Source organism: Pristiophorus japonicus, chromosome 20, assembly GCF_044704955.1.
Source record: "Pristiophorus japonicus isolate sPriJap1 chromosome 20, sPriJap1.hap1, whole genome shotgun sequence".
NCBI lineage: Eukaryota > Metazoa > Chordata > Chondrichthyes > Pristiophoridae > Pristiophorus > Pristiophorus japonicus.
Window position 1 is genome coordinate 82,635,742 of NC_091996.1, and position 72,089 is coordinate 82,707,830.

The 72,089-nt window shown below is 45.2% G+C and overlaps 2 protein-coding genes and 1 non-coding gene across 3 annotated transcripts; all 3 read right to left on the reverse strand.

Moving 5' to 3' along the window:
- Positions 1–16,100: 16,100 nt before the first annotated feature.
- LOC139232988 (probable G-protein coupled receptor 139) lies at positions 16,101–20,169 on the reverse strand. The gene is made up of 2 exons (XM_070863486.1): positions 20,073–20,169; positions 16,101–16,996 (listed from the first exon to the last, which is right to left on the reverse strand). Exons 1-2 carry the CDS (start codon positions 20,167–20,169, stop codon positions 16,101–16,103), a joined length of 993 nt encoding a protein of 330 aa, XP_070719587.1.
- Positions 20,170–30,547: 10,378 nt separating this feature from the next.
- Positions 30,548–30,621, reverse strand: trnat-agu (transfer RNA threonine (anticodon AGU)). Its single transcript has one exon. It is a non-coding gene; the product is annotated as a tRNA-Thr (tRNA).
- Positions 30,622–49,384: 18,763 nt separating this feature from the next.
- Positions 49,385–53,304, reverse strand: LOC139232989 (probable G-protein coupled receptor 139). Its single transcript, XM_070863487.1, has 2 exons — positions 53,208–53,304; positions 49,385–50,280 (listed from the first exon to the last, which is right to left on the reverse strand). Exons 1-2 carry the CDS (start codon positions 53,302–53,304, stop codon positions 49,385–49,387), a joined length of 993 nt encoding a protein of 330 aa, XP_070719588.1.
- Positions 53,305–72,089: the final 18,785 nt, after the last annotated feature.

The following is a 72,089-nucleotide window of genomic DNA, read 5'->3' on the forward strand; positions in this document are numbered from 1 at the left end:
TACCTGCAGGGCCAATACCCACTACCAAAGGCTGATGACCTCCTTGCAATGCTGGCAGGAGGAAAGATGTTCATGAAGCTGGATCTGACTTCAGCCTACATGACACAGGAACTGGAGGAATCATCGAAGACCCCCACCTGTATCAACACACACAAAGGTCTTTTTTTTAATAACAGATGCCTGATCGCTGGTGGCGATATTCCAGAGAAACATTGAAAGCTTACTGAAGTGTTTTCCGTACACCGTGGTCTTCCAGGACGACATCTTGGTCACAATTCCCTACAAATCCACTCTAAACCTTCTACCAATTACTTTAAACTTATGCCCCCTGGTAGTTGACCCCCTCTGCTAAGGGAGATAGGCCGTTTCTATCCACTATATCAAGGTCCTTCATAATTTTATACACTTCAATGAGGTCTCCCCTCAGCCTCCTCTGTTCCAATGAAAACAAATCCAGTCTATCTAATCTGTCCTCATAGCTTAGATTCTCCACTCCCGGCAACATCCTCAGAAATCTCCTCTGTACCCTCTCTGGTGCAATCACGTCCTTCTTGTAATGCGGTGACCAGAACTGCATGCAGTACTCCAGCTGTGGCCTAACCAGTGTTTTATACAGTTCAAGCGTATCCCCCTGCTCTTGTATTCTATGCCTCGGCTAATAAAGGCATGCATTCCATTATGCCTTCTTAACCACCTGATCTACCTGACCTGCTACTTTCAGAGATCTGTGGACCTGCACTCCAATATACCTTTGTTTCTCTACACTTCTCAGTATCGTGTCACTCAATGCATATTCCCTTTCCTTGTTAGTCCTCCCCAAATGCATTACCTCACACTTGTATGGATTAAATTGCATGTGGCAGTGTTCTGCCCACCTGACCAGTACATTGATATCTTCCTGCAGGCTACAGCTTTCTTCTTCATTATCAACCACACAGCCGATTTTAGTATCATCTGCAAACTTCTGAATCATACCTCCTACATTCAAGTTTAGATCATTGATGTAAATCACAAAAAGCAAGGGACCTCATACTGAGCCCTGTGGAACCCCACTGGAAACATCCTTCCAGTCGCAAAAACACCTATCAACCATTACCCTTGGCTTCCTGCCTCTGAGCCAATTTTGGATCCTACTTGCCACTTTGCCCTGGATCCCATGGGCTTTCACTTTTGTGTCCAGTCTGCCATGTGGGATCTTATCAAAAGCTTTGCCACAATCCATATACACTACATCATATGCTTTGCCTTCATCGACCCTCCTGGTTACCTCCCCAAAAAATTCAATCAAGTTAGTCAGACACGGCCTTCCTTAACAAATCCGTGCTGACTGTCCTTGATTAATTCATGTCCATCTAAGTGAAGATTTAACCTGTCCATCAGGAGTTTTTCCAATAATTTTCCCACCACTGATGTTAGGCTGACTGGCCTGTAAGTGCTCAGTCTATCTCTTTCTCCTTTCTTAAACAAGGGTATCACATTACCAGTCCTCCAGTCCTCTAGCACCATACCTGAAGTCAGAGAGGACTGGAAAATGATCGTCAAAACCACTGCTTTTTCCTCTTTTGCTTCACTTAACAGCCTGGGGTACATTTCATCCAGGCCTGGGGACTTATCCACTTTAAAAGCTGCTAAACCCCTTAATACCTCCTCTCTCACGATGTTTATTTCATCTAATATTTCACACTTAAAATAGTAGTGTCTGCATCGTCCCTCTCTTTTGTGAAAACAGACGCAAAGTATTCATTAAGAACCATACCCACATCTTCTGCCTCCACACACAGATCACGGGGTTATGGCCAATAGCAGGAATATGGTGTTCAGATAGATGATCAGCCATGATCATATTGAATGGCAGTGCAGGCTTGAAGAGCCGAATGGCCTATTACTGCTCCTATTTTCTATGTTTCTATGTTTCTATCACCCTCATTCATAAGGGTGAGAACTCCATAAGTAGGAGTTCCCATTTTTATGATTGAGAACCCCTCCCCCCCACATCAAAACACAAATAAAAAATAGAAAAAATACATCACATATTTCAGATTAATTTAAATTAAAGTTAATAAATGTGTCACAAAAAAATCGGGTTTATTTAAAGTTTTCTAATTATGGTTTTAAATAAACTTACCTTCGCGGGAAGGTTGGTTAACATTAAAATGTGTTTTTAAAATTTATTTTACTTTGTTTTTGTGTATTTTAAAACGCTGACACCTCAGCACAAGAGTTTTCAGGACATCCGCTGGGCAAGATATGGGTAAATGTCGCAATCTAAACCATGCGAATGTCCTGGCTGTGGGGATATGGAGGAGTTGTCAAGCTGGAGATGACAGATCAGAAAAGCCAGCTTTCATTGCATGCGCATTGTGCGCTGAAAACTGCTTTTTTGTTGCCTTCCCAGTCCGTACACACTCCATACGGACCCGGGAAGGCCGGGATTTCTAGGCCAATAGTTTAACACAGGCAATATTCGATCTACTGCCCATTATGTACCATGCCGACTGTCCTTTCAATCATTGCCAAAAGATAAAATTACTCCGACTCAAGTCAGTCACATCTTTATCTCTCTCCCTCTGTTTGCATCTCTATGTATCACCGTACTCAGTCACACTCTTATCTAAAATCCCTCTATTGGTGTCCCACTGTATCATTTGCTGTACTCTATTACATCTCGAGCTTCATCGGCTGATATTTCTCTCTATCACTGCATTAGTCACATCGACTCTCCCTCCATGGTGCCATTTTCTATCGCTCACTGTGCTCAGTTAGACCGTTCTCTATCTCCCTCTACTGGTCCCAACCTGCATCACTCACATTTTTCGATTGCCCTCTGCTGGTTTATCTCTGTATCACTCACTGTATTAAGTTGCATCGTTATCTGTATCCCTTTGCTGATACCTTGGAATTCCAATCTTTGTACTCAGTTGCACCTATCTCTATCTCCCTCTGCTGCTGTCTCTCTCTGTCTCACTCAAAGTGCCCAGTTTCACCTTTAACTACCTCCCTCTACCAATGTCTCTCCACATCAATTTCAAAGCTCATTCAAAGAGCGATTGTATGCTTTCCTCAAATCAGTTCAATCTATCGCCCTCTGATGGCTCTCTGCATCACTCACTGTACACTGGGCAACAGTGAAGAGGTTAATCTGGGTGTGCTAAGCCTTCATTTTGAAACGTATCCAATATCAGTGAGTGATGATACCCAGGGACAAAATTTCAATTGGGAATAAGAGCAGTGTTGGTGAGATCATGCGGGATGCGGAAATAAACTTTAGATGAAGATGTCCTGGATGCACTTGTCCAAGGAGTAATGGTATTGGAGGATGACGGTGTGATCATCGAGGTAGGAGGACCAGACATAACCTGCTCCATGTTCTCATTTACGGAGGATATTGTTGTGAACTTTGACCTCAGATGGGCTCGGTGCTGTACTCGTTAGATCTTACCGAGGAAGGAGAGGTTAAAGATGGGAGAGTGGAACATGCTGCTAAATGGCGATGGACGGTGTTGGACCAAAGGGAACCATGTTCATAATAACCCAATACATCCCACCAACGAAAGCTACTATATTACAATTGGGGCACAAATCCAGATCAGACATACTGTATCAGGGACGCTATAAGTATTTTCCTTTTCTGCAGGAGCAGCACAGATACAACAACAATAACAACTTATATTTATATAGCGCCTTTAATGTAATGAAACGTCCCAAGGCGCTTTACAGGAGTATTATGAGAAAATAATTTGACACCGAGCCACATAAGGAGATATTAGGACAGGTGAGCAAAAGCTTAGTCAAAGAGATGAGTTTTAAGAAGTGTCTTGAATTAGGAAAAAAGGTAGAGAGGCGGAGAGGTTTATGCAGGGAGTTCCAGAGGTAGAGCCCAGGCAAAACAAGGCACGGCCACCAATGTTTGAACAATTAACATCAGAGATGCTCAAGGGGGTAGAATTAGAGGAGCACAGCTATCTCAGTGGTTGGGGGCTGGAGGAGATGACAGAGATAGGGAGAGGCAAGGACATGGAGGGACTTGAAAACAAGGATGAGAGTTTTTGAAATCAAAGCATTGCTTAACTGGAAGCCAATGTAGGTCAGCGAGCACAGGGGGTGATGGGTGAGTGGGACTGGGTGCGAGTTCGGACATGGGCAGTCGAGTTTTGATCACCTCTAGTTTAGGTAGGGTAGAATGTGGAAGGCCAGCCAGGAGTGCGTTGGAATTGTCAAGTCTAGAGGTAACAAAGGCATGGATGAGGGCTTCAGCAGCAGATGAGCTGAGGCAAGGGTGGAGATGGACAATGTTACAGAGGTGGAAACAGCCGGTTTTAGTTATGCTGTGGATATGTGGTCGAAAGCTCATATGACACCAAGGTTGCGAACAGTCTGGTTCAGCCTCAGTCAGGAGGTGGGGAGAGGGATAGAGTCTGTGGCCAGGAAATGGAGTTTGTGGCGGGGACCGAAAAAAACGGCTTCAGTCTTTCCAATATTCAATTGGAGGAAATTTCTGCTCATCCAGAATTGGATGTTGGACAAGCAGTCGGATAATTTAGAGACCGAGGAGGGGATGAGAGAAGTGGTGGTGAGGTAGAGCTGGATGCAATGTGCAGAAACTGCAGTGTTTGTCACAGCAATGGACACAGTGAGCCAGACCCATTTCACTGCCGACTTACTGTTCTGTTAGATGGCCAACCCTTGAACAATAACATAAGGCAATCGATTATTTCTACGGTTCACATATCTTATTTTTCAGGTAAATGTCTGTCCCCCGAAAATCTACCCAGTTCCTCAAGAATGAGCATTGCAGTGCCTGAGAAATGTATATTGGTTCTTGCAGATTGGATGATTTGTGAGAAAAATGTCTTCTTTCATGAGAGGCGGCACAATTTTGTGGGTACAGGGACATTGTCACCACACCATGGATTCATGGTTAAGTTTAATTTACTGATTGGACTTTATCCACTTTTATCACAGATTGCGTGGTTAGAGCTGTTCCCTAAAACGATTTTAAACGATTTCAGCTTCAAAGTGAAACTAGGGTTAACGGATTATTTTGGGAAATATAACATTTCCCTCTTGTTCTCTCACTCCAGGAACTCCGTAAAACATGGCTATATAATTCACCTTCAGCTCCGAAAGTTCAAGGTTCTCATGGAGTTCAGGAAAAGGATTCTGCTATCAGAGCGCTGGAATTAAGGACATTGAACAGCTAAAGTTGCTGTAAAGGCCTTTGTGATTGTTTGACTTGCTAAGTTTTGAATTGTTTAAAATTGATTGCCTGGCTGTTTGGTTTAACTTTTAAGGTAGAAATAAAATGCAAAATATGCTATCGGGTGTTCATTTTTCATTCGTTCCAGCCAGCAGGGAAGATTTATTCTGATGGCAATCGCTCGACAGTCACCAATTAATCGGGTTAGGTGATGTTGGTCAGTGGGTAACTATTGGCAAGGACACAGCGAGAACATCCCTGCCCTTCTTCGATAAATGCCATGGAATCTATTACGTCAACCTGAGGGGGCAGACAATGCCTCAATTTAACGTCCAACTCGAAAGATAGTGCAGCACATACTCAGTACTGCACTGAAGTATCATTCAAAATTATGTCTCGAAGTGCGCGGGTCTACAACAACAACAACGACAACAATGTGTGTATATATAAAGCGCCATTAACTTAATAAAACATCCCACGATGCTTCAATGGATTGTTACGAAAAAAAATGTAACACTAAGTCACATAAGGAGAAATTAGTGGAAATGACCAAAAGCTTGGTCAAAGAGGGAGGTTTTAAGGAATGTCTTGAAAGAGGAAAGAGAGATAGCGAGGCGGTGAGGTTCAGGGAGGTATTTTCCAAAGTGTAGGGCCCAGGCAACAAAAGGCACGGCCATCGATGGTTGAGCGATTACAATCGGGGCTGCTGAAAAGGCCAAAATTAGAGGAGCGCAGACATCTTGGATGGTGTGGAGCTGGAGGGAGTTACAGAGATAGGGAGGGGGCGAGGGCCATCGAGGGATTTGTAAAAAAGCATGAGAATTTTAAAAACAATACCATGCTTTACCGGGAGCCAATGTAGGTCAGCAAGCACAGGGGTGATGGGTAAACGAGTGTTGGTGCGAGTTAGGACACCGGGAGCAGAGGTTTGGATGAACTCAAGCTTATGTAGGGAATTAAGTGGGAGACCATCCAGGCGTACATTGGCATAATAAAGTCTATAGATAACAATGACATGGATGAGAGTTTCAGCAACAGATTAACTGAGGCAGGGGCGGAGACGAGCAATGTAACGGTTGTGGAAATAGGTGTTCTTAGTTATGCTGCGGATATGTGGTCTAAAGCTCACTTCAGGTTCAAATATGACACCAAGGTTGAGAACAGCCTCAAACAGATGTTGGAGAAAGAGTCAATGGTTATGGGACACAGTTTGTGGCGGGTCCAAAAACAATGGCTTCAGTCTTCCCAATATATAATTGGGAAACAGCTTTTGCTGATCCAGTACTGACAATATACAATCAGTGGAGGGATTGAGAGAAGCGATGGAGGTAAAGCTGGGTGTCATCAGCGTACATGTGGAAACTGACGCTATGTTTTCGGATGATGTCGTCAAGGGGAAACATGTAGATGAGAAATATGAGGGGACGTTGGATAGAGCCTTGGGGGGCACTGGAGCTAACGATGTGAGAGCAGGAAGTGAAATCATTGCAGGTGATTCTCTGGCTACTATTAGATAGATGAGAATGGAACCAGCCAAGTGCAGTAGCTCCCAGCTGGACGATGGCAGAGAAGTTTTGGAGGAGAATGGAATGGTCAAACATGTCAAAGGCTGCAGGCAGGTCGAGGAGACAGAGGAGGTATAGTTTACCTTTGTTACAATCATTCCAGATGACATTTGTGTCTTGTGACTGGGGCGGAAATCTGATTGGAGGGATTCAGACATGGAGTTCCGGGAAAGATGGGCACAGATTTGGGAGACGAGATTTATGGATTTAGAAGCACTATGAGGCCTCATTTTTGTTCCTACCGAAAAGTAAAATCTCACAATAATTTATTTTGAACTAATTTGTCTATTACACGCCCATTGTGCAAGTTTTGTGCAGGTTGCACCTCCCATTATCTGGAACTCCCTTATCCGGCACCACCCCTCGTCCGGCATGATTCTGGTGGCCGGGGCCTCGTCGACACTCAGCCTGCCGGGGACCCACCAATACTCAACCCGCCGAGGGTCCACCGACACTCAGCCCACCGGGGGCCCGCCGACACTCAGCTCATCGGGGACCACCGACACTCAGTCCAACGGAGGCCTGCCGATACTTCCGGCCCACCCTAGCACCGACCTCATCCCCTCCACCTCCCAGAGGCAAAGCAGGAGCGTGGCCCCCGGCCCCCATACATTACAACAAATTGCATACACCCAGATGGAGATATAACACAACCATCACCTGCGCACATGCACCTCACTTTCCTTCCACCTCTCTTTCTTCTCAGGCGGTGCCTCATTGCGGGGGACGAAGGCAGATGCATTGGTTGAATGGGTACAAGAGTGGGGGCTCCCGAGGGGGCAACATTCTCTGATGCAGTAGCAGGATCTCGGTCCTTGCTCGCATCTGTCATTCGCAGTGGTGGTGCGGAATCTAGGGGTGGAGTGTCGCGCTCTGGGACCACTGGGAGGGCTGTGGCAGCAGAGTTCCTAGCTATCACATCCAGGGACACTGCCGTGCGTGGAATTTACTTGGACTTGGTGGCCAGGTGTCGGGATATGCCCCCAAAGCCTCAATGAGCTGGTCACAAATGTCTACAGTCCTCCTGGACAACTGAACCGTCTCTCTGCCGTCATGTCACGCTCGTGGAACAGACCTGCCGCGTCCACGAGGCCTCCGCGGGGTTGGCGCCATCCTGTGGATAAATGGGTGCCCTGTGGAGAGGTGCTTGGGACCGGAGGATCAATAGATGGCCTTAGGGTAGAATGGGTTCTTGAGCTTGGCGATGCAGGTACTTCAAAGTCCGCGCTCTCATCCGTCGAGAACAGACCCAGCGGATTGATGGGCGACAATTGGAGCTCCTCAGCACCAGATGTCGTAGGATCGTCCGCCGACTCCTGCCCCACGCCCCCACCTTCTGGCTCCTGTGCTCTTGCCTGGGGCCATGTTGCTGTCTGAGCTGCAAGACATAAATGAGTTGTTAGAGGAGAAGTTGTGCTAGGGTGACAAGGTGAGTCCAGCGCTACACAGAGCATATGCACGACAAAAGCACCACCACTCTCAAAATCATCACAGACATCACATTTCATGACCCCATCAAACACATTGTTCATTGCAATGATTTTCATTAGGCCGGCATTATTTCTATGATACTTTTACAAATCATCTATCATATATGATTGTTCGAATTTGAGTTAGTGTGGCATCTATTGACTTTACATCACGCACTGGTGTAAGCTTTACTCACATGGCATCGCTTCAGGGTCTGCAGATGTATCTGTGGCTGTCCGGGGGTGCTTCCCCACGAGTGCTAGCACTCGCTCCTCCATGTCAGTGATGTCGCTGGGGACTGGTGGCCCCCCACCTGTTCGGCTCTGCATGGACCTCATCATCGCTAGCTTCTCCTGTAACAGGTGACAGGACGACATGGCATGAGATCATTAAGTGATATCTTTGGTCGGTACTGTCACAGAGACTGATACAACACATAACCGACATATATAATCATGATTATTATGGTTTTATCATTCTTTACCTAAAGACATACACCGTGACCGCAGGCTTTGAGTAAAACATTACTGGTAAAAGTGCAAGACCTCACAACTGCTGATAGTCACTCATGACTGTTACAAATCAAATTATATAAATACATAAATACATGTAAATCAATGTAATCCTTACTCTTGCGGATCCCACAAGGTCATGCCATCATTTGTGGCATTGGTTGTCCTCACGCACCTCGTTGGTCACCGACGAGACCACCTCTGCTATCTCGGTTCATATCCTCTGGTAGGCCTTTGGGATGGGCTTCCCGCGCCCTCCGTGTGTCAAATCACCCCAGTGTAACTCGACCTCCTGCAGGAGGGAGGCATTTGCCTCGTCTGAGAACCTCCTGGCTTTTTTGCGGCCTCCAATGTGCACCTCTCTCCCACCTCACTGCTCTCTCCAGCATCAGTCTCCACAGCGGGTTGTGATGCATCTTCCTCTCTCTCCATTATAGGCCAAATTAGGTCAAATATGTGGCTGATAAAAGCTACTTTTTGTTTGCCGACTTGCTGTGAAGCTCTAAAGTCTCCCTCCTTCCTCCCAAAGCTGCCACACCACACCTAGCCACGCCTTCAGTCCCTCTGAGCTTCCTCTCTCTCTGTCTCCTCTTCTGCGCATGTCATGGTGACCCTTGACCTCCGGAATTGCGGAAATCGAGCGTTGCCATGCCGTTGCTAAGGACGGCTACACTTTATGGCAGAAGGTCAAAAAAATTTAATGCTTCCGGCCATTTGATATCGCTCACGGTAACACCCATTTTCAAAAATGTAAACTAGGTGTTTTGAGAATGGGGGATAAGCCAGCGATCGGAAAACCCTTTTTACTGCTCACGCCAGAAAAATACCCATTTTTGGGTGATAATCTCAAACATGGAGGTTCCAGCCCATAGATTCCTTTATCGTCTCTGAGAGGCTGGTGAATCTTTGGAATTCTCTACCCCAGAGGGCTGGGGAGGCTCAGTCTTTGAGCATATACAAGACAGAGATCGATGGATTTTTCAATATTAAATGAATCAAGGGATATGGGGATAGTGCAGGAAGGTGGAGTAGATGTAGAAGATCAGCCATAATCTCATTAAATGGCAGAACAGACTCGAGGGGCCGAATGGCCTACTCCTGCTCCTAATTCTTATGTTCTTATGTTCTTATAATGCCTCGTAATGCCATGGAACATGGTTGCCTCTCTTTGTTGGAGATGGTCATTGCTTGACACTCGTGTGTTGCAAATGTTACCATAGAATTGTAGGAACTTATAGGACAGAGGATGCCATTCGACCCGTCGTGCCTGTACTGGCTCTTTGACAGATCAGTCATGCTTAGACCCCCCAACCCCCCACCCGATGACCCCCGGTTGCTTCCGTGTCTTCATAAGTTCCTCATCAACACACACCTATATCCAAAGAATGTTTGAAATTATTCATGGATTTAGCTTTTCAATAGAGCATTCCAGATCCGAACAAGTTATGAGTGAAAAAATATCTCCTGGTCTCCTCGCTAGATATTTTGCCAATGATTTTACATCTGTGACCTTTGGTTATTGCCCCACTCCAGAAGGATTGGTTTTACTTTATCTACTCTATCAACACATCGCATCATCTCGAAAACATTTGTTATGTCACCTCCTAACCTTATCTGTTTAAATGAGCTAAGTCCTAACGTTTCCAACCTCTCCCCATAACCAAAGTCCTCCATTCCTGGTAACATCCTGGTAATCCTCCGCTGTATACTTTCTAAGGTCTTTGCATCTTTCCTCAAATGTGTTGCCCAGAATTGTCCAATATTCTCCAGGTGAGGCCAAACCAGTGATTTATAAAGTCCGAGACTGATCTCTTTGCTTTTAAATTCTATGTCACTAATCATAAAAAAGTAATGCATTTATGATAACCACCTTAGCGACTTGGCCTGCCACCTTTACTTGCTAGTAATGAGACCAAAGCCGGATGCTGTCTGGGACATGCCGCAGACGGGAATGTACTGTTTCATTATCTGATAAATTGCGACTGGAGCGGGACACCATGCCATTATCAGTTAACAGCCCCACTGCTGACCGTTTGATGGAGGGATAGTCATTGATGAAGTCGCTGAAGATAGCTAGGCCGAGTACACTGCCCTGTGGAACTCCTGCAGCGATATCCTGGATTGAAGATGATTGGCCGATAAAAGCACAAAGTATTATTTTGTGCTAGTTATGACTCCAGCCATTGGTTAACTTTTACAAGAGCTCCTTAGTGCCACACTCGGCCAAAGGCTGCCTTAATGCCAAGGACAGTTACTCTCATCTCACTTCTGAATTTGAGGTATTGTGTCCATGTTTGAACAAAGGCTGTGCTCAGGTATGGAGTCCGGTGGTTCAGGCAGAAGGCAAACTAAGCATCAGTGATCAGGTCAGTGCCGTTTGATAGCAGTAGTAATGGCTCATTCCATCACTTTGCTGATAATTGAGAGTCGGCAAATGAGGCCATTGTTAGTCGGGCTGGATTTGTCCAGCAGTACCTCTGTTATTGTTTTGTTGTGTCGTTGTTGGAGTGGATTAATTGGAAACAATTGTGACTTTGACTTCAGCTCAGCCTCGAGTTGATCGAGAGGGGTATAATCCCAGCAACCCATGTTACATAGAAACATAGAAACATAGAAAATAGGTGCAGGAGTAGGCCATTCGGCCCTTCTAGCCTGCACCGCCATTCAATGAGTTCATGGCTGAACATTCAACTTCAGTACCCCATTCCTGCTTTCTCGCCATACCCCTTGATCCCCCGAGTAGTAAGGGTGATGCGAATCAACTTGCAACCAACAGAGACATTCGTCTGTTTGTGAGATTAATTCTCTGATTTATTAAAGTGACTTACGTCAGTGTTGGTAAATGAATCAGATGTCGATCTTCAGTTTTGTGAATGTTTCCGCGTTCAGTGACAGAACAGACCAGGTGCAGATCAATGTGTCTTCTCCTCAATCGCAGTGAACACACATTAACGCCGACTTCAGAACAGCCACATCTTAATGTGAAGGTTTCCGCTCATCCTGATGGCAGCTTGTTCCATCCCACATCTGAAACTGTCGGCTTACCTGTGGGATAGGTAGTGGGGTCCCCAAGTCCTTGGTAATAGTTCTGCACAGCTGAAGAGGAGATATTGAACCTGTTGCTCGTAATATATTGTGTCATAAATTATCATGGGGTTGTCCTGCTCAATCGCACTGTCCCCGAAAAGAAAACTGTTTTTTTGCGTGTATTCCATGATTTTATAGTGGACAAGTGGGGAATCGCACAGAATATATTACCAAAGTTTAACTCTCAATGTTGTTATTGTACATCAATAATTGGGCATCTTGGTAAAGCCCAACACTAAACTGAACAGAATGTGGTTGAGCTCTCTGAGGGAGGTGAACGGAAAGCTGGTCTGTCTTCTCTTCCCTCAGTGACAAACAGATCCCTCGGCATGTTCAGCTTTAAGTTTAAGGATACATGTTTCCAAACTTTTCCTCCTTCATGATTCTGAAATTCCAGGCATTGAATAGATGGGATCCCGAATGATTACAACTTGAGTAAAAATGAGTATGTGTGAAAGTTGGATACATGGGATGGGAGAGACTTTCTGCAATCCAGGGAACATGGGATGGGAGATATTTTCTGCAATCCAGAGTACATAAGAACATCAGAAATAGGAGCAGGAGAAGTCTATATGGCCCCTCGAGCCCACTCTGCCATTAAATACGATTGTGGCTGATCCGATCATGGACTCAGGTCCACTCTCCTGCCCATTCCCCATAACCCCTTGTCCCCTTATCGGTTAAGAAACTGTCTAACTCTGTCTTAAATGTATTCAATGACCCAGCTTCCACAGCTCTCTGAGGCAGCGAATTCTACAGATTTACAACCCTCTGATAGAAGAAATGCCTCCTCATCTCAGTTTTAAATGGGTGGTCCCCTACTTCTAGTCTCCCTTATCAGTGGAAACATCCTCTCTGCATCCACCTTGTCAAGCCCCCTCATAATCTTATATGTTTCGATAAGATCACCTCTCATTCTTCTGAATTCATATGAAAAGAGGCTCAACCTTCTCAACGTTTGCTCATAAGTCAACTCCCTCATCTCAAGAATTAAGCTTGTGAACCTTCTCTGAACTGTCTCCAAAGCAAGTATATTCCTTCTTAAATATGGAAATAAAAATTGCACACAGTATTCCAGGTGTGGCCTCACCAATACCCTGTATAACTGTAGCAAGACTTCCCTGCTTTTATACTGCATCCCCTTTGCAATAAAGGCCAAGATTCCATTGGCCGTCCTGATCACTTACTAGACCTGCATACTAAAATTTTTTGTTTCATGCACAAGTACCCCCAGGTCCCGCTGTACAGCAGCACTTTGCAATTTTTCTCCATTTAAATAATAATTTGCGCTTCGAGTCTTTTCTGCCAAAGTGCATAATCTCACACTTTCCAACATTATACTCCATCTGCCAAATTGGGTACATGGGATGGGGAGATATTTCTGCAATCCAGGGTACATGGGATGGGGAGATATTTCTGCAATCCACTCCACGAAGATCGGAGCTGGACAAATGTTGCTAACAATTTCCATAACGCATTAGAATCTGGAATCAGAAGTACCATCTCATTATTAGACACAAATATCGGTGTATAATTAATGAGCTAAGCCGGAAAGGCAGATATTGGTTTTCAGCCTATCGAGCCAGTGGTTATATTCTTGGCACAACTTTAAGTTGGCATCTGCTATTATTAGTCTGCTGCTTTAAGCAATGTGAGCCAGTTTACAAAATTCCTATGCTTGGCTAATGTTTTGAAGCCTGCATTGGAATCAGCGGTCTGGCTCTGAACGGGTTAAGTGTTCACATCATACTCTTCGCACTTTGGTGAAGGTATTAGCTGTGGTCGCCCTCTCGCCTCTGAGTCAAAAGATCGCGGGTTCAAGTCTCACTGCAGAGAAACCTTCGCTCAATGTTCTCGACTGATACTTCAGGGCACTACTGAAGGAGTGGCTCATCGTTGAAGGTTCTGTATTTTGATGAGACGCTTATTCTCTCTCAGGTGAAAGTAAATGATTCCATGGCACTTGGACTTAAATGTTGGGTCGATGATTAAGAAGTTTACAGATGACGCTATAATAGGCTGTGTGGTTGATAAGGAAGATGAAATTTGAGGACTGCAGGAAGATATCAATGTACTGGTCAGCTGGGCAGAACAGTGGCAAATGGAATTCAATCCAGATAAGTGTGAGATAATGCACTTGTGGATGTCTAACACGTGAAGGAAGTGCATGTTAAATGGTACAACAGTGAAAAGTGTCGAGGCACAAAGTGACCTTGGAGCGCAGGTCCACAGATACCTGAAAGTAGCAGGTCGGGTACGTAAGGTGGTAAAGAATGCATATGAAATACTTGTCTTTATAAGTTGAGGCATGGAATACAAGAGCAGGGGGGTTATGCTTGAACTGTATAAAACACTGGTTAGGCCGCAGCTGGAGTACTGTGTGCATTTCTGGTCGCCATATTACAGGAAAGATGTGATTGCATTGGAAAGGGTGTGGAGAAGATTTACAAGAATGTTGGCTGGTCTGGAGGATTTTGGCTCTGAGAAAAGGTTGGAGATGCTGGGTCTGTTTTCTTTGGAACAGAGGAGTCTAAGGGAAGATCTGATTGAGGTGTATAAAATTATGAGGTGCCTGGATAGAGTGGATAGGAAGGACCTATTTCCCTGGGCAGGGGTTTCAAGAACCAAGGGGCATAGATTTAAAGTAATTGGGGGAGCTTTAGAGGAGATATGAGGGAAAATGTCTTCACTCAGAGGGGGGTGGGGTTCTGGAACTCACTGCCTGAAATGATAATGGAGGTAGAAACTCTCACCCTATTTAAAAGATACTTGGATGAGCACTTAAAGTGCTGTAACCTACAGAGCTATGGATCAAGAGCTGGAAGGTGGAATTCGGCTGGTTAGCTCTTGGTCGGCCGCGGAGACACGATGCGCCAAAATGTCCTCCTTCCGTACTGTAAATTTTTATGAGTCCATGATTCTGTTACAGCTCTAGTTTTTGCACTTCACAGCAAATAATCTACTTTTATTTCTTCTCCCTCCCTCTGATTGTTTGAGTGTCTATAGCACACTCCCAGTAGTGTGATTGTCCCTTATTTGTTCTTTAATTCAACCCATCTGACCTCGTTTGATGATCCCTCGAACATATCATCCCTTCTCACGGCTATAATTGTTTCTTTCATTAATACTGTGATCCTCCCCCCCGCTTTTTTACTCCACTCTCTATCCCATCTGAAAACCCTATAACCAGGAATGTTGAACTGCCATACCTGCCCTTCTTTCAGCCATATCGTAATAGCTATAATATCGTACTCCCAAGTGTCTATCTGTGCTCTCCGATGATCTGCCTAATCCTCTATAATCCTGACATTGAGGTATATACCATTTAGTATTGCCAAATTCCCTTATGTTCTATTTTCCAGTCCGTTTCCTCTGTCTTTCAAATTCATTTTCTACCTTTCTGCTGCCCAATTCGAACTTTGCTTCTCTCCCCATTGAATCTATTCTCCACTTCCCATCCCCCTGCCAAGCTGGTTTAATCCATTCCAAACTGCACTAGCAAACGAGGATACTGGTCCAGACTCTGTTGAGGTGCAATCCACCTGGCTTGTAGGGGTCCCACTTCCCCTAGAAATGGTCCCAATGTCTCAGGAATCTAATGCTTTCGGGCAGCAGTGATGACTCCAAGCTTGCAAAACAGCAAAACATATTGAAGAAGTGTCACAGGCAGCAAACCAGGAAATAAAAATCAGCCTTTATCATTCACTTTTTACAGAGAGCCAAATAAATTGGTGATGTACACAACACGGTTATGGTAGAAGGTGAAATGTCATTAAAAAAATTAAAAATATTTTAAAACTCTAATAAAGTCTATCATATTAGAGAAATTTGAAATTCCACAAATGCAAAATTAGTTTTCAAGGCCAGAATGATTGTTCAATATTAGTTAATATGCATAACACCATTAAAAACCCATTTACACCTCATTGAACATGACATAACTTCTTTGTGTTTTTTTGAGCAGAAAAGGGGATGCTTTTGTCAATTCAATTGATTGCACAGATTGTCAGCAGTGGGGAGTTCCACAGCACAGTCTATGGCGGAGCAGGGAATGACGGACCACAACTCAATGAATTCGGCGTTTATCTGCACTTGCAATAAACCCTGCCTTTATTATCCGTTTCAGAAGGGTAATGACAGCCAACAATGACAGTATCATCATCATTACAACCGCAAAACTCTTGACCAAAGATTCAAATGAACCAGACAGTGGATTCTATAGAATATCGAACAAAAATACATGATAATATTTCGAAAGATTGGGGCTTCTCATCGAATTAATCTGACCATCATCACAAGGGGATATTCCACTCCGTTCCTCAACTCCTCTCTGAATTTCCTCTGGGTCACTGCATAAACAAAAGTGTTTGTGCAACAACTCAGGAGCTGGAGCATGAAGCCGATTTCTGTTACAAATGTGGGCAGAGAAACAGGGTATCCCAAGTAATCCAATCGTCTCAATATAGAACAGACCATAAACAACACCCATAATAGGATGAAATTCCCCGATATAACAAACAGTACAATCATCGATTTCCTTCGGTTCTCCATCTCTGGGTCACTGGGGCTCTCGCCACTGCTCCGACCCCGGAGTCTACTGCGAGCTCTGCTGGACACTAAAATATGTCTGACCATTAAAACATTGAACAGTAGAATCAAAAGAAATGGAATAAATGGCGTTAAAACGTAATGCATTAATTCAACGATTGTCCAGATGAGTGAGCGAGATACACTGAATGACACGCGGCAAAACCAGGGATCGTTAGAAAGCCAATATTGACTTGTATACAGGAAATACCAGAAAATGTTCTTCAAAGAGCTCAGCACGCTCACTGTTCCTAGAACCACAGCCGCTGTTTGCTCCTTGCAATATTCAAATTTCAGTTTCTGGCAACAAATGGCCACAAATCGATCAAAGGTGAAAGTGACGGTGAACCAGACAGAACAATCTGTAGCGGCATGAAGTAGGACAGCGTGAATGTTACATACTCTAAAGTCCCACACAAATGTGAATAGTTCCCGATAAACTATAGGAATCTGCCTCAGTATCAGATCGATGATCACGACCAATAGATCCGCCGCTGCCATGGCCACCAGGTAGCGAGTGACACATTTGGAGAGACCGCACTTTCCCCGAGACAGAATCGCAATCGTCACCACGTTAACTGCGAGCAGGAGGAAAATATGGAAATTATTCACTGAACACCAGGCACTTACAGTACTTTGATTTGTTTCAAATAAGGTAATGGAGAAGGTCTACAGGGTTGTCTGGACAGAATGGTCTTGAACAGAGTGCTTGTAAACAGAGAGTTAAAGTTTGCAATTTAGAGACAATGAGAATTTCGTGCAGAGGGGGAAGTAAGTGTTGCTTTTTGCCTCCATTTCTTGCAGTGATTTCTATTGCAGCTAAAAATATAATTAATCTATGTATAACTTTAGCTAGATCTAGTAATTGGCTAAAACTATACAATAAGTTAAGTTAATTAACTGCATAAATTTTAATTACTTTAATAAATCAAACAAGGATGTATATGGTTGGCAGTGCAAGTAGTGTACTGCAAGTGCAGTATGTGAGAGTTTGTGCAGAGCATCACGATCCCGGATGACTATGTCTGCAGCAAGTGTCCGCATCTGGAGCAATTTTAGGTCAGAGGTGTTGAACTGGAGTCCGACGTGCAGACATTGTGGGTCATCAGAGAGCGGGAGATTTATTTGGAAACTTTGATCTAGGAGGCAGTGACAACCCTTACGTCAGGTAGTACTACAAGTGTGGTTAGTGGCCAGGGACAAGAGGGTGTTACTGCGATTAAAGTGCAGTCTTGGAGGAGTTTTGGTATTTGCACTTATACAACATGTATGAGGTTCTTGCTGCCTGTGTGGATGAGGGCATTGTTTGCATGGTGTATGAACAAAATTAAGCCATGCTACAGGAAACCATTCAAGAGCGGGGAGTGAAAATGGGTGTGTTAGGGGACAGTATAGTCAGGGGGTTAGAAACTGTTCTCTGCAGCTGTGACCATGAAGTCCGAAGGCTGTGTTCCCTGTCTAGTGTCAGGGTTGAAGATATCTCCATTGAAAGGAGAAGAATTTGAATTTGGAGGGAGAGTCCGGTTGTCATGGTCCACGTAGCTACAAATAGGAAACATGTTCTGTTGATAGTTTGTGGAGCTAGGATCCAAATCATAACACAGAAATTCAATCGTAACAGTCTCTGGATTTTGAAAAATAGAGGCAGTTTCTGGTTCTACCATACTTGTAGGTAGCCTGCTCCAGACTGGCACAAGCCTTTGGGTTCCCCTGGACTCCCCTCTAATCCTTCAACCGATGACTTTAAATCTATGCCACCTTGTTATTGACCTCTCTGCAAAGAGAAATAGATCCTTCCTATCTTCATCATCATCCTAGGCAGTCCATCGGAATCGAGGAAGACTTGCTTCCACTCTAACAATGAGTCCTTAGGTGACTGAACATTCCAATACGAGAACCACAGTCCCTGTCACAGGTAGGACAGGTAGTCACTGAAGGAAAGGGTGGGTGGGACTGGTTTGCTGCACGCTCTTTCCACTACCTGTGCTCGATTTCTGCATGCTCTTGGCGATGAGGCTCGAGGTGCTCACCGCCCTCTTGAGTACACTTCCTCCCCTTAGGTTGGTCTATGGTCAGGGACTCCCAGGTGTCAGTGTCCACTCTATCTCGGCCTCTTATAATTTTATGCATCCATATTAAGTCTCCATTCAACCTCCTCTGTTACAAAGAGAACAACCAGCCTATCTAAACTTTACTCACAGCGAACATTCTCCAGTGCAGGTAACATCCTCGTAAAGCTGCTCTGTCACTTGTCCAGTGCATCTTTCCTGTAATGTGGGGCTACACATGTACACAGTACTCTTGCTGCAGCCTAACTAGTGTTTCATACATTTCCAGCAGGACCTCCCTGCTCTTATATTCTCTGCATCGGCAAAAAAGGAAAGTATCCCATATGCCTTCGTAACTACCATATCGACCTGTCCTGCTACCTTCAGGAATCTGCGAACATGCACTCCAAGGTCCCTCTGTTCCTCGCTGGAGAAATATCCCCATCGATGTCGCTGCAAGATCCTGCAAATCCCCTGGGAGGACAGACGCACCAACATCCCCAGCATCGAAGCAATGACCGCACTCGACCAGCTCCGTTGGGCAGGCCACATTGTCTGCATGCATGACACAAGACTCCCAAAGCAGGCGCTCTTCTCGGAACTCCTACACATCAGGCGAGCCCCAGGTGGGCAGAGGAAATGTTTCAAGGACACCCTCAAAGTCTCCCTGATAAAATGCAACATCACCAGTGACACCTGGGAATCCCTGACCAAAGTCCTCCCGAAGTGGAAGAAGAGCATCCGGGAGGACGCTGCGCACCTCGAGTCTCGTCGTCGAGAGCATGCAGAAAGCAAGCCCAGGAGCGTGCGGCAAACCAGTCTCCCCACCCACCCTTTCCTTCAACTACTGTCTGCCCTACCTGTGACAGAGACTGTAATTCCCGTATTAGACTGTTCAGTCACCTGAAAACTCACTTTTAGAGTGGAAGCAAGTCTTCTTCGATTTCGAGAGACTGCCTATGACGATGATGGTTCTCCAGTCCTTTGCAGTATTTTGCCATTTAAGGTTTATTCCTTACCTTGTTAGCCCTCTCCAAATGCATTACCTCACATTTCTCTGATTGAATTCCATTTGCCACTATTCAGCCCACCAGCTGATTGATATCTTCCTGCAGTCTACAGCTTTCTTCCTCACTATCAACCACATGGACATATTTTGTATCATCTGAAAACTTCGTAATCATGACCACTGATATTGAGGTTTAAATCATTGACATACACAAACACACACAAGAGAGACAGAAAGTCCATTTCTAGATGTTCGAAACCCAAAGGCGCTTACAGCTAACAAAGTATTTCTGAAATGCAGTTGCTGCCGTAATGTGTGGAAATTAGATAGAAACATAGAAACATAGAAATATAGAAACTAGATGCAGGAGTAGGCCATTCGGCCCTTCGAGCCTGTACCGCCATTCAATGAGTTCATGGCTGAACATGCAACTTCAGTACCCCATTCCTGCTTTCTCGCCATACCCCTTGATCCCCCGAGTAGTAAGGACTACATCTAACTCCTTTTTGATAAAATAACGAGCTGGACACATGGACTAAGATATAATATACTGTTAATCTCCAGCTGCCGAGGTTCCAGCTGCAGGTAACCACTTACCCGGGACACCAACCGCTGCCAGGATTGGGTAGTAAATCTTTTCTATATCATTAATCACCCAGAGAATCTTGAGCTTGATCAGAAAACCAAGAGACATCTTTCCCTTTCGGCATTAATCGAAGATTCGATGGTTGGCGCTGTCGCTGGGAGCAATTCTCCGATTGCCACAATGAAAAGATTCCCCTTATTTATAGGAGTGAGAATCCATGCGGTCAGAAAATCATGTGCCCTGCTGCCTGGGTTTAATTGCAGTCACTGAACAAACAGATGATGAAAAGTTGCACAACAAGAGTTTTAACAACAACAGCGGAATTCACAATCATATAAATCCCCAAAGACCAGGGTAAATGATGCATCTTTATACACTCAGAAAGGTCTCACAATCCTAACAAGAATTTCCACAGCTGCCTTTTCTTATTTAAAGTGTAAGGAGACAACGGGATACTCCAGTGTCATCGATCGTAAAGCCTGTCAACCGTGTCCTCTTTTCCAGGGGGACAACTGATAAAGATCATTTGCAAAAAATCGAACTTATGAATTTGAACAATATTGTTTCCAGTAATCACCACGCCTTGCAGTCCCTGTAGTGTAATTGTCACAGATGCTGCCTGATCTGCTGAGTGTTTCCAGCATATTCTGATTTTGGTTCACATTTCCACCATTGCAGTATTTTTTTAGTGTTTATTAACAAATAGTCTGATCATTAATCCTCAGCTCGCTGTTCAATAAATAAACTGACCACTGGACAAATCTATTCCAGTTGCTGATGCCAGTCTGAATTTTTATATTATGCAGAAAGAAGGAACGAGGGGAGGAAGGAAGGAAGGAACGAGAGGAAGGAAGAGAGTGAGCAAGGAAGAGAGTGAGCAAGGAAGAGAGGGAGGAAGGCAGGGAGTGCCTTTTCTTATATGTTATCAAAAAGATTGTGTTCCCTTTTATGTTTCCCACTTATCTTTTCTCATACTTTCTCTTTGCCGTTCTTGCACCCTTTATCAACTTCTCCCTGCACTCTCTGTATTCTGCCTGGTTTTACCTGCATTCTGTAACTGACATGTGTCATAAACCTCCAATTTTTTGTTTTATTTTAACCTCTATTTCCTTTCTCATCTGTGAGGGGAGCGGGGTGTTGCAGCTTTGGATGCTCCATCTTTGCTCCTCATGGAAATACCCTGGGTTTATAGCCGATCTCTACCTTTAAGCCCTGCTATTGCTCATTCACGGCTTGTCTGGCCAATCTTTGCTCCAGTCCACCTCTGCTGGATCCCTTCTCAAATCAATGAAATTGGCTCTCTTCCCAGTTGAATATTTTCACCATTGATTTTTCTATATCTCTTCCCACAACTATCTTCAACCTAAAGATATTATGATCACTATTACCTAGATGCTCTCCCACTGAAACATACTCTACTTGCCCTACTTCATTGATCCATCACTGCTTCCGTCCCCGTGACCTAGTAACGTACTGATTAAAAAATTCTCCTGAACATATTTCAGGAATTCTTCACCCACCTTGCCCTTCACTCTGTTTCCCCCAGTCTATATTGGGGGAATTGAAGTCTCCTAATACTACTGTTCTATTGTTTTTGCATTTATCTGAAATTTGCCTCCAGATTTGCTCCTCTATCTCCTTCTCACTATTTGGGGGTCGATAGTAAAGGCCCTGCAATGTAACAGCTCCTTCTCTATTCCTAAACTCTAACCAAATAAATTCAGACGTTAAACCTGTTGTGTATCTGGAAAGCATGCACTCCCATGTTCTGCCACCAGGGAGTGCATTGCCTGAAGTCTCAAGAGATCCTAGCATCCCTTGGGAGCACTCTATATAAGCCGGCTGCTAAGGTCTGTTCCTCACTCTGGAGTGTGTTAATAAAGACTGAGGTCACTGTTACTTTAACCTCTCTGTATGCAGTCTCATCCGTCTTATGAACACAGTAACTGGCGACGAGAATACGAATCCAACGCAAAGATGCAGAAAACTGTGGGCATCCTGGAGAGGTTCTTGGAGGGTGAGGACCGGGAAGCCTATGTCGAACGACTAGACCAGTACATTGTAGCCAATGAGCTGGACAGAGAAGGAAGCGCTGCAAAAAGGAGAGCGGTCCTCCGCATAGTCTGCGGGGCACCGAACTACAGCCTCATGAAGAATCTTCTGGATCCGGTGAAACCCACAGATAAGTCATATGAGGAGCTGCATACACTGGTTCGGGAGCATCTTAACCCGAGGAAGAGCGTGCTGATGGCGAGGTATCAGTTCTACACGTGCCAGTGATCTGAAGGTCAGGAAGTGGCGAGCTATGTCACCGAGCTAAGGCGACTTGCAGGACAATGTGAGTTTGATGGCTACGTGGAGCAAATGCTCAGAAACATTTTTGTACTGGGCACTGGCCACGACACCGTCCTACGAAAACCTTTGACTGTAGAGACACCGAACCTCAGTAAGGCCATTGCAATAGCACAGGCGTTTATGTCCACCAGTGATAACACCCAACAAATCTCTCAGCACATAAGTGCGAGCAATAACTGGAACTGAGTTTGCGAGCAGAAATGTACAGGGCAGAAACCATGAGTCTGCAACTGCCAGCAGGCCTCAGGTGACCCAGATGACTCAGAGTCCGCAACAAAGGATGAATGCAAGGTAATTCACAGCTTTTTGGCGTTGTGGAGGCTTCCATTCAGCCTATTCATGCCGCTTCAAAGAGTATGTTTGCAAGAGCTGTGGAACAATGGGGCACCTCCAATGAGCTTGCAGATGAGCTGCAAGCTCTGCTAACCACCACGTGACAGAGAAAGATCGGTCAATGGTGGATCAAAGCAATTTTGAGCCTCAGAGAGGAGACAGATGCTGACGTATATGGGGTGCACACATTTTCGACGAAATGTCCACCTATAATGCTAAATGTAAAATTGAATGGCTCACTCATAGCCATGGAAGTGGACACTGGCCCTGGCATGAATAAAAAGATGTTTGAGAGACTGTGGTGCAACAAGGCACTCAGACCAGCCCTGAGCCCGATCCACACGAAACTGAGAACGGTGCAAGAACTGCCACACTGGATTGTCCCGTGTGACTGCCCCACACTGCTTGGAAGGAGCTGGCTGGGCAAAATCCACTGGAACTGGGATCACATCCGAGTGCTATCACATGTCGATGAGGCCTCATATACCCAGGTTCATAACAAATTTGTTCCCTTTTTGAGCCAGGCATTGGAAGCTTTTCCGGGGCGAAGGTGTGGATCCACTTGGTCCCAGAGGCACAACCCATTCGCCACAAGGGGGGAGAGAGTGGAAATCGAGCTGGATAGGCTGCAACGCGAGAACATCATCTCCTCAGTGGAATTCAGCGAGTGGGCCAGTCCGATTCTTCCAGTACTCAAAAGTGATGGCACGGTCAGGATTTGCGGCGATTATAAAGTAACTATTAATCGTTTCTCGCTGCAGGACCAATACCCGCTACTTAAGGCAGACGACCTGTTTGCTGGCTGGAGGAAAGACATTCTCCAAGCTCGATCGGACTTCGGCTTATATGACGCAGGAGCTGCAGGAGTCGTCGAAGGGCCTCACCTGCATCAACACACACAAGGGACTGTTCATCTACAACAGATGCCCGTTTGGAATTCGGTATGCTGTAGTGATCTTCCAGAGAAACATGGAGAGCCCACTCAAGTCGGTACCACGCACGGTGGTTTTTCAGGACGACATATTGGTCAAGGGTCGGGACACCGATGAGCACCTACAAAACCTGGAGGAGGTCCTCCAGCGACTGGATTGCATAGGGCTGCGACTGAAGAGGTCGAAACGCGTCTTCATGGCAACAGAAGTGGAATTTTTGGGGAGAAAGATCACGGCGGACGGCTTTCGGCCCACAGACGCCAAGACAGAGGCTATCAGGAGCACGCCCAGGCCACAGAATATCACTGAGCTGTGGTCGTTCCTGGGACTCCTCAACTATTTTGGTCATTTACTACCGGGGTTAAGCACCCTCTTAGAGCCCCGACATGTGTTATTGCGTAAAGGTGAGAACTGGTATGGGGAAAAATAAAGTAATTGCTTTTGAGAAAGCCAGAGCCATTTTATGCTCCAACAAGCTGCTTGTATTGTATAACCCGTGTAAAAGACTTGTGCTATCTTGTGATGCGTTGTCGTACGGAGTCGGTTGTGTATTACAACAAGCAAACGCTGCAGGGAATTGGCAACCTGTCACCTATGCCTCCAGGAACTTGTCTAAGGCTGAGAGGGCCGACAGCATGATTGAGAAAGAGGCATTAGCATGTGTGTTTGGGGTAAAGAAAATGCATCAGGACCTGTTTGGCCTCAAATTTGAGCTGGAAACCGATCACAAGCCCTTCAGATCCCTGTTCGCTGAAAACAAGGGGATAAATACTAATGCCTCAGCCCGCATACAAAGGTGGGCACTCACGCTATCAGCGTATAACTATCCTATCCGCCACAGGCCAGGCACCGAGAACTGTGCGATGCTCTCAGTCGGTACCATTGCCCACCATGGGGCTGAAAATGGTGCAGCCTGAAAATTTGTTGATGGTGGCGCAGCCCGCAAACTTGTTGATGATCATGGAAGCGTTTGAAAATCATAAATCACTTGTCACGCCCCGCCAGATTAGGACTTGGACCAGCTAAGATCCTCTGCTGTCCCTAGTAAAAAAACTGTGCACTGCAAGGGAGCTGGGCCAGCATCCCCATTGAAATGCAAGACCTAACCAAGCCGTTCCAGTGGCGAAAGTATGAGCTGTCCATTCAGGCAGACTGCCTGCTGTGGGGTAACCGCGTAGTGCTACCCAAAAAGGGCAGGGGGACTTTCATCTCGGATCTCCACAGCATACACCCGGGTATAGTAATGATGAAAGCAATAGCCAGATCCCACGTGTGGTGGCCAGGTATCGACTCTGACTTAGAGTCCTGTGTATGGCAATGCAGCGTGCGTGCTCAGTTGAGCAACATGCCCAGAGAGGCACCACTACGTTTGTGGTCCTGGCCCTCCAGATCATGGTCAAGGATCCATGTCGACTATGCAGGCCTGTTTCTCGATAAAATGTTCCTGGTGCTGGTGAATGCTTTTTCAAAATGGATTGAATGTGAAATAATGTCGGGAAGCACCGCCACCACCACCATTGAAAGCCTGAGGGCTATGTTTGCCACCCACGGCCTGCCTGACAGACTGGTCAGTGACAAGTGGTCAGTGACAACGGGCCATGTTTCACCAGTGCTGAATTTAAAGAATTCATGACCCGCAATGGGATCAAACATGTCACCTCGGCCCCGTTTAAACCAGCCTCCAATGGGCAGGCAGAGCGGGCAGTACAAGCAATCAAACAGAGCCTCAAACAAGTCACAGAAGGCTCACTCCAAACCTGCCTGTCTCAAGTCCTGCTCAGCTATCGCACGAGACCTCTCTCGCTCACAGGGGTGCCCCCGGCTGAGCTAGTCATGAAAAGGACACTTAAAACCAGACTCTCGCTGGTTCACCCCAATCTGTATGATCAGGTAGAGAACAGGCGGCAGCAACAAAATGTAAACGATGGTCACGCCACTGTGTCACGGGAAATTGATCTGAATAACCCTGTGTATGTGCTAAACTATTGACATGGTCCAAAGTGGATCGCGGGCATGGTGATACCTAAAGAAGGGAGTGGGGTGTTTGTAGTCAAACTAGACAATGGACAAATTTGCAGAATGCACCCGGACGAAACGAGGCTGCGGTTCACAGACCCCCCCGAACAACCCACAACAGACACCACCTTTTTCGAGCCCACAACACACACCCAAAGGATCAATGACACCTCCCCGGAACAGGAAATCAAACCCATCACGTCCCACAGCCCAGCAAGGCCAGGCTAACCCAGCGGCCAGGCTCACCCAGCAGCCCTGCAGGGCCAACAACACGCCAGCCCAGCAAGGGCACCAGAACAGACATTTGTACTGAGGCGGTCCACCAGGGAAAGAAAGGCTCACCTTGTAAATAGTTTTCACTTTGACCTTGGCGGGGGAGTGATGTTGTGTATCTGTAAAGCATGCACTCCCATGTTCCGCCACCAGGGAATGCATCCCCTGAAGTCCCAAGGGATCCCTGCATCCTTTGAGAGCACTGCAAATAAGCCAGCCCCTCAGGCCTATTCCTCAATCTTGAGTGTCTTAATAAAGAATGAGGTCACTGTTACTTTAACCTCCCTGTGTGCAATCTCATCCGTGTTCGGAACACAATAAAACCATTGAGTATATCGTTCCTCTGTAGAACTGTAATATTATCCTTGGTCAGTACTCAACTTCCTGTCTTTATTCATTCCGTATCCCTCCTGAATACATTGCAGCCAGGAATGTTGAACTCCCATTCATGTCCATGTTTAAGCCAGATCTCTGTTATAGCCACTACACAATAACACCATGTGGCAACTTGCATCTTTAACTGGTGAACCTTATTTGTAACAATCCTCTCAGTAACATGTGTGCATTCACAGAGGATGCTTTGTTTTTTCCACCTTCTAATTCCTGCTCTTTCTACGCTATTCTTGGCTCTGGTGCTATTTGTCCCTCCTAGTTCTCTATGCACCTTGTCTCTCCTCCCTGCTGCTATTTCTTGGTACCCCTTCTCCTGCCCAATTACAGTAAAACCTTCCCACCCCACTGGGTAACCTTCCCATGATATCATTGGTTGCCGCCTGTCCAAGTGCAACCCAGCCACTTGTACAGGTCCCTGCTGCCCCAGAAATGATCCCAATAGCCCTGGAAGACAAGTGAATCATAGAATCATAGAATTGTAGAATTTTACAGCATGAAGAAGACCGTTTTAGCCATTCGTGTCCGTTCCGGCCAACAAATGGTTATCCAGCCGAATCCCACTTTCCAGCTCTCGGTCCGAAGCGCTTTTGGTTACGGCACTTGAAGTGCACATCCCAGTACTTTTTAAATGTGGTGAGGGTTTCAACCTCTACCACCTTTTCAGGCAGTGAGTTCCAGAGCCCCACCATCCTCTGGGTGAAAGAATTTGCCCACAACTCCCCTCTAAACCACCCACTAATTACTTTAAATCTATGCCCCCTGGCTGTTGACCCCTCTGCGAAGGGAAACAAGTCCTTTCTATCCACTCTAACAAGGCCCCTCATAATTGTAAACACCCCAATAAGATCTCCCCTCAGCCTCTTCAGTTTCTGAAAACAAACCCACCCTGTCCAATCTTTCCTCATCGCTAAATTTCTCCAGTCCAGACAAAATCCTCGTAAATCTCCTCTCCATCCACTCTGGTGCAATCACATATTTGCTGTAATGCGGTGACCTGAACTGCACGCAGTACTCGAGCTGTGGTCTAACTAGTGTTTTACACAGTTCAAGCATAATATTGCTGCTCTTCCATTCTATGCCTTGGCTAATAGAGGCAAGCATTCCGTATGCCTTCTTAACCTCCTTATCTACCTGGTCTGCTATCTTCAGGGATCTGTGGACATGCACCCAAGTTCCCTGTGTTCCTCTACATTTCTCAGTGTCCTATCAGTTAATGTGTATTCCCAAGCCTTGTTAGCCCTCCCCAAATGCATTACCTCACACTTCTCCGTCTTGAATTCAATTTCCACTGTTCTGCCCACCTGACCAGTCCATAGAGTTCTTCCTGCAGTCTGCAGCTTTTTTCTTCATTCTCAACCAATTGTTGCATAATCTGCAAACTTTTGAATAATACCCCTTGCATTCAAGTCTAAATCATTGATACATACCACAAAGAGCAAGGGAACTATTACTGAGCCCTGCGGAATCCCACTGGAAACAGCCTCCCAGCAACAAAAACACCCATCGACTATTACAATTTGCTTCCTGCCTCTGAGCCGATTTTGGATCTAACTTGCCACTTTGCCTTTGATCCCATGGGCTTTAACTTTCGTCATCAGTCTGTCATGTGGGAGCTTATCCAAAGCCATGCTAAAATGTATATAGCTACTTCCTGATACCCCACCTCTTGTCAAATTACAGTACATCATATGCACTGCCCTCATTGACCCTGCTTGTTACCTCCGACAAAAATTAAATCAGACATGACCTTCCCTGAATAAATGCATGCTGACTCTCCCAGTTTAATCGATATTTTTCCAAATGAAGATTTATCCTGTCCTTCAATTTTAAAACAATTTTCCTCCCACCAAGGATAGGCTGACTGGTCTGTAATTATTCGGTATCCCTTTCTCCTTTATTAATCAAAGTTACAACATTGGCAGTCCTCCAGTCCTCTGGCACCACACTTGTAGCCAGAGAGGATTGGAAAATAATGGTCAGGGCCTCTGCCATTTCCTCTTTTGCTTCTCTTAACAGCCTGGGCCACATTTCATGCAGGCCTGGGGATTTATCCGCTTTCAACGCTGCTGAACCCCTTAATACGTCCTCTCTCACTTTGTTTATTTCATCTCATATTTCACACTCCTCCTCCCTGATTACAAGATCTGCATCGCCCCTCTCATTTTTGAAAACAGACGTGAAGTATTCATGAAGAACCATACTCATAGAAACATAGAAACATAGAAAATAGGTGCAGGAGCAGGCCATTCAGCCCTTCTAGCCTGCACCGCCATTCAACGAGTTCATGGCTGAACATGAAACTTCAGTACCCACTTCCTGCTTTCACGCCATACCCCTTGATCCCCCGAGTACTAAGGACTTCATCTAACTCCCTTTTGAATATATTTAGTGAATTGGCCTCAACTACTTCCTGTGGTAGAGAATTCCACAGGTTCACCACTCTCTGGGTGAAGAAGTTTCTCCTTATCTCGGTCCTAAATGGCTTACCCCTTATCCTTAGACTGTGACCCCTGGTTCTGGACTTCCCCAACATTGGGAACATTCTTCCTGCATCCAACCTGTCCAAACCCGTCAGAATTTTAAACGTTTCTATGAGGTCCCCTCTCACTCTTCTGAACTCCAGTGAATACAAGCCCAGTTGATTCAGTCTTTCTTGATAGGTCAGTCCCACCATCCCGGGAATCAGTCTGGTGAATCTTCGCTGCACTCCCTCAACAGCAAGTATGTCCTTCCTCAAGTTAGGAGACCAAAACTGTACACAATACTCCAGGTGTGGCCTCACCAAGGCCCTGTACAACTGTAGCAACACCTCCCTGCCCCTGTACTCAAATCCCCTCGCTATGAAGGCCAACATGCCATTTGCTTTCTTAACCGCCTGCTGTACCTGCATGCCAACCTTCAATGACTGATGTACCATGACACCCAGGTCTCGTTGCACCTTCCCTTTTCCTAATCTGTCACCATTCAGATAATAGTCTGTCTCTCTGTTTTTACCACCAAAGTGGATAACCTCACATTTATCCACATTATACTTCATCTGCCACGCATTTGCCCACTCACCTAACCTATCCAAGTCACTCTGTAGCCTCATAGCATCCTCCTCGCAGCTCACACTGCCACCCAACTTAGTGTCATCCGCAAATTTGGAGATACTACATTTAATCCCTTCGTCTAAATCATTAATGTATAATGTAAACAGCTGGGGCCCCAGCACAGAACCCTGCGGTACCCCACTAGTCACTGCCTGCCATTCCGAAAAGTACCCATTTACTCCTACTCTTTGCTTCCTGTCTGACAACCAGTTCTCAATCCACGTCAGCACACTACCCCCAATCCCATGTGCTTTAACTTTGCACATTAATCTCCTGTGTGGGACCTTGTCGAAAGCCTTCTGAAAGTCCAAATATACCACATCAACTGGTACTCCTTTGTCCACTTTATTGGAAACATCCTCAAAAAATTCCAGAAGATTTGTCAAGCATGATCTCCCTTTTACAAATCCATGCTGACTTGGACCTATCATGTCACCATTTTCCAAATGCGCTGCTATGACATCCTTAATAATTGATTCCATCATTTTACCCACTACTGAGGTCAGGCTGACCGGTCTATAATTCCCTGCTTTCTCTCTCCCTCCTTTTTTAAAAAGTGGGGTTACATTGGCTACCCTCCACTCGATAGGAACTGATCCAGAGTCAATGGAATGTTGGAAAATGACTGTCAATGCATCCGCTATTTCCAAGGCCACCTCCTTAAGTACTCTGGGATGCAGTCCATCAGGCCCTGGGGATTTATCGGCCTTCAATCCCATCAATTTCCCCAACACAATTTCCCGACTAATAAAGATTTCCCTCAGTTCCTCCTCTTTAATAGACCCTCTGACCACTTTTATATCCGGAAGGTTGTTTGTGTCCTCCTCAGTGAATACTGAACCAAAGTCTTCCACCTCCACACACACATTACTCTCATGGTCTCTCATAAGCCCCACACTTTATTTTGTTATTGTCTTGCCCTTAATGTATTTATAAAACATGTGCTACAAACGCATTCTATGAAAGACCTGTCTGTGCAAGGAAAGAGGTGAAATTCAGAAATCCTTCCCTCGTGGCTTCTGAACGGACACAATAATGCCCAGTTTTGGACTAAATTCACAAACAATTAGAACATTATAAAAGACAATGAGTAGGTTCTGCTGAGATTTGAGCTCAGGATTTCCTGTTTACTAGACAGGCGCTTTAACCAACTAAGCCACAGAACCACATGTTTGCTAAGTTTTCTAGTGTATATCACATCTAATAGCTGCTTGTCCCTGTCTGGAGGGTTTCTGACCAATTTGTCCAATTTGGACATAAGAACATAAGAGATAGGAGCAGGAGTTGGCCATTTGGTCCATCAAGCCTGCTCCACCATTCAATAAGATCACGGCTGATCTGATCATGGATTCAGCTCCACTTTCCTGCCCGCTCCCCATAACCCTTCACTCCCTTATCGCTGAAAAATCTGTCCATCCCCACCTTAAATATATTCAATGACTCAACCTCCACAGCTTTCTGGGGAAGAGAATTCCACAGATTTACAACCCTCTGAGAGAAGAAATTCCTCCCCATCTCAGTTTTAAAAGGGCGGCACCTAATTCTGAGACTATGTCCCCTTATTTTAGTTTCCCCTATCAGTGGAAATATCCTCTCTGCATCCACCTTGTCGAGCCCCCTCATTATCTTATATGTTATCATAAGGCCACCTTTCATTCTTCTGAACTCCAATGTTGTGGCCCAACCGACTCAACCTATGTTCATCAGTCAACCCCCTCATTTCCAGAATCAACCGAGTTAACCTCCTCTCAACAACCTCCAGTGCAAATGTATCATTCATTGAATACAGATACCAAAACTGTCTATTTCCTTCGATAAACTAGTTCAACCCTAGAACACTCCGAGATCCCTGCACTCCTGCAATTCTGGCTTATTGTGCATCCACAAGTTTAAACCCTTCATCCACAAAGATCAGTGCTCGGAAAAAAATATTGGTCATAATTAACTTTAATGCTTTAGACTTTGGAATCAAAAATACAATTTTTAAATTTGCGAATTACACTGAATTGGTGCTGGGGGTGGGTTTGGGGGTGGAGGGCTGCGGGGTGGGATAGTCAATACTGAGGAGTACAGCAACAAATTACAAGAGGTCATTAATAATATTGCAGAATAGGCATGTAGTTGGAAAATGAAGTTCAACACAGATAAATGCGAGGTATTACATTTTGGTGCAAAGAATACAGAGGCCACTTATTACTTGGAGGGTGTGAGTCTCAGTGGGGTAAACGAACAAAGGCATCTCGGAGTACAAATACACAAATCACTAAACGTTGCAACACAGGTCACCAAGGCCATAAAACATCAAATTGAGAGCTAGGGTTTATTTCTGGAGGAATAGATATGTTAATCCTGTATCGAACCTTGGTTAGACCACACTTGGAGTACTGTGTTCAGTTCTGGTCGCCATGTTATAAAAATTCTAAGAGGCACGGGAGAGGGTGCAGAGAAGATTTACAAGGATAATACCAGAAATGCGAGGGGAAACATTTCAGGAAAGAATGAATAGGCTGGGTCTCTTTTCTCTTGAAAAAACAAGGCTGAGGGGTGACCTAATCAAGGTCTTTAAAATAATGAATATTTTGATAGAATGCATACAGAGAGAATGTTCCACTTGTGGGGAAGAGCATAACTAGAGGCCATCAATATAAGACCATCACCAATGAATCAAATAGGGAATTCAGAAGAAACTTCTTTACCCAGAGCAGGGTGAGAATGTGGAATTCGCTGCCACAGGGAGTGATTGAAGCGTATAGTGTCGATCCACTTAAGTGGAGGCTAGACAAGCATGTGGGGGAGAAGGGAATAGAGGGATATGCTGATAGATTTAGATGAGGAAAGACGGGAGGAGGCTCGAGTGGAGCATAAACGCTGGCATGGACTGGTTGGGCCGAATGGGCTGTTTCTGTGCCATATATCCCATGTAACCCTATGTAATGTAATCATTGACAGCCAAGCCTTCAGCGGCCCTGGCTCTATATGCTGGATTTCCCTCCCTAACATCTCTTTCCTCCTTTGAGATGCTGCTTAAAACCAATCTGGGGAGTTCCTGCAGATATAAATATCATCCCTTGACTATGCAGCTTGGTCGGGCCTGTGCATTTGTTCAATTTGACACCAGCAGGCACTGCTGCTTTTTTCAAGGATGTACAAAACGCTTATTGACCTGATCTATGCTTTGTACTACCCTCTCCTTGCAAATCAAATTGTAAAGCACGACTTGGGGGCTCACGTTTCGCTGACTAGAATTTTTCCTCTTGCAATTGTCAATCTCAGAGCAGCTGTGAGATGTTCTGCTACTGGAGCATTTGAGTTAGGCGGAGGAGATATCTGGAGCATAACCCACAGTAGGACAGGATTCTCAGATCCAATGCACTCTTTAGAGAGACCACGAGCTCAATCTTCACAGTGCCAACCAAAGCTTCAACAACAATTTGCTACTTCTTGCCTGCCTGATAACAGTGGGTTTCACCAACTGTGCACTTGTGGGAATTGTACCTTCCACAATCAATCCTCAAATCAATATTAAAGCCCATGGAATAAAAGGGACGGTGGCAGAGGGATAAGAAATTGGGTTCGTATCAGAAAACAGAGAGTAGTGGTGAACGTTGTTTTTTGGACAGGAGGAAGGTATACAGTGGTGTTCCCCAGGGGTCGGTACTGGAACCACTGCTTTTCTTAATATATATTAATGACTTGGGCTTGGGTGCACAGGGCACAGTTTCAAAATTTGCAGATGACACAAAACTTGGAAGTGTAGTGAACAGTGAGGAGGATAGTAATAGACTTCAAGAGATAGTCTGGTGGTATGGGTGGACACGGTGCAGATGAAATGTTACGCAGAAAAGTGTGGTGATACATTTTGGTTGAAGGAATAAGGAGAGGAAAGGTAACGTGAAGGGTACAATCCTAAAGCAGGTGCAGGAACAGAAAGACCTGAGGGTATATGTGCATAAATCGTTGAAGGTGGCAGGGCAGGTAGAGAACGCAGTTAAAAAGGCTTACCGGATCCTGCACTTCATGATTAGAGGTATAAAGTTTGAAAGTGTGGAAATTCTGATGAACCTGTGTAAAACACTGGTTCGGCCTCAACTGGAGCATTGTGTCAAATTCTGTGCACCACACTTTAGGAAGGAAGTAAAGACCTTAGTTAGAATCCAGAAAAGATTTATGAGAATGATTCCAGGGATGAGGCCTTCAGTTACACTGTAGAAGCTGGGCTTGTTCTCCTCGGAGCAGAGAAGATTGAGAAGAGATTTGGTCGAGCTGTTCAAAATCACGAGGGTTCTCGACAGAGTAAGTACAGACAAACTGGTCCCATTGGCAGAGGTCGAGAACCAGAGGACAGAGATTTAAGGGGATTAGCAAAAGAAACAAAGGCGACATAAGAAAATTATTTTTCAAACAGTGTGGTCAGGATCTGGAATGCACTTCCTGAAGAAAGGCAAGGATTAGTTATGGACAGTCAGCACGGATTTGTTAAGGGAAGATTGTGTTTGACTAACCTGATTTAATTTCTCAAGGAGGCAACCAGCAGGATCCATGAGAGCAGAGCATACGATGTAGTGTATATGGACTTTAGCAAAGCTTTTGATAAGGTCCTACATGGTAGAATGGTCAGGAAGGTTAAAGCCCATGGGCAACAGAGCAAGTGGCAAGTTGGATCCAAAATTGGCTCAGAGGTAGGAAGCCAAGGATCATGGCTGATGGGTGTTTTTGTGACTAGAAGAATGTTTCCAGTGGGGTTCCGCAGGGCTCTGTACTGGCTCCATAGCTTTTTGTGGTATATCAATGATTTACATTTGAATATAGGGAGAATGATTAATAAGTTTGCAGATGACACTAAAATTGGCTGTGTTGTTAATAATGAAGAAGAAAGTCATGGGCTGCAGGACGATATTAATCTACTGGTCAGGTGGGCAGAGCAGTGGCAAATGGAATTTAATTCGGAGAAGTGTAAGGTGATGTACTTTGGGATGGCTAATAAGGAAAGGGTTTCCACATTAAGCGGTAGGCCACTTAAAAGTGCAGATGAACAAAGGGACCTTGGAGTGCTTGTCCACAGATCCCTGAAAGCAGCAGGCCAGGTGGATAAAGTGGTTACGAATGCATACGGAATGCTTGCCTTTATTGGCTGAGTTCTCGAATACAAGAGCAGGGAGGTTATGCTTAAATTGTATATTACTCTGTTTAGGCCTAAATAATGCATGCAGTTCTGGTCACCGTATTATAGGAAGGACATGATTGCACTAGAGAGGGTGCAGAGGAGGTTTACTAGGATGCTGCCTGGAATGGAGAATCTTATCAATGCGGACAGTGGATAGGTAGGATTTGTTCTCATTGGAACAGAGGAGGCTGAGAGGAGACCTCATTGAGGTGTGCAAAATTTTGAGGGGCCTGGATATAATGGATAGCAAAGCCTACTTCCCTTGGTGGAGGGGTCAATTACGAGGGGGCATAGGTTTAAGGTGGTTGGTGGAAGGTTTAGAGGGGATTTGAGGGGGCGGCCTTCTTCACACAGAGGGTTATGTGGTCTGGAACTCACTGCCTGTAAAAGTGGTGGATGCAGAACCCCTCACCATATTTAAAAGGTGCTTGGATGGGCACTTCAAGTGCTGTAACCTGCCGGGTTACGGATCTAGAGCTGGTTGAGAAGGATTAGACTGGATAACCTTTTGTTGGCTGGCACAGATACGATGGTAAGTACTGCAGCAAATAGAATACGGCCAGGATGATCTCCTGGACTAGTTTCAATCATCTGGATGGGTCGGAGAGGAATTTCCCCAAATTATTTTACCCAATTGGCCTGGGTTTTAATCTGGTTTTTGCATCTCCCAGGACATTACATGGCTCCGGTTGGGGTGGAGTGTAGAATGTTTCGGTGTAAGGGGTGTCGCAGTTGTGTGGGGCGGACTGGTTGGGCCGGGTGCTCTTTACCTTTCCGCCATTGTTCATTGTTCATTGGTTTATATGTAACCTTCAGGGCTGCTGACCGAGGGCCGTGAGGCTCGTTGTCGGCCGGCGCGGACACGATGGCCCAAAATGGTCTCCATCTGCACTGTAAATTTCTATGTGTCTCGGTTTCTAGAACGTGGTGATGTGTCTTCTTCTAATGTTTGATTCAAGTGAGCAATGTTTTCTATCATTTTATTTTGTACTGAGCGGGCCATGAACTCCTTTGAGCGCGACCTTTTTGTCCATGGTCAAAGTCTTACAACAACAACAACAACAACAACCTTTACAAGAATAACGTTTACAATAACAACCTTTACAACAACAACTGCAACCACTTAAAAGCGTATATACAGTAATGCCATATTGCCATCCCACCATCTCAAATCATGAGACAATGAGACTAGGTTCTGTACATGTTTAACATAACTTTTGAATTCTATTCCTCTAGAAATGAACCCTCGTGCATAATTTGCACTTTTATGTTCTTTTTCACCTGCGTTGCTACTTTTAGTGATTTGTTTATGTCCCAAGATACCTTTGCAACTCTACCCCAGTTAGATTCTTATTTTCCGAGGAGTATGTAGCCTCCATATTCCTCCTAACAAAGTGTGCCTTCTGACACGTATGTGTATTCAAATTAATTTATTAATTACATGCTCATTCTGCAAGTTTGTTTATGGTATAATTAATTAAAAGCTTTTATTCCATCATATAAACACCCTCTCACAGACTCTCTCCTTCCCTCCTCCAGTCTCTCTCTCTGCCCCCCAGTCTCTCTATCTGTCCCCGAGTCTCGCACACCCTCTCTCCCCCAGTTTCTCTCTCTCCCAGTCTCTACCTCTCTCACCCAGTCCCTCCATCTCTCCCCAATCTCTCTCTCTCCGACAGTCTCTCTCCCTCTCCCCAGTCTCTCCCTCTCTCTCCCCACCATTCTCACCCTCTCTCCCCAGTCTCTCTCTCTCACTCCCCAGACTCGTTAACACTTTCTCTCCCCAGTCTCTCTCTCTCTCTCTCTCTCTCTCCCACAGTCTCTCCACAATTCACTCTCTCCCTCCAGTCTCTCTCCATATCCCCAATTTCTCTCTCCCTGCCTCCAGTCTATCTCTCTCCTCACCCTCCCTCAGTCTCTCCCCCAGTCTCTCTCACTCTCTTCCCCTGTGTCAATATAACTCTCCCCCGTCTCTCTCTATCTCCAGTGTCTCTCTCACTCGCTCTCCCAGTCTCTCTCACACTCCCCAGTCTCCCTATCCCCCAGTTTCTCTCTCTCGCTCTCTCTCCCACACTACATAGCTCTCTCCCAATTCTCTCTATGTATCTCCCAATCTCTCCCAGCCTCTCCACCAGTCTATTTCACTCAGGGAGTGGAATCCCTTGCAGTTCCTGAAAACCTCTGCAGCCTGAAAAGGTGCCCACTCCACGATGTGCGTACAGTCTATTGCTCCCTGTACCTTGGGGAAGTTTGCAATTCTGGAGAATCCTAGAACCCTCTCACTCTGTGGCTCCCTGGTCATACGGAAGTACCTCCTGCATACGTACAGGGCTTCAGTGACCTGTCGAATGCAGTGATGTGTGGCATGCTGAGAAAGTCCACAAATGTCTCCAGCTGTGGCCTGAAAAGAACCTGAGACATAGAATGACAGTGTCAGTGACTTTACATAAACATAAGAACATAAGAAATAGAACAGGAGTAGGCCATGCGGACCCTCGAGCCTGCTCCGCCATTCAATAAAATCATGGCCAATCTGATCATGGACTCAGCGCCACTTCCCTGCCCACTCTTCATGTGGCACCTTATCAAATGCCTTCTGGAAGTCCAAATACACGACATACAATTGTTCCCATTTAATCACCCTGCTCGTTACATCCTCAAAGAACTCCAGCAAATTTGTCAAACATGGCTTCCCCTTCATAAATCCAAGCTGACTCTGCCTGACCGAATTTTGCTTTTCCAAATGTCCTGCTACTGCTTCTTTAATAATGGACTCCAACATTTTCCCGAACATAGATGTCAAGCTAACTGGTCTATAGTTTCCTGCTTTTTGTCTGCCTTCTTTTTTAAATAGCGACGTTACATTTGCAGATTTCCAATCTGCTGGGACATCCCCAGAATCCAAGGAATTTTGGTAACTTACAACCAATGCACCCACAATCCCTGCCGCTACTTCTCTTAAGACCCGAGGATGCTATCCAGGGGATTTATCTGCCTTTAGACCCATTATCTTACTGAGTACCATCATCATAGGCAGTCCCTCAGGTTCGAGGAAGACTTTCTTCCATTCCTGAAGTGAGTTCTTTGGTGGCTGATTGTCCAACACAAGAGCCAAAGACTCTGTCACAGGTGGGGCAGATAGTTGTTGAGGGAAGGGGTGGGTGGGACAGGTTTGCCGCACGCTCTTTCTGCTGTCAGCGCTTGATTTCTGCATGCTCTCGCCGTTGAGACTCGAAGTGCTCAGCGCCCTCTCGGATGCACTTCCACCACTGAGGGCAGTTTTTGGCCAGGGACTCCCAGGTGTCAGTGGGGATGTTGCACTTTATCAGCGAGGCTTTGAGGGTGTCCTTGTAGCATTTCTGCTGCCCACCTTTGGCTCGTTTGCCGTGAAGGAGCTCCGAGTAGAGCACTTGCTTTGGGAGTCTCATGTCTGGCATGCGGACTATGTGGCCTGCCCAGCGGAGCTGATCGAGTGTGGTCAGTGCTTCAATGCTGGGGATGTTAGCCTGATCGAGGACGCTGATGTTGGTGCACCTGTCCTCCCAGGAGATTTATAGGAAGTTTGCGGAGGCATCGTTGGTGATATTTCTCCAGCAACTTGAGGTGTCTACTGTACATGGTCCATGTCTCTGTATAAATGTACTTGTAAAGCATGAAAAGCTGTATTCAGCACACACATTAAGAGAAACCTCAATACAGTTGAAGCGATATTAATGTAAGAATGTAAAACCACACAAACTGTTATCAGCACAATTTAACGTACAACTCGAAAGATAGTCTGCACATGCTCAGTAGTGCACTGAAGTATCAATCAAAATTAAGTCTCAAAGTCCGCGGGTGCACAACAACAACAACAACGACCACAATGTGTGTATATATAGCACCGTTAACTTAATAAAACGTCCCAAGATGCTTCAAAGAATTGTTATAAAACAATATTTAACACTAAGTCACATAAGGAGAAATTAGTAGAAATTACCAAAAGCTTGGTCAAAGAGCTAGGTTTTAAGGAGCGTCTTGAAAGAGGAAAGAGAGGTATCGAGGCAGTGAGGTTTAGGGAGGTATTTTCCAAAGTGTAGGGCGCAGGCAACAAAAGGCACTGTCAACGATGGTTGAGCGATTACAATCGGGGCTGCTTAAAAGGCCAAATTAGAGGAGCGCAGACATCTCGGATGGTGTGGAGCTGGAGGGAGTTACAGAGATCAGGAGGGGGCGAGGACCATCGAGGGATTTGTAAAAAAACATGAGAATTTTAAGAACAATACCATGCTTTACCGGGAGCCAATGTAGGTCAGCAAGCACAGGGGTGATGGGTAAACGAGTGTTGGTGCGAGTTAGGACACCGGGAGCAGAGGTTTGGATGACCTCAAGCTTATGTAGGGAATTAAGTGGGAGACCAGCCAGGCGTACATTGGCATAATAAAGTCTATAGATAACAATGACATGGATGAGAGTTTCAGCAACAGATTAACTGAGGCAGGGGCGGAGACGAGCAATGTAACGGTTGTGGAAATAGGTGTTCTTCGTTATGCTGCGGATATGTGGTCTAAAGCTCACTTCAGGTTCAAATATGACACCAAGGTTGCGAACTGTGTGGTTCAGCCTCAAACAGATGTTGGAGAAAGAGTCAATGGCTATGGGACGCAGTTTGTGGTGTGTCCAAAAACAATGGCTTCAGTCTTCCCAATATATAATTGGGAAAATGTTTTTGCTGATCCAGTACTGACAATATATAGTCAGTGGAGGGATTGAGAGAAGCAATGGAGGTAAAGCTGGGTGTCATCAGCGTACATGTGGAAACTGACGCTATGTTTTCGGATGATGTCGTCAAGGGGAAACATGTAGATGAGAAATATGAGGGGACGTTGGATAGAGCCTTGGAGGACACCAGAGGTAATGATGCGAGAGCAGGAAGTGAAATCATTGCAGGTGATTCTCTGGCTACTATTAGATAGATGAGAATGGAACCAGCCGAGAGCAGTAGCTTCCAGCTGGACGATGGCAGAGATGTTTTGGAGGAGAATGGAATGGTCAAACATGTCAAAGGCTGCAGGCAGGTCGAGGAGACAGAGGAGGTATAGTTTACCTTTGTTACAATCATTCCAGATGACATTTGTGTCTTGTGACTGGGGCGGAAATCTGATTGGAGGGATTCAGACATGGAGTTCCGGGGAAGATGGGCACAAATTTGGGAGGCGAGATTTCTGGATTTCGAAGCACTGTGAGACCTCATTTTTGTTCCGACCTAAATGTAAAATCTCACAAGAATTTATATTGAACTAATTTGCCTATTACACGCCCATTGTGCAAGTTTTGTGCAGTTTGGACCTTCCTTATCTGGAACTGCCTTATCCAGCACCACCCATCGTCCGGCATGATCCTGGTGGCCGGGGCCTCGTCAACACTCAGTCTGCCGGGGGCCCACTGACACTCAGCGCGCCAGGGGCCCACTGACACTCAGCCCGCTGGGGACCGCTGACACTCAGTCCACCGGAGGCCCGCCGATACTTCCGGCCCACCCGAGGCACGGACCTCCGCCCCCCCACCCCTCGAGGCAAAGCAGGAGCGTTGCCCCCGGCCTTCATACATTGCAACAAATTGTATACACCCAGATGGAGATATAACACAAGCATCACCTGCGCACATGCACCTCACTTTCCTTCCCCCTCTCTTTCGTCTCCCCACCTCTATCCCTTCCCCTTCTCGCTCCACGGCGCTTGGCCGAGAAGCTCCTCAGGCGGTGCCTCATTGGAGGGAATGAAGGCAGATGTGTTAGTTGAATGGGTACAGGAGCGGGGGCTCCCGAGGGGGCAACATTCTCTGATGCAGCAGCAGGATCTTGGTCCTTGCTCGCATCTGTCGTTTGCAGTGGAACCTCGGGGTGGAGTGCCGCGCTCTGGGACCACTGGGAGAGCTGTGGCAGCAGTGTTCCTAGCTATCACATCCAGGGACTTCGCCATGCATGGAATGCACTCGGACATGGTGCCCTCAAAGCTTCGATGAGCTGGTCACCAATGTCTACAGTCCTCCTGGCCAACTGAACCATCTCTCCGCTGTCATGTCACGCTCATGGAACTGATCTGCCTTGTCCACGAGGCGTCCATGGGGTAGGCGCCGTCCTGGGGACAATTGGGGTGCCCTATGGAGAGGTGCTTGGCGCCGATACCTCCAGAGTGGAGGCGGGAATGACCGGAGGACCAATAGATGGCCTTGGGGTGGAATGGGTCCTTGAGCGTGACGATGCAGGTACTTCGAAGTCCGCGCACTCATCCGTCGAGAACAGACCCAGAGAATTGATGGGCGACAATTGGAGCTCCCCAGCACCAGATATCATCGGATCATCCGCCGACTCCTGCCCCGCACCCCCACCTTTTGGCCTCTGTGGCCTTGCCTGGGGCCACGCTGCTGTCTGAGCTGCAAGACACAAATGATTTGTTAGAGGAGAAAGGGGTGCTCGGGTGACAAGGTGAATCCAGCGCTACACATAGCATGTGCACGACAAAAGCACCACCACTCTCAAAATCATCACAGACATCACAGTTCATGACCATCAACACATTGTGGATTGCAATGATTTTCATTAGGCCAGCATTATTTCTATGATACTTTTAGAAATCATCTATCATATATGATTGTTCGGATATGAGTTGGTGTGGCATCTATTGACTTTACATCACGCAATGGTGTAAGCTTTTCTCACATGGCATCACTTCAGGGTCTGCAGATGTATCTGTGGCTGTCCGGGGATGCTTCCCCACGAGTGCTAGCACTTGCTCCTCCATGTCAGTGATGTCGCTGGGGACTGGTGGCCCCCCACCTGTTCGGCTCTGCATGGACCTCATCATCGATAGCTTCTGCTGTAAAAGGTGACAGGACGACATGGCATGATATCATTGTGTGATATCATTGCTAGGTACTGTCACAGAGACTGATACAACACATAACCGACATACATAATCATGATTATTATGATTTTATCATTCTTTACCTAAAGACATACACCATGACCGCAGGCTTTGAGTAAAACATTGCTGGTAAAAGTGCAAGACCTGAGAACTGCTGAAAGTCACTCATGACTGTCACAAATCAAATTATATAAATACAGAAGTACATGTAAATCAATGTAATACTTACTCTTGCGGATCCCACAAGGTCATTCCATCATTTGTGGCATTGGTTGTCCTCACAAACCTCGTTGGTCACCGACGAGACCACCTCTGCTATCTCGGTTCATATCCTCTGGTAGGGCTTTGGGGTGGGCTTCCCACAACCTCCCTGTGTCAAATCACCCCAGTGTAACTCGACCTCCTGCATGAGGGAGACATTTGCCTCATCTGAGTACCTCCTGGCTCTTTTGCAGCCTCCAATGTGCTCCTCTCCCACCTCATTGCTCTCTCCAACGTCAGTCTCCACAGCATGCTGTGATGCCTCCTCCTCTCTCTCCATTATAGGCCAAATTCGGTCAAATATGTGGCTGATTAAAGCTACTTTTTTTTTGCCTACTTGCTGTGAAGCTCTAAAGTCTCCCTCCTTCCTCCCAAAGCAGCCACACCACACCCAGCCATGCCTTCAGCCCCTCTGAGCTCCCCCTCTCTCTGTCTCCTCTTCTGCGCATGTCATGGTGACCTTTGACCTCCAATATCGCGGAAATCGAGGGTTGCCATGCCGTTGCTAAGGACGGCCACACTTTATGGCAGAAGATCAAAAAAATGTAACGCTACTGCCAATTTGATATCGCTCACGGTAACACACATTTTCAAAATGTAAACTCGGTGTTTTGAGAATGGGCGAGAAGCCGGTGATCTGAAAACCCTTTTTACTGCCCGCACCAGAAATAACGCCCATTTTTGGGCAATAAGCTCAAACATGGAGGTTCTAGACCATAGACCTTTATCGCCTCTCAGCAGGTGGTGAATCTTTGGAATTCTCTCCCCCAGAGGGCTGCGGAGGCTCAGTGTTTGAGCATATACAAGACAGAGATCGATACATTTTTCAATATTAAATGAATCAAGGGACATGGGGATAGTGCAGGAAAGTGGAGTTGATGGAGAAGATCAGCCATAATCTCATTAAATGGCGGAGCAGGCTCGAGGGGCCGAATGGCCTACTCCTGCTCCTAATTCTTATGTTCTTATAATGCCTTGTAATGCCATGGAATATTGTTGCCTCTCTCTGTTCGAGATGATCATCGCTTGACACTCGTGTGTTGCAAATGTTGCCATAGAATCGTAGGAACTTACAGGACAGAGGATGCCATTCGACCCGTCGTGCCTGTACTGGCTCTTTGACAGATCAGTCATGTTTAATCCCCCCCCCACAACGACACCCACACCCCACCCTGATTGCTTCCGTGTCTTCATAAGTTCCTCATCAACCCACACCTATATCCAAAGAATGTTTGAAATTATTCATGGATTTAGCTTTTCAATAGAGCGTTCCAGATCCGAACAAGTTATGAGTGAAAAAATATCTCCTGGTCTCCTTGCTCGATATTTTGCCAATGATTTTACATCTGTGACCTTTGGTTATTGCCCCACTCCAGAGGGATTGGTTTTGCTTTATCTACTCTATCAACACCTCGCATCAGCTTGAAAACCTTTATTATGTCACCTGCTAAACTTACCTGTTTAAATGAGCTTAGTCCTAATGTTTCCAACCTCTCCCCATAACTGAAGTCCTCCATTCCTGGTAACATCCTGGTAATCCTCCGCTGTACACTTTCTAAGGTCTTTGCATCTTTCCTCAAATGTGTTGCCCAGAATTGTCCAATATTCTCCAGGTGAGGCCAAACCAGTGATTTATAAAGTCCTAGCCTGATCTCTTTGCTTTTACTATGTCACTAATCAAAAAAAAGAAATGCATTCATGATAAACACCTTAGCGACTTGGCTAGTACTTAGACCATAGCCGGATGCTGTCTGGGACATGCCGCAGGCAGCAATGTACTGTTTCATTATCTGATAAATTGTGACTGGAGCAGGACACTGTGCCATTATCAGTTAACAGCCCCACTGCTGACCGTATGATGGAGAGGTGGTCATTGATGAAGTAGCTGAAGATAGCTCGGCCGAGTACACTACCCTGTGGAACTCCTGCAGCGATGTCCTGCATTGAAGATGATTGGCCTATAAAAGCACAATGCATTAATTTGTGTTAGTTATGACTCCAATCATTGGTTAACTTTTACAAGAGCTCCTTTGTGCCACACTCGCCCAAAAGCTGCCTTAATGCCAAGGGCTGTTACTCTCATCTCACTTCTGAATTTGAGGCGTGGTGTCCGTGTTTGAACAAAGGCTGTGATAAGGTATGGAGTCTGGTGGTTCAGACGGAAGGCAAACTAAGCATCGGTGAGCAGGTCAGTGGGGCACACGTGCCGTTTGACAGCAGGAGCGATGGGTCGTTCCATCACTTTGCTGATAATTGAGAGTAGGTAGACAAGGCCATCATTAGTCGGGCTGGATATGTCCAGCAGTACCTCTGTTACTGTTTTGTTGTGTGGTTGTGGGAGTGCATCAATTGGAAACAATTGTGACTTTGACTTCAGCTCAGCCTCGAGTTGATCGAGAGGGGAATAACCCCAGCAACCCACGTTACCGCTGGGTGATCCGAGTCAACTTGCAACCAACAGAAACGTTCGTCTGTTTGCGAGATTAATTCTCTGATTTATTAAAGTGACTTACTTCAGTGTTGGTAAACGAATCAGATGTCGATCTTCAGTTTTGTGAATGTTTCCGCGTTCAGTGACAGAACAGACCAGGTGCAGATCAATGTGCCTTCTCCTCAATCGCAGTGAATACACGTTAACGCCGACTTCAGAACAGCCACATCTTAATGTGAAGGTTTCCGCTCATCCTGATGGCAGCTTATTCCATCCCACATCTGAAACTGTCGGCTTACCTGTGGGATAGGTAGTAGGATCCCCAAGTCCTTGGTAATAGTTCTGCACAGCTGAAGAGGAGAAATTCAACATATTGCTCGGATGATACTCTGTTATAAATTATCATGGGGTTATAAATTATCGGGGACGGTTCAACCGCACCGTCCCCGAAAAAAAAATCTGTGTATTCCATTATTTTATGGCGGAGGAGTGGGGAAATCCAACATAATTTATTACCAAAGCTTTACTCACAGTCTTGTTACTGTACGTCAGTAACTGACCATCTTGGTGAAGCCAAACACTAAACTGAACAGAATGTGGTTAAGCTCTCTGAGGGAGGTGAAGGGAAAGCTGGTCGTTCTCCTCTTCCCTCAGTGTCAGACAGATCCCTCGGCAGGTTCAGCTTTAGTTTAAGAATACACGTTTCCAAACGTTTCCTCCTTCATGATTCTGAAATTCCAGGCATGGAATAGATGGGATCCCTAATGATTAGAGCTTGAGTAAAAATGATTTTGTGTGAAACATAGAAACATAGAAACATAGAAAATAGGTATAGGAGTAGGCTATTTTGCCCTTCGAGCCTGCACCACCATTCAGTAAGATCATGGCTGATCATTCTCTCAGTACCCCTTTCCTGCTTTCTCTCCATACACCTTGATCCCCTTAGCCATAAGGGCCATATCTAACTCCCTCTTGAATATATCCAATGAACTGGCATCAACAACTCTCTGCAGCAGGGAATTCCACAGGTTAACAGGTGAAAGTTGGATACATGGGATGGGAGATACTTTCTCCAATCCAGGGAACATGGCATGGAAGATACTTTCTGCAATCCAGGGTGCATGGGATAGGTGTTACTTTCTGCAATCCAGGGCATATGGGATGGGAGATACTTTCTGAAATCTAGTGTAGGTAAGAAATAGGAGCAGGAGTAGGCCATACGGCCCCTCGAGCCTGCGCTGCCATTTAATACGATCATGGCTGATCCGATCATGGATTAGGTCCACTTTCCTGCCCAGTCCCCATAACTCCATACTGCCTTATCAGTTAAGAAACTGTCTAACTCTGTCTTAATTTATTCAATGACCCAGCTTCCACAGCTCTTTGAGGCAGCGAATTCCACAGATTTACAACACTCTGATGGAAGAAATGCCTCCTCATCTCAGTTTTAAATGGGTGACCCCATTTTCTAAAATTAGACCCCCGAGTTCTAGTCTCCCCTATCAGTGGAAACATTCTCTCTGCATCCACCTTGTCAAGTCCTCTCATAATCATATACATGTTTAAATAAGATCACGACTCATTCTTCTGAATTCCAATGAATAGAGGCCCAACCTTCTCAACGTTTCCTCATAAGTCAACCCCCTCATCCCTGGAATCAACCTAGTGAACCTTTTCTGAACTGCCTTCAAAGCAAGTATATCCTTTCTTAAATATGGAAACCAAAACTGCATGCAGTATTCCAGGTGTGGCCTTACCAATACCCCGTATAACTGTAACAAAGCTTCCCTGCTTTTATACTACATCCTCTTTGCAATAAAGGCCAAGTTTCCATTGGCCTTCCTGATCAAATGCTGGACCTGCATACTAACCTTTTGTGTTTCATGCACCAGGCACCCACAGGTCCCGCGTTACTGCAGCCATTTGCAATTTTTCTCCATTTAAATAAAAATTTGCTCTTCGATTTTTTCTGCCAAAGTGCGTAACCTCACACTTTCCAACATTATACTCCATCTGCCAAATTGTGTACATGGGATGGGGAGATATTTCTGCAATCCAAGCTACATGCAATGGGGAGATACTTTCTGCAACCCAGGCTGCACAGAATTGGGAGATACATTCTGCAATCCAAGGTACATGGAATGGGGAGATACTTTCTGCAATCCAGAGTACATGATATGGGAAAATATTTCTGAAAACAAAGTACATGGGATGGGAGATACTGTCTGCCATCCAGTGTACATAGAATGGGGAGATACTTTCTGCAATCCAGGGTACATGGAATGGGGAGATACTTTCTGCATCCACTCCATGAGGATCGGAGCTGGACCAATGTTGCTAACAATTTACATAAATGCATTAGAATCTGGAATCAGAAGTACCATCTCATTATTAGGCACAAATTTAGAGGTACAGTTAATGAGCTCAGCCGGAAAGGAAGATATTGGATTTCAGCCTTTCCAGGCAGTGGTATATTCTCAGCACAACTTTAAGTTGGCATCTGCAATTCTTACTTTGCTGCTTCAAGCAATGTGAGTCAGTTTACAATACCCCTGTGTTTGGATAATGCTTTGAAGCCTGCATTGGAATAGCGATCAGCGGTCCGGCTCTGAATGGGTTAAGTGTTTGCATCATTCTCTTCCCATTTTAGTTAAGGTATTAGCTGTGGTCGCCCTCTCGCCTCTGAGTCAAGAGATCGCGGGTTCAAGTCTCATTGCAGAGACACCTTCGCTCAATGTTCTCGACTGATACTTCAGGGCACTACTGAAGGAGTGCCGCATCGTTGAAGGTTCTATCTTTTGATGAGATGCTTATTCTCTCTCAGGTGGAAGTAAACGATTCCATGGCAGTTGGACTTAAATGTTGGGGCTATGATTAAGAAATTTGCAGATGACGCTATAATAGGCTGAGTGGTTGATAAGTAAGATGAAATTTGAGGACTGCAGGAAGATATCAATGTACTGGTCAGCTGGGCAGAACAGTGGCAAATGGAATTCAATCCAGATAAGTGTGAGATAATGCATTGGGGGAAGTCCAACACTTCAAGGAAGTATATATTAAATGGTACGTCACTGAAAGGTGTAGAGGCACAAAGGAACCTTGGAGCGCAGGTCCACAGATACCTGAAAGTAGCAGGTCAGGCAGATAAGGTGGTAAAGAATGCATATGAAATACTTGCCTTTACAAGTTGAGTCATGAAATACAAGAGCAAGGGGATCATGCTGGAACTGTATAAAACACTGGTTAGGCTGCGGCTGGAGTACTGTGTGTATTTCTGGTCGCCATATTACAGGAAAGATGTGATTGCACTGGACAGGGTGCAGAGGAGATTTACAAGAAGGTTGTCTGGATTGGAGGGTTTTGGCTATCAGAAAAGATTGGAGATGCTGGGTCTGTTTTCTTTGGAACAGAGGAGTCTGAGGGAAGATCTTATTGAGGTGTATAAAATTATGAGGTGCCTGGATAGAGTGGCTAGGAAGGACCTGTTTCCCTTGGCAGACGTTTCAAGAACCAGGGAGCATAGATTTAAAGTAATTGGGGGAGCTTAAGAGGAGATATGAGGGGAAATGTTTTCACCCAGAGAGTGGTGGTGGTCTGGAACTCACTGCCTGAAATGATAATGGAGGTAGAAACCCTCACCCTATTTAACAGATACTTGGATGAGCACTTAAAGTGCCGTAACCTACAGGGCTATGGAGCAAGAGCTGGAAGGTGGAATTAGGCTGTTTAGCTCTTGGTCGGCCACGCAGACACGATGGGCCGAAATGTCCTCCTTCCGTGCTGTAAATTTCTATGAGTCTATGATTCTGTTACAGCTCTATAGTTTTTGTACTTCGCAGCAATATACCCACGTTAATTTCTTCTCCCTCCCTCTGACTGTTTGAGTGTCTATAGTACACTCCCAGTAGTGTGATTGTCCCATAATTGTTCTTCAATTCAACCCATCTGACCTCGTTTGATGACCCCTCTAACGTATCATCCCTTCTCTCAGCTGTAATTGTTTCTTTAATTAATATTGCGAACCTCCTCCCCCCACTCCTTTTTTACTCCACTTTCTATCCCATCTGAAAACCCTGAAACCAGGAATGTTGAACTGCCACACCTGCCCTTCTTTCAGCCATATCGTAATAGCGATAATATCGTACTCCCAAGTGTCTATCTGTGCTCTCCGATGATCTGCTTTATCCTCTATAATCCTTACATTGAGGTATATACTATTTAATATTGCCAAATTCCCTTATGTTCTATTTTCCAGCCCGTTTCCTCTGTCTTTCAAATTCATTTTCTACCTTTCGGCTGCCCAATTCCAGCTTTGCTTCTCTCCCCATTGAATCTATTCTCCACTTCCCATCCCCCTGCAAAGCTAGTTTAATCCATCCTCAACTGCACGAGCAAACGAGGATACTGGTCCCGACTCTGTTGAGGTGCAATCCACCTGGCTTGTAGGGGTCCCACTTCCCCTAGAAACGGTCCCAATGCCTCAGGAATCTAAAGCTCTCCAGCATCAGTGATGTCTCCAAGCTTGCAAAGCAGCGAAATATATTGAAGAAGTTTCACAGGCAGCAAAGCAGGAAATAAAAATCAGCTTTTATCATTGACTTTTTACAGAGAGTCAAATAAATTGCGAAACAACACGGTTAAGGTAGAAGGTGAAATGTCATTAAAAAAATAATAATATTTTAAAAATCTAATAAATTTTATCATTTTGGAGAAATTTGAAATTCCACAAATGTAAAATTAGTTTTCAAGACCAGAATGATTGTTCAGTATTAGTTATTATGCAGAACACCATTAAAAACCCATTTACACCTCATTGAACAAGACTTAACTTCTTACGGGTTTTTTTAAACAGCAATATTTGAGCAGAAAAGGGGATGTTTTTGTCAATTCAATTGATTTCACTGATTGTCAACAGTGGGGAGTTCCACAGCACAGTCTATGGCGGAGCAGGGAATGACGGACCACAACTCAATGAATTTGGCGTTTATCTGCACATGCAATAAACCCTGCCTTTATTATCCGTTTCAGAGGGGTAATGACGGCCAAGACTGACAGTCTCACCTTCGTTAGAAGTGCAAAAATCTTGGCCAAAGATTCAAATGAACCGGACAGTGGATTCTATAGAATATTGAACAGAAATACATGATAATGTTACGAAATATTAGGGCTTCTCATCGAATTATTCTGACCATCATTGCAAGGGGATATTCCATTCCGTTCCTCAACTCCTCTCTGAATTTCCTCTGGGTCACTGCATAAACAACAGTGTTTGTGCAACAACTCAGGAGCTGGAGCATGAAGCCAATTTCTGTTACAAATGTGGGCAGAGAAACAGGGTATCCCAAGTAATCCAATCGTCTCAATATAGAACAGACCATGAACACCACCCATAACAGGATGAAATTCCCCGAAATAACAAACAGTACAATCATCGATTTCCTTCGGTTCTCCATCTCTGGGTCACTGGGGCTCTCGCCACTACTCCGACCCCGGAGTCTACTGCGAGCTCTGCTGGACACTAAAATATGTCTGACCGTTAAAGCATTGAACAGTAGAATCAAAAGAAATGGAATAAATGGCGTTAAAACATAATGCATTAATTCAACGACTGTCCAGACCAGTGAGCGAGATACACTGAATGACACGCGGCAAAACCAGGGATTGTTCGAAAGCCAATATTGACTTGTATACAGGAAATAGCAGAAAATGTTCTTCAAAATGCTCAGCACAGTCACTGTTCCTAGAACCACTGCCGCTGTTTGCTCCTTGCAATATTTAAATTTCAGCTTCTGGCAACAAATGGCCACAAATCGATCAAAGGTGAAAGTGACGGTGAACCAGACAGAACAATCTGTAGCGGCATGAAGTAGGACAGCGTGAATGTTACATACTCTAAAGTCCCACACAAATGTGAATAGTTCCTGATAAACTATAGGAATCTGCCTCAGTATCAGATCGATGATCACGACCAATAGATCCGCCGCTGCCATGGCCACCAGGTAGCGAGCGACACATTTGGAGAGACCGCACTTTCCCCGAGACAGGATCACAATCGTCACCATGTTAACTGCGAGCAGGAGGAAAATATGGAAATGATTCACTCAACACCAGGCACTTACGGTACTTTAATTTGTTTCAAGCAAGGTCATGGAGAAGGTCTACAGTGTGGTCTGGACAGAATGGTCTTAAACAGAGTTCTTATAAACAGAGTGTTAAAGTTCGCAATTTAGAGACAATGGGAATTTCGTGCAGAGGGGAAAGTGATGCTTTTTGCCTCCAGTTCTTGTAGTGATTTCTATTGCAGCTAAATATATAATTAATCCACCTATAACTTTAGCTAGATCTAGTAATTGGCTAAAACTATCCTATACGTTAAGTTTGTCAACGACATACATTTTAATTACTTTCATAAATCAAACAAGGATATATATGGTTGGCAGTCCAAGTAGTGTACCAGAAGTGCAGGATGTGAGAGTTTGTGCAGAGCATCGTGATCCCGAAAGACTATGCCTGCAGTAAGTGTCCGCATCTGGAGCAATTTTAGGTCAGAGTTGTTGAACTGGAGTCCGAGGGGCAGACATTGTGAGTCATCAGCGAGCGGGAGATTTATTTGGTCACTTTGATGCAGGAGGTAGTGACAACCCTCACGTCAGGGAGTAATACAAGTGTGGTTAGTGGCCAGGGACAAGAGGGTGTTACTGCGATTAAAGTGCAGTCTTGGAGGAGCCACGGCATTTGCACTTATCCAACATGTATGAGGTTCTTCTGCTAGTGTTGATGAAGGCAATGTCTGTGTGGTTTATGAGCAAACTGACCATGGCACCATGCTGCAGGAAGCCATTGAAGAGGGGGGAGTGAAAATGAATGTGTTAGGGGTCAGTATAGTCAGGGGGTTAGATACTGTTCCTTGCAGCTGTGACCATGAAGTCCGAAGGCTGTCTTGCCTGCCCAATGTCAGGGTTGAAGATATCTCCTTATGAAAGGAGTAGAATTTGAATTCGAAGAGAGCGTCCATTTGTCATGGTCCACGGAGCTATAACTAGGAATTATGTCCTGCTGATAGATTATGGAGCTAGGATCCAAATTATAATGCAGAAAGTCCAAAGTAACAGTCTCTGGATTTTGAAAAGTGGCGGCGGTTTCTGCTTCTACCAAACTTGTAGGTAGCCTGCTCCAGACCCCCACAAGCCTCTGGGTGAAAAGGTTCCCCTGAAGTCCCCTCTAATCCTTCAACCAATGACTTTAAATCTATGCCACCTTATTATTGACCTCGCTGCGAAGAGAAACAGATCATTTCTACCCTCATGATCATCCTAGGTAGTCCCTCGGAGGCAAGGAATACTTGCTTCCACTCTAACAATGAGTCCTTAGGGGGCTGAACAGTCCAATACGAGAACCACAGTCCCTGTCACAGGTAGGACAGGTAGTCACTGAAGGAAAGGGTGGGTGGGACGGGTTTGCAGAACGCTCCTTCCACTACCTGCGCTTGATATCTGCATGCTCTTGGCGATGAGACTCGAGGTGCTCAGCGCCCTCCCAGATGCACTTAGGGCGGTCTTTGGCCAGGGACTCCCAGGTATCAGTGTCCATGCTATCTCGGCCCTCATAATGTTATGCACCCAAATTAAGTCTCCCTTCAACCTCCTCTGTTACAAACAGAACAACCAGCGTATCTAATTTTTATTCACAGCCAACATTCTCCAGTGCTAGCAACATCCTCGTAAAGCTCCTCTGTCGCTTGCCAGTACATCTTTCCTGTAATGTGGGGCTACACATGTACGCAGTACTCTCGCTGCAGCTTAACTAGTGTTTCATACATTTTGAGCATAACCTCCCTGCTCTTATATTCTCTTCATTGGCTAAAACAGGAAAGTATCCCATATGACTTCTTAACTACCATATCGACCTGTCCTGCTACCTTCAGGAATCTGCAAACATGCACTCCAAGATCCCTCTGTTCCTTACTGGAGAAATATCACCATCGATGCCTCCTCAAGATCCTGCAAATGCCCTGGAAGGATAGACGCATCAACAGCAGTATTCTCAATCAGGCCAACATCCCCAGCATCAAAGCAATGTCCACACTTGACCAGCTCTGTTGGGTGGGCCACATTGTCCGCAGGCCCGACACACGACTCCCAAATCAAACGTTCTGCTCGGAACTTATATATGGCAAGTGAGCCCCAGGTGGGCAGAGTAAGCGTTTCAAGGACACCCTCAAGGCTTCATTGATAAAGTGAAACATCTCCACCAACACCTGCGACTCCCTGGCCAAAGACTGCCTGAAGTGGAGGAAGAGCATCCGGGAAGGCGCTGAGCAACTTGAGTCTCGTTGCCGAGAGCATGCAGAAAGCAAGTGCAGACAGCGAAAGGAGGGTGTGGCAAACCAGTCTCCCCACCCACCCTTTCCTTCAACGACTGTCTGCCCCATCTGTGACAGAGACTGTAATTCCCATATTGGAATGTTCAGTCACCTGAGAACTCACTTTTTGGGTGAAAGCAGGTCTTCCACACTTTCGAGAGTCTGCCTATGATGATGATGGTTCATCAGTCTTTCGCAGTATTTTGCCATTGAAGGTTTATTCGTTTGCCTTGTTAGCCCGCCACAAATGCATTACCTCACATTTCTCTGATTGAACTCCATTCGCCACTATTCTGCCCACCAGCCCATTGATATCTTCCTGCAGTCGACAGCTTTCTTCCTCACTATCAATCACATGGACATATTTTGTATCATCTGCAAACTTCATAATCATGACCCCTAACATTGAGGTTTAAATCATTGATATACACAAACACACACAAAAGAGACAGAAAGTTCCTTTCTCGATGTAGGGAACCCCAAGGCGTTTACAGCCAACAAAGTATTTTTGAAGTGCAGTCGCTGCTGTAATGTGTGGAAATTAATAAATTAACGAGCTGGACACACGGACTAAGAAATAATATACTGTTAATCTCCAGCTGCCGATGTTTCAGCTGCAGGTAACCACTTACCCGGGACACCAACCGCTGCTAGGATTGGGTAGTAAATCTTTTCTATATCATTAATCGCCCAGAGAATCTTGAGATTGATCAGAAAACCAAGAGACATCTTTCCCTTTCGGCATTAATCGATGATTCGATGGTTGGTGTTGTTGCTGCGAGCAATTCTCCGATTGCCACAATGAGAAGATTTCCCTTATTTATAGGAGTGAGAATCTATCCAGTCAGAAAATCATGTCCCCTGCTGCCTGGATGTAATTGCAGTCACTGAACAAACAGATGATGGCAAAAAGTTGAATAACTAGATCCTTAATATCAACAGCAGCGGAATTCCCAATCAGATACAGTTCCACAGACAAAGGTAAATGCTGCACCTTCATAGATTCGGTCAGGTCTCACAATCTTAAAAGAATTTCCACAGCTGCCTGTTATTACTTAAAGTGCAAGGAGACAATTGGATGCTCCAGTGTCATTGATCGTAAAGCCTGGCAAACGTGTCCTCTTTTCTCGGGGGACAACTGATAAAGAACATCAGCAAAAAACAAACTTATGAATTTGAATAATACTGTTCCCAGTAGTCGGCACATCTTCCAGTCCCTGAAGAAAGAAAAAAAGAAAGAAAGAAAGAAAGAAAGAAAGAAAGAAACAAATAAACAAACAAACAAACAAACAAACAAACAAATAAACAACGAAACAACTGTTACAGTGTGGGCACTTCAAATCCCCTGGGAGGACAGATGCACCAACGTCAGTGTTCTCGATCAGGCCAGCATCGAAGCACTGACCACACTGGACCAGGTCCGTTGAGTGGGTCACATTGTTTGCATGCCTGACCTCAGACTCCCAAAGCAAGTGCTCTACTCCGAAATCCTACATGGCAATTGAGCCCCAGGTGGGCAGAGGAAATGCTTCAAGGATACCTTCAAAGCCTCCTTGATAAAATGCAACATCCCCACCAACACCTGGGAGTCCCTGGCCAAAGACCAGCCTAAGGGGAGGAAGAGCATCTGGGAGGGTGCTGAGCACCTCGTGTCTCGTCACCGAGAGCATGCAGAAAACAAGTGCAGACAGCAGAAGGTGCGTGCGACAAACCAGACTCCTCGCCCACCCTTTCCTTTATCCACTATCTGTCCCACCTGTGACAGAGACTGTAATTCCCGTATTGGACTGTTCAGTCACCTAAGAACTCACTCTTAGGGTGGAAGCAAGTCTTCCTCGATTTCGAGTGATTGCCTATGATGATGAAGATGACTTCTACTATTTAAAATAACATTTACTAACAGGGAGAGCGAATTGAGACCAGCGTATCAAGTGTTTGAACTCCACCATTCCACCGCCACATTTCAGGTAATTAATAATATGAGACAGGTATTATCTCAAGAGGCGTGAATCATTTATAGCCAATTCCTAACTGGTGATATTGCGTATTCCTGATTCCACACTCTGCCTCTCTCTCTGTCTTCTGACCGATTGCGTCGTATTTTACCTATTTCTAAACCTGACCGACCAAAGCTCGCCTTTCCCAATCTGCTCGTGCATGTGTTACTTTGGCTGCAGAGAATCTGTTGTTTGACTAACTTTATAACCACAACTTGACCACTTAACCGAGCACTGAATTATTGCCCAATGAACACAGACAAAGGTGAGGTCTTTGGTAACAATAATAAGAAGGTCACATATTATTTAGAAAGTAGGAAGCTAAATTGGGTTGAAGAGCAAAGGGATTTCGGAGTGCCAATACCCTAATCACTAAAAGTAGCGAGACAGGTCAATAAAGCCATAAAAAATGAAACCAAGCACTAGGATTTATTTCGAGAGGGATAGAAATGAGAAGTAGAGTAGTTATGTGAAACTTCTACTGAACACTTGAAGAACACTGCACAATTCAGGTCACCATGTTATAATAAGGATACCAAGGCACTAGAAAGGGTTCAAAAAGATTTACAAGTATGACACCAGAAATGTGAAGTTGTACGTATCAGGAAAGGATGACCACACTGAGTCTCTTTGCTCTTGAAAGGAGAAAGCTGAGCGCTGATCTGATAGAGGTCTTTAAAATGACGCGAGATTTTAACAGAGTAGACACAGTGACAGTGTTTACGCTTGTGGAGAAGAGCAAAAAACATATGCAATCAATATAAGATAGTCGGCAAGAAATCAAATTGGTAATTATACTGCCTCTGCATATTGGTTTACCCAAAGTGCATCACTTGGCCACATTCACAATTATCCGAATTGAATTGTCTCAGCCATGCACCTGTTAATTTCACATATGTCCCCCTTAAGTCTGCTACAATCCTGCTCACTATTTACTAGGTTGCCAAGTTTTGTATCATCCTCAAACTTCAATGTTTTGCATTCCCTATACTTAAGTTCAGTTCATTTATATATAACAAGAAATGATCTCAATACCAACCTCTAAGCCACTGCATAGTTAGAAAACATCCGTTCACCACTACTGGCTGCCTCCTATCCCTTAGCCAATTACGTACCAAGTTACCACCACTCCTTTAATGCCCCGTGCTCCTATTTCCCAATAAGTCCTTGATACGCTGCCTTCTAAAATGCCTTTTGAAAGTGCATATATACAACATCTAAACACTACCTTCATCAACCCTCCCTGTTAGTTCATCAAGTAACTCCATTAGGTTCATCAGACACGATTTGCCTGTAACAAATCCATGCTGGTTGTCCCTTATTAACCCATGTTTCTCCGAGTGAGAATTAACTTTGTCCTTGCGAATAGTCTAGTCATTTTCTGACCACTGGCAATAGATGAATTGGCCAATAGTTACCAATTTGATCTCTCTTCTTTTTTTAAACAGGGTTGCAACATTTGCAATTGCCCTGTCCTCTGGCACCACTTCCATATCCAAGGAGGATTGAATGATTGTGGTCAGAGCTTTTACTATTTCCACCCTCGCTTCTCTCAGCAACCTTGGATGCATATTATTTGGACCAGTGATTTGTTAACTTTGAGTGATGCCAAACTATTGAGCACATCATATCTATCTATTGTTATCCTATCCAATATCTCCAGTCCGCCTCATCTACTACGATATTATATTTGCATAGGTTTACCGAGGATATAGGTACAGTAACAGACCATTCCACCAACCAGACCATTTTGGCATTGATGCTCCACTCGAACGTCCGCACGTCATTCCTCAGCATAACCCTCTATTCCCTTCTGCCTCATATGCTTATCAAACTCCGCTTAAATGCGTCTATACTACGCACATGAACAACTCCCTGTGGGAGCAATTTCAACATTCTCACCACTCTTTGGGTAAAGAAGTTTCTGCTGAATTATCCACTGAAGTTCTTGGTGACTATCTTATATTGATGGCCTCCAGTTATGCTCTTGCCCACAAGTGGACACACTCTCTCTGCATCTACTCGATCAAAGGTTGTCAAAATGTTAAAGAATTCTATTAGGTCAACCCTCAGCCTTCGCTTTTCAAGAGAATAGAGACCAAGCTGGTTCATCCTTCCCTGATAGTTATAACCTTGCATTGCTGGTATTATCATTGTAAATATTGTTTGCATCTTCTCCAGTGCCTTTTCTTATATGTTATTTAAAACATTGTGTTCCCTTTTATGTTCGCCACTTATCTTGTCTCATACTTTCTCTTTGCCTTTCTTACACCCTTCATTAATTTCACCCTGCACTCTCTGTATTATGCCAGGTTTTACCTGTATTCTATAACTGACAATTTTGTTTCATTTTAACATCTATTTCCTTTTTCATCTGGTGGGGGCGGGGGGAGTGCAGCTTTGGATGCCCATCTTTCCTCCTCATGGAAATATCCTGGGTTTATACCCAATGTGCCTCCACCTTTAAGCCCTGCTATTGCTCATTCACGGTTTGTCTTGCCAATCTTTGCTCCAGTCCAGCTGTGCTAGGTCCCTTCTAAAATCACTCAATTTGGCTCTCTTCCAGTTGAATACTTTTCACCTTTGATTTTTCTTTGATTATTCCCACAGCTGCTTTTAACTTGATTACATTATGATCACTATTACCCAGATGCTCTCCCACTGAAAGACACTCCACTTGCCCTGCTTCATTGATCCAACACTGCTTCGGTCACCATTGAGCTGGTAAGAAAATTCTCCTGCACACATTTCAGGCATTCTTCACCCTTCTTGCCTTTCACTCAGTTTCCCCCAGTCTATATTGGGGGAATTGAAGTCTCCTAATACTACTGTTCTATTATTTTAACATTTGTTTTGGGTCGATAATAATAGATCCAGGTTCGGGACCTGGATGAATGTTAAATAAGAGACAAGACAAATGAAGTAAAGATAAGTGCAGCTCAGTGCTGGGACCCCAGCTCTTTAAAATATATATTAACGATTTGGGTGAAGGAATAGAGTGTAATATCTCCAAGTTTGCAGATGACACTAAACTGGGTGGCGGTGTGAGCTGTGAGGAGGACACTAAGAGGCTGCAGTGTGACCTGGACAGATTAGGTGAGTGGGCAAATGCATGGCAGGTGCAGTATAATGTGGATAAATGTGAGGTTATCCATTTTGGGGGCAAAAACACCAAGGCAGAATATTATCTGAATGGCGGCAGACAAGGAAAAGGGGAGGTGCAACGAGACCTGGATGTCATGGTTCATCAGTCACTGAAAGTGGGCACGCAGGTACAGCAGGCGGTGAAGAAGGCAAATGGTATGTTGGCCTTCATATCTAGGGGATTTGAATATAGAAGCAGGGAGGTCTTATTGCAGTTGTACAGGGTCTTCGTGAGGCCTCACCTGGAATATTGTGTTCAGTTTTGGTCTCCTAGTCTGAGGAAGAACGTTCTTGCTGTTGAGCGAGTGCAGCGAAGGTTCACCAGACTGATTCCAGGGATGGCTGGACTATCATATGAGGAGAGACTGGATCAACTGGGCCTTTATTCACTGGAGTTTAGAAGGATGAGAGGGGATCTCATAGAAACATGTAAGATTCTGACGGGACTGGACAGGTTAGATGCGGGAAGAATGTTCCCGATGTTGGGGAAGTCCAGAACCAGGGGACATAGTCTTAGGATAAGGGGTAGGCCATTTAGGACTGAGATGAGGAGAAACCTCTTCACTCAGAGAGTTGTTAACCTGTAGAATTCCCTGCCGCAGAGAGTTGTTGATGCCAGTTCACTGGATGTATTCAAGAGGGAGTTAGATATGGCTCTTATGGTGAAGGGGATCAAGGGGTATGGAGAGAAAGCAGGAAAGGGGTACTGAAGGAATGATCAGCAATGATCTTATTGAATGGCGGTGCAGGCTCGAAGGGCCGAATGGCCTGCTCCTGCACCTATTTTTCTATGTTTCTATGTTTCTAAAACACTATTTACTGAGAGAAAATAAACATAACACAGTTTACGAAGAAAACAGAAGTATGATAAGATGCAACAAAGCTCACGGCCTTCAGCCCGTCGGGAACTCTGCAACGACGGCTGGTCAGGAGCCTTGGGGGTCCCGACACCGCTCGCGAATCACAGTCCAAGGTGAAGTTCAAAGAGCTACGGGACAGTGCCGCTCCTTTATACTGTTGAACAAATATGGGTGCATGTGGCTTATGGCCGACTCCGAATCTGTAAGGCCCCAGCTGTTCTTCCACAAAGCATGAGATCTCGAGGCACCGACCGTCCCATAAACAAGCTGGTGTGCGCCTCAATGTCTCTCTCTCTCTCTCTGCATCAACAACATTCCACGAGGCATGAAGCAGAAACACACTGTAAATGTCGAAATATCATAATTAACAGAATGTGGTTAACCCCATACAATACAATCCACCCTTGATATTTAGACATTCTAAGTAAAATAATCGAGTTGAAGGCGTAATGCATCAGTTACACATTGAGTATGCGCAAGCAACGCCCGCAATCGACACCAAAGAATACATATAAGCAGTAATATCAGTAATAACGTGATGAGTAAAACAACGATAGGATGTATTAACAGCTTCAAGGCGGTGGATGTTTTTGGGGACCACCCGTAAAAGATGTCCGACCAATGGTGTAATGTTAGGTCAGTGACCGTTGTCGCAACTCTGACCAAGGCGCCTTCACTGTAACTCACAGCGACTTGCAGAGTATGAAGAGTACACCCTCGTTTGCTCAATTCGTCAGTGATCTTTTGATTATCTTTTAGAAATTGTTATAAACGAGTTAGGTCTACAGTGGGAGGAAGGTTCGTAATGCCTAGGACGGTGCGATGGCGCACAACATTTTTCAATCGTCCCAATCGATATGACCTTTTAGAATGAAGGTCGTATATGGTATACACACCTTGAAAGCAAACATTTAGAGGAAGATCTTTACAGGCGCCGTCAAGATAAATGGAATTGACACTAGTAATGCAAACATGATTCTGCCCAATTTCATGTAAAATTGTGTCATTGTATGGTACAAGTGTCCAAATACATGTTCCCGCTGTATGCTGTAGGGAGCATGGTTGAAACACAGGTGTGTGCAAAGGACACACCATAACGAAAGGCCATATTTGACAATCTTGAGCTTGGTGAGTTCTATTGCTAGCATCAATCCATCCACCCTTGAACTCGGGTACCCATAGATTTTGGCCATAGAGGTGGGGAAGCACTATAAACTGGCACCAGATGTTGGTTTTTGTGATATTGACTATTCTCATAGTAAAGTTACACCCCTGGTCATCACAATGTGTACGTTGCATATCAGGTTTTACCCCTAGATTTCTATAGCCGAAGTGGAATATTTTGCTCCAACTATTTGCATGCCCTGACATGACAATACGTTCTAACTCGGCCCTTAATAGTTGCCGGGTTACTTCTTCAAACATGCATTTGGTGTGATGACCTAATTCTTGTTGTCGCCCGGTGACACTCCCTATCTCTTGAGTAGTTTTATCTATTTGTTCCCATTGCATTACGTCCTACAGCCAATTCGAAAACATTTGTCCTGTGAGACCTCTGTCCCATGCATTTCGCAATCGAATCGCATCTCCAGTGAGTCTCCCTACCTTTTATATTTTGTTTTGTAAGGTCTCAATATCCATAGAGTTTAATGCTCCTATTCCTGTTCCTATCCCTCCTAATATGGTGACTAATATATCACGTCTTTGTCTCACTGACGTTTTCAGATTTGCTTTAATTGTTGTTATATTACAAGCGTCAGATGGCTTGTCCGCATACCGGACTTGTGGTGTGAGATTTAATATGGGTGGGGATGTAAGCACAGGTGTACATGTAGAGTGTTGTTGTTGCAAATGATCCATGGGGCTCTTAGAATGCTTAACTACATGCATTGACCAAAAGTGGCCCATAAACCCCTACCCGTGAATACGGAGGCATTTGTACATCCATACCATAGAGACGTATTTAACTTAATTTCGCCTGACATAGTGTCATTGCTTGATGTAATGCTGTGGGCCCAACTCCTTAACCATGTGACATTGTGCAATAACGACACATTGGGGTGCATATCATTGTCATATCTTTTTGCCACTTGATTGATAATGTGATGCTGGCCCCCGTCCTTACTGTTAATAGCACCTGTCCTGGGCCTCCCCAGTTCCCGCATGTGTCAGAAGTGACGCTCCAGTATCCTATAGTGCAGGCTTGCCTGGAAGGACAGGTAAAATTGTCTTGCGTACGATCAGTGTTAGCTAACCGCCACCCTATACGGCCATCCCATGCTGTGTTTGAGGATGGAAGTAGCACAGTCACAGATAACGAGACACAGAGACTTGCCAGCACGAGCTGGTGAGTCGCCATTTTGGGCGGAATTCCTGTGGGAGGAAGCATAAGTATATTAATTCAGCCCCGTTTAGTCAATTTACCCCTGTCAACACAGAGAGAAATATCTTCACCAGTCAGGAGCACCCAATAAGTGTTTCCTTCTCCTTTCGCAAAGATTTCCCCTGCTTGTAAGGGTTTCTGTGGGTACTGCACCCACACTTTTCCTCCTTCACAAACTGTGTCCTGCGTCTGATTTTCTGTTTCAATAGTAGGGACACTAACTTTGCCTAACATGTAGCTTATGGGAGTTCCCCCCAGCAATGGTCGGTGATTCAGATTGCACACTGCTTGTGGTAAGACCTTGAACCACTCTTGCAATGTGCTATCCGGAGTAAATATTTTACTCTGTTGCTTAAGTAGTCCATTCATGCGTTCTATTAACCCTGCAGCTTGCAGATAGTAAGGTAAGTGAAACATCCAGTAGATCCCGTTGTCTACCGCCCACTGTTGCACTGTTTGACCTGTGAAGTGCGACCCATTATCGGAATGTACTTCTGCTGGCTCACCGTAGTATGTGATTAAATTCTCCAGTCCTTTAATCGTACTTTGTTGATTTGCTTTCGTCACTGGATAAGCTATCAAAAGTCCAGAATAGGTATCAACAGCAGTGAACAAATATTGGAACCGTGGTTGCAATGGTAAAGGTCCTACATAATCAACTTGCCATATTTGTGCTGGTTGAGTCCCTCTCTTAATATGGGCACCGGGTTGTTATTGTAGGGGAAACTGCTTCACCTTTTGACAAATTTCACAGGTGTTTATGATCTGTTTAACACCGTCCGTAGTCAAATGTAACCCCCTATTTCATGCCCAGTGTATCGTACCCTGAATGCCCAAATGTCCAGATTTGTGGTGGGCCCATTTGCCTATGCCATATTCTTTCTCTTCCACCTCTTTGACAGCCCGTACCCAGTCTATATTTTCAACGGTGTTATTATATTCAGAGGTCCTTGAAGTGTTTTTCATGTGAACGTCCATATGATATACAGTTATTTTCAGCTTCTGGGCTTTGGACCATATTGTTCCCATAGGTGCTTTCCCCACAAGTCTTTCCCAGTTACTTGCCAGTTATGTTCATGCCAGTTTCGCATCCAGCTCACCATGCCATTGGCTACTGCCCATGAGTCAGTAAATATGTGTACTTGTTGCTGTTCCTCTTCTAACGCAAGGACTATAGCTTCTAGTTCTGCTAGCTGGCTGGAGCCTCCCACGCCCTCATCATGCACAATTGTCTGGGTTTTTGGATTGAAGGCAGGGGCTCGCCATTGCCGAAGGCCGTTTCGCCAGACCATTGAGCCATCTATGAACCAGGCATGGCTACGTTGTTCAGGTGTTACCTGTTCAAAAGACACGCCCCAGGAGATCGGTGACTCTTTGGTTAAACTGACAGACGACTGCGTAAGTTCACTCTCAGCTGTTTGTGGGTATTCAGCCACATGCTCATGTAGTCGGGTGATTCCTTCTTTTCCTTTACTTGCTCTGTCTGCGATATACCATTTCCAGCGCACTATGGAGCTTTGCTGCGCTCGCCCGACCTTCTGAGAGAACCCAGGATAATATGGGTAGCTCTGATCTTAAACTGACTTCGCCGTCAACTGTCTGTCCTTCTGTTTCTGTTAGGGCCCAATAACATGCTAATAATTGTTTCTCAAATGGAGTGTAATGAGTAGCAGCATCTGTCAATTTTCTAGACCAGAACCCTAACGGTATACGAGTGCCATGTTGAACCTGCCACAAACTCCATACTGTAGTATCATTGGTAACGGATACCTGTAGTTCAAAAGGCTTTCCAGGCACTCGCGGGGCTAGGGGTAAAGCTTGAGCTCCGGCTTCTTTGGCTGCATCAAAAGCCACCTGCTGTTCCTTTCCCCACTCGAAGTGGGCCTTTTTTCATGTTACGGCATACAGCGGTTTTAATAACATCGTGAGGTGAGGTATGTGTCTCCTCCAGTAACCCAGTAGTCCCACAAACCGTTGTGTCTCAGTTTTATTCGTGGGGGTGGCCATTTCTTGAATTTTATTTCACAGGCTCGGATATGATGCACTCACCCTGAGACCATTGGATCCCCAGAAACTGGCCAGTCTTGCTAGGGCCCTGCACCTTCTTCGGATTTATCTCCCAGCCCCTGTCTCGGATTTGTTAGACTAAAGTAGCTAGGGCTTCTGACACCACTGCCTCGGTGGGACCCCTTATTTGTACATCATCGATGTAGTGTGCCAGTGAAACATTAGGAGCCAATGTGCACATGTCCAGGTCCCGGGCCACCAATCTGTGGCATAGGGTAGGGCTATGTAGGTAACCTTGAGGTAGGTGTTTAAACGTGTATTGCCTCCCTTTCCAAGTGAATGCAAACTGGTCCTGGGATTGTTCCGCTATTGGAATGGAGAAAAAGGCATTGGCCAGGTCGATTACCGCATTCCACGCCACACCTTCTTCAGACAGCAGCTCTGTTATAGTTACTACATCTGGGACAGCGGTTGCCAGGGGAGGGGCAAATTTGTTCAGCTGTCGGTAGTCCACAGAGTCGTCCTCCAACTTTTGTCGGGTTTCTGCACAGGCCAAACAGAGCTAATGTAGGGGGACACCGCATGTCTAATGATACCCGCCTCCAAGAGCCCTTGTATGGTTTCCTCTATTTCTCTATGTCCCCCAGTTATTCGTTACTGTTTCATAGTCACTATACGCGATGGCCGTGGTACTACCACTGGTTCCCACTTTGCTTCCCCGCAATCACAGTGATCGCCCGTATCCCGAATGAGAATCGCCCGAAAGAGGTGTGTGTGGTTCCCTTTAAAAGGTCCATCCCAATAATATGTTCCTTTGCTGCCGATATTAAGACCGTTACTCAGCGCGGAGGCCCATTTCCCAATGCCATTCTGACAGTTGTTCGGACAGCGGGTGTTTCTGCCCCTCCCAACCCATTAATCATCACACGCGTTCCTGTGTGTTTCCTAGGATTTCCATGGATAATAGTAACTTCTGCCTCTGTGTCTAGTAAAGCAACATCTCATTGTATGTTCCCCCGCCAATGTATCGTAATCGGAATGTGTGGCCTCAGATCCCTGGGAGCTTGGGTAGATGTTGTACTCCCGGATATAAAAGGGGTCAGAGGGTCTAGTAAGGAAGAGGAACTGAGGGAAATCTTTATTAGTCGGGAAATTGTGTTGGGGAAATTGATGGGATTGAAGGCAGATAAATCCCCAGGGCCTGATGGCCTGCATCCTAGAGTACTTAAGGAGGTGGCCTTGGAAATAGCGGATGCATTGACAGTCATTTTCCAACATTCCATTGACTCTGGATCAGTTCCTATGGAGTGGAGGGTAGCCAATGTAACCCCACTTTTTAAAAAAGGAGGGAGAGAGAAAACAGGGAATTATAGACCGGTCAGCCTGACCTCAGTAGTGGGTAAAATGATGGAATCAATTATTAAGGATGTCATAGCAGTGCATCTGGAAAATGGTGACATGATAGGTCCAAGTCAGCATGGATTTGTGAAAGGGAAATCATGCTTGACAAATCTTCTGGAATTTTTTGAGGATGTTTCCAGTAAAGTGGACAAAGGAGAACCAGTTGATGTGGTATATTTGGACTTTCAGAAGGCTTTCGACAAGGTCCCACACAAGAGATTAATGTGCAAAGTTAAAGCACATGGGATTGGGGGTAGTGTGCTGACGTGGATTGAGAACTGGTTGTCAGACAGGAAGCAAAGAGTAGGAGTAAACGGGTACTTTTCAGAATGGCAGGCAGTGACTAGTGGAGTGCCGCAAGGTTCTGTGCTGGGGCCCCAGCTGTTTACATTGTACATTAATGATTTAGACGAGGGGATTAAATGCAGTATCTCCAAATTTGCGGATGATACTAAGTTGGGTGGCAGTGTGAGCTGCGAGGAGGATGCTATTAGGCTGCAGAGTGACTTGGATAGGTTAGGTGAGTGGGCAAATGCATGGCAGATGAAGTATAATGTGGATAAATGTGAGGTTATCCACTTTGGTGGTAAAAACAGAGAGACAGACTATTATCTGAATGGTGACAGATTAGGAAAAGGGAAGGTGCAACGAGACCTGGGTGTCATGGTACATCAGTCATTGAAGGTTGGCATGCAGGTACAGCAGGCGGTTAAGAAAGCAAATGGCATGTTGGCCTTCATAGCGAGGGGATTTGAATACAGGGGCAGGGAGGTGTTGCTACAGTTGTACAGGGCCTTGGTGAGGCCACACCTGGAGTATTGTGTACAGTTTTGGTCTCCTAACTTGAGGAAGGACATTCTTGCTATTGAGGGAGTGCAGCGAAGGTTCACCAGACTGATTCCCGGGATGGCGGGACTGACCTATCAAGAAAGATTGGATCAATTGGGCTTGTATTCACTGGAGTTCAGAAGAATGAGAGGGGACCTCATAGAAACGTTTAAAATTCTGACGGGTTTAGACAGGTTAGATGCAGAAAGAATGTTCCCAATGTTGGGGAAGTCCATAACCAGGGGTCACAGTCTGAGGATAAGGGGTAAGCCATTTAGGACCGAGATGAGGAGAAACTTCTTCACCCAGAGAGTGGTGAACCTGTGGAATTCTCTACCACAGAAAGTAGTTGAGGCCAATTCACTAAATATATTCAAAAGGGAGTTAGATGAAGTCCTTACTACTCGGGGGATCAAGGGTTATGGCGAGAAAGCAGGAAGGGGGTACTGAAGTTTCATGTTCAGCCATGAACTCATTGAATGGCGGTGCAGGCTAGAAGGGCTGAATGGCCTGCTCCTGCACCTATTTTCTATGTTTCTATCCCGGCCACATCCATAGTCAAGGCGATTACTAGCCTTCCACAGCTCTTCTACGTTGGTTTATAGGCTAGCGGGAGGTGGTTTCTCCCCATCCGCAGACTTATCGCTATCCGACTTAGTCTCCCTTATCTCCCTCCTTTCACCCTTCCCTGTTCCCGGGACGCAGTGTTGCTTCCACATAGAATACATCGCTCCTGTTGGGATTCCATCAATTTTTTCCTTGGCCCTTGCCTTCAGTAAAGCCGCGAACATGTCCCTCCATGTAATTCTTTTTTTTTGTCTTTCCTGACCCTGTACCTTTCCCAGAGGTCGAACCTTGTCGCTGATCCCGATCGCCCTCTACATGAGCCGTTCTCGACTCTCGCACACTATCTTCTACATCCTCTAACTGTCCTAACAATAGGCAAGCGTGCCCCACCCGCTGCCCTTGGGCTGGTCCCAATAATGCGAGTAGCGCACCCCTCATCATAGGAGGGCCACTCTTCATCAGCCTGCACCGCATTCCTGACGTAAAGAGCTCCTGATGTGGCCCCCCATATGGTTGGAGATATAATCCTCCCTGTGTTGCCATGTTGCGTAACTGTATTGCACCCTCTGCCATAGTATTCCAAGGTTTTACCTCCCCTTCTCAATCAACGGCAGAGGGATATTTTTGCCGGACCCCTATAGTAACCATGTCCCATAGTGAACCTGTGCCCTGGACATTCCGTAGCACTGCTGTGATTAGGTGGTCCGTAGTCATGGACCCCATTTTTGTTAACTCTTCAGGGTTAAATATTACGCCTGATGCTCTCTGGTCCCAAATCCGGGTTAACAATTCTGAAAATGATTCCCGGGATTTTTGGCGAAATTGAGACCTTATTTCTTGTAACTCATGAGTGGTGAAGTCACGCAACCCTCGAGTGGTGAAGTCACGCAACCCTCTAGTGGTTACCGGCTGTTCCCCATCTTGCTGTTTCGTCTTATTTGTCATGGGGGATGGTCTTTAGTTTCCTCCTGTTGCCCCCCCACCTCCATCTGTCCACTCATATTCTGAGTCAGAGGAGTACCAGATGTCTCCGTCCCAACGAGCCGGATCCCAAGTGGGTCCAGTTACCAATGCAAGTATCTTTGACCGATCTATCTGTAACTTCCATCGTCTGGCTTTTAAAAAATGTTGTACTGTCGCCAGACGGCAGGTTAAAGTTTCTGATTGTTCATTGACCTTGTCCGCCCGCTCTTGTGCAGTGCGGACCGCTTCAGTCAGGGTCGAGTTTTGACTTTCCAAAACCTTAACAGCTGTTTTTAACTGTAAGTTTTTCTGCCTCACTTTCCTTAAGTTGTTTACACATCACCCTTAATGCTGTCAACAAAATCCATCCCATTTGTGGGGGACTATTTTTCTCCTGTGGGAAGCTCGCTTCCTCCAGGAGAGACAGTACCACGTGGGGTATGGTTCTATCTTTGCTCTGTTCCAATAACTGCGTATCCCAATGTTGCGGGGGTCCAAACCGGGCTAGCACATTGGCAAGAGAGCCACAACCCTCACCCCTCTTGCTCCACCCTGGTATTCTATACTTCTCTCCCGCAGGTGGAGACTACTTCTTGTGTTTTCTCTTAAACATTTTACCAGATTCTGTTCGTGACGCCAATGTGTTTTAGATCGATAATAATAGACCCAGGTTTGAGATCAGGATGAATGTTAAACAAGAGATAAGACAAATGAAGTAAAGATAAAACACCATTTACTGAGAGAAAAGAAACATAATACAGTTTACGAAGAAGAGAGAAGTATGATAACATGCAACAAAGCTCATGGCCATCGGTAATTCCACAACGACGGCTGGTCATTGAGTCTTGGGGTCGTAGCACCGCTCGTGAATCACGGTCCAAGGTGAGGTTCAAAGAGCTACTGGACAGTGCCGCTCCTTTATCCGATTGAACAAACATGGGTGCCTGTGGCTTATGGCCAACTCCTAATCTGTAAGGCCCCAGCTGTACTTCCACAAAGCGTGAGATCTCGAGACATCGACCATCCCATAAACAAGCTGGTGTGCGCCTCAATGTCTCTCTCTCTCTCTCTCTCTCTCTCTCGTTATCATCAACATTCCACGAGGCATGAAGCAGAAACACACTGTAAATGTCGAAATATCATCATTAACCCTATGTGATTAACCCCATACAATACAACATTTCTCTGACATTTGCGTCCAGATTTGCTCCTCTATCTCCTTCTCGCTATTTGGAGGTCGATCGTAAACACCATGCAATCTAACAGCTCCTTCTCTATTCCTAAACTCTAACCAAATAAATTCAGACATTAAACCCTCAAGCATATCGTTCCTCTGCAGAACTGTAATATTATCCTTATTCAGTACTCAACCTCCTGTCTTTATTCATTCCCTATCCCTCCTGAATACCTTGCAACCAGGAATGTCACGCTCCCATTCCTGTCCATGTTTAAGCCAGATCTCTGTTATAGCCAGCTATACAATAACACCATTTGGCAACTTGCATCTGTAACTGGTGAACCTTATTTGCAACAATCGTCTCATTAACACGTGTGCATTCACACAAGATGTTTTTTATTTTCCACCATCTAATTCCTGCTCTTTTTCCGCTAGTCTTGGCTCTGGTGCTATTTGCCCCTCCTAGTTCTCTATGCACCTTGTCTCTCCTCCCTGCTGCTATTTCTTGGTACCCCTTCTCCTGCCCAATTACAGTAAAACCTCCCCACCGCACTTGTTAACCTCCCCGTGAGATCATTGGTTGCTGCCTGTTCAAGGGTAACCCATCCACTTGTACAGGTCGCTGCTGCCGCAGAAATTATCCCAATACCCCTGGAAGACAAGTGAATCATAGAATCATAGAATTATAGAATTGTACAGCACGGAAGGAGGCCATTTTAACCCATCGTGTCTGTTCCGGCCAACAACTAAGTAGCCAGCCTAATCCCACTTTCCAGCTCTCGGTCCAAAGCCCTGCAGGTTACGGCACTTCAAGTGCGCATCCAGGTATTTTTAAATGTGGTGAGGGTTGCAGCCTCTACCATCCTTTCAGGCAGTGAGTTCCAGATGCTCACTACACTCTGGGTGAAAGAATTTGCCCTCAAATCCCCTCTAAACCACTTACTAATTACTTTAAATCTATATCCCCTCGTTGTTGACCCCTCTGCTCAGGGAAATAGGTCCTTTTTATCCACTCTAACAAGACCCCTTATAATTGTATACATCCCAATAAGGTTTTCCCTCAGCCTCCTCAGTTTCAGAAAACAAACAGACCCTGTCCAATCTTTCCTCATCGCTAAATTTCTCCAGTCCAGGCAAAATCCTCATAAATCTCCTCTCCACCCTCTCTAGTGCAATCACATATTTCCTCTAATGCGGGGACCAGTACTGAACACAATACTCTACTTTTGGCGTAATTGGTGTTTTATACAGTACAAGCATAATATTCCTGCTCTTGTATTCTCGTGAATAAAGGCAAGTATTCCGTATGCCTTCTTAATGTCCTTATCTACCTGGCCTGCTACCTTCAGGGATCTGTGGACATGCATTCCAAGGTCCCTTTGTGCGCATGCCAATACTTTTTAAATGTGGTGAGAATTTCAGCCTCTCCCACCCTTTCAGGCAGTGAGTTCCAGATGCCCACCACACACTGGGTGAAAGAATTTGCCCTCAAATCTCCTCTAAACCACCTACTAATTACTTTAAATCTGGTTGTTGACCCCTCTGCTAAGGGAAATAGCTCGTTTCTATCTACTCTAACAAAAACCCTGCGTAATTTTCAATTCTATTAAATCCCCCCTGAAACGCCTCTGCTCCAAGGTGAACAATCTCGACATCTCTAGTCTCATCGAGAAGGATTGAAAACGACCCTGGTAAATTGAAACATAGATTTGAAAATTACCACATGAATTGAATTATAATTTATCAGGGTATAATGAGAAGGGACTGACAGAGGATATCTGGAAATGCAGAGCGTGAGTGGACCAGTGTTGGGAGCTGTTGAACAGGACCAGTATCGGTTGTGATACTAGCTCGGGATTGTTGGAGAGCAGCTGTCCCGACATCTAGAAGGGGTGAAAGTGAATAAAAATAACTATTGTAAATAACTGATAAAATCAACATTCATTCAGTAATCATTCAATGTAATTCTTGAAAATGTATTCGCTAATGGTTACATGTTGAAATCAGAGTTTGTCCATAAAACGTACGTAACACGTGCTTTTGTTCAAACTGTCCAAGTACTCAACAAAAAACTTGATCAGAACATTTCCCACATTACAACAGTGATTACACTTGTGAAATACTTCATTGGCTGCAAGGTGCTTTGGGACATACGGAGGCCGTGAACTGCCATAGAAAGGCAAGTTTTTATTTTCTTTCTTCAGAACAGCCTCACACTTCAGGTCATTTGAAAATATGAAAGGCAATTTCAAAACATCGCGAATGTTTCCTGAACAAAATATGCGAAAACATTTCGAAATGTGCTATCCTGCAGAGCTATCAGCTGTTAGGGAGTAATGAGGATACAGAGAGTGGTGACCCACAATCGGAGCGGCTCACAGACAGGGTGGATGTTGAGAATGTGGTGAGAGCAGGAATTCGGTGGAGAGAAGGAAGGCGGTTTCTCACACCTAGATCAAAGGACGGAGCTGCGCCACAGAACACGAGGATTTTAAGAATAGTATTGAGGTGACTATCTCGAAATTAACATTTTTGTAGGAAGGATCTGTTGAGAGAATACATGCAAATTGTACAATGTTAAAAGGAGTGCAAGAACAGATAGACCTGGGGGTGTTTGTGCACAAATCATTGAAGTTGCTAGGACAGGGTAAAAAAGCAGTTAATAAACATACCCTGGGCTTGATAAGTAGAGACCTAGATAAATGCCAGCAGGTTACGCTAAACCTACTTAAAACACTTGTTCGGCCACAGCTGGAGTATTGTGTGCAAATCTGGGCAACACCATTTGGGAAGGATGTGAAGGCATTAGAGAGGGTACAGATTATATTTACAATACAGTTAAGCATACTTACAAATGAGGCATGACTATAGAGTACTTAATGATAAGAAGAGTGATGCTGGTAAACAGGCTTTACACAAATCATAACCATCATAATGGGGAACAAAGAAATGGCAAACCAATTGAACCAATACTTCGGTTCTGTCTTCATGAAGGAAGATGCAAATAACCTTCCGAAGGTACTAGGGGACAGTGGGTCTCGTGAGAAGGAGGAACTGAAGGATATCCTTATTAGGTGGGAAATTGTGTCAGGGAAATTGATGGGATTGAAGGCCAATAAATCCCCGGGGCCTGATCGTCTGCATCCCAGCATACTCAAGGAAGTGGACCTAGAAATAATGGAAGCATTGGTGATCATTTTCCAACAGTCGATCGACTCTGGATCAGTTCTCATGGACTGGAGGGTAGCTAATGCAATACCACTTTTTAGAAAAGGAGGGAGAGAGAAAACAGGTCATTATAGACCGGTTAGCTTGACATCAGTAGTGGGGGAAATGTTGGACTCGATCATGAAGGACGAAATAGCAGCGCATTTGGAAAGCGGCGACAGGATCAGATCAAGTCAGCATGGATTTATGAAAGGGAAATCATGCTTGACGAATCTTCTGGAATTTTTTGAGGATGTAACTAGCAGAGTGGACAAGGTAAAACCAGTGGGTGTTATGTATTTGGACTTTCAGAAGGCTTTTGACAAGGTCCCGCGCAAGAGATTGTTGTGCAAAATCAAAGCACATGGTATTGGGGTTAATGTACGGACATGGATAGGGAACTGGTTGGCAGACAGGATTTAAAGAGTCGGGATAAATGGGTCCTTTTCAGAATGGCAGGCAGTGACTAGTGGAGTGCCGCAGGGCTCAGTGCTGGGACCCCAGCTCTTTACAATATACATTAACGATTTGGATGAAGGAATAGAGTGCAATATCTCCAAGTTTGCAGATGACACTAAACTGGGTGGTGGTGTGAGCTGTGAGAAGGACGCTAAGAGGCTGCTGGGTGACTTGGACAGGTTAGGTGAGTGGGCAAATGCATGGCAGATGCAGTATAATGTGGATAAATATGAGGTTATCCATTTTGGGGGCAAAAACACCAAGGCAGAATATTATCTGAATGGTGGCAGACTAGGAAAAGGGGAGGTGCAACGAGACCTGGGTGTCATGGTTCATCAGTCACTGAAAGTAGGCACACAGGTACAGCAGGTGGTGAAGAAGGCAAATGGTATGTTGGCCTTCATAGCTAGGGGATTTGAATATAGAAGCAGGGAGGTCTTACTGCAGTTGTGCAGGGCCTTATTGAGGCCTCACCTGGAATATTGTGTTCAGTTTTGGTCTCCTAGTCTGAGGAAGGACGT

What these genes read in the sequence shown, in the direction of transcription:
- LOC139232988 (XM_070863486.1), bottom strand. Translation starts at nt 20,169, where the DNA reads ATGTCTCTTGGTTTTCTGATCAAGCTCAAGATTCTCTGGGTGATTAAT. An exon ending in GGCAGCGGTTGGTGTCCCGG is followed by an intron (nt 16,997 to 20,072) that starts GTAAGTGGTTAC and finishes TCCTGCTCGCAG; the next exon opens with TTAACGTGGTGACGATTGCG.
- LOC139232989 (XM_070863487.1), bottom strand. Translation starts at nt 53,304, where the DNA reads ATGTCTCTTGGTTTTCTGATCAATCTCAAGATTCTCTGGGCGATTAAT. An exon ending in AGCAGCGGTTGGTGTCCCGG is followed by an intron (nt 50,281 to 53,207) that starts GTAAGTGGTTAC and finishes TCCTGCTCGCAG; the next exon opens with TTAACATGGTGACGATTGTG.